Source organism: Lactuca virosa, chromosome 7, assembly GCF_052849685.1.
Source record: "Lactuca virosa cultivar CGN04683 chromosome 7, Lactuca_virosa_CGN04683_v6, whole genome shotgun sequence".
NCBI classification, from domain to species: domain Eukaryota; kingdom Viridiplantae; phylum Streptophyta; class Magnoliopsida; order Asterales; family Asteraceae; genus Lactuca; species Lactuca virosa.
The window spans coordinates 224,204,949-224,277,037 of NC_136432.1; the positions used below are offsets into that span (position 1 = coordinate 224,204,949).

The 72,089-nt window shown below is 34.9% G+C and overlaps 2 protein-coding genes and 1 long non-coding RNA gene across 3 annotated transcripts; 1 reads left to right on the forward strand and 2 right to left on the reverse strand.

The window, feature by feature from the left end:
- Positions 1 to 35,501: 35,501 nt before the first annotated feature.
- LOC145123933 (uncharacterized) lies at positions 35,502 to 36,388 on the forward strand. Its single transcript, XR_013715414.1, has 2 exons — positions 35,502 to 35,588; positions 36,181 to 36,388. It is a non-coding gene; the product is annotated as an uncharacterized LOC145123933 (long non-coding RNA).
- Positions 36,389 to 45,289: 8,901 nt separating this feature from the next.
- Positions 45,290 to 46,993, reverse strand: LOC145127596 (mediator of RNA polymerase II transcription subunit 17-like). The gene is made up of 7 exons (XM_079062761.1): positions 46,988 to 46,993; positions 46,362 to 46,553; positions 46,165 to 46,278; positions 45,994 to 46,079; positions 45,531 to 45,924; positions 45,426 to 45,453; positions 45,290 to 45,336 (listed from the first exon to the last, which is right to left on the reverse strand). The coding sequence occupies exons 1-7, from the start codon at positions 46,991 to 46,993 to the stop codon at positions 45,290 to 45,292; spliced, it is 867 nt and encodes a 288-aa protein (XP_078918887.1).
- An 18,259-nt stretch (positions 46,994 to 65,252) lies between these two features.
- On the reverse strand, positions 65,253 to 67,813 carry LOC145127597 (protein FAR1-RELATED SEQUENCE 5-like). Its single transcript, XM_079062762.1, has 5 exons — positions 67,149 to 67,813; positions 66,779 to 67,035; positions 66,284 to 66,655; positions 66,094 to 66,158; positions 65,253 to 65,909 (listed from the first exon to the last, which is right to left on the reverse strand). Exons 1-5 carry the CDS (start codon positions 67,811 to 67,813, stop codon positions 65,253 to 65,255), a joined length of 2,016 nt encoding a protein of 671 aa, XP_078918888.1.
- Between the last annotated feature and the right edge of the window lie 4,276 nt (positions 67,814 to 72,089).

A 72,089-nucleotide genomic window follows, 5' to 3' on the forward strand; every position in this document is an offset into this window, starting at 1 on the left:
TATACTTATTAATGCAATGGTTGTTTGTACTTTTATTACTATATTGCATGTGTTGTGATAATTACCTGAAGTCCTCTGCCCCCGAACGTTTCCGCCGTTCTGGTTTGGGGGTGTGACAGTATTCCTCCTCCTTTTGGAAAAGGCTTTCCATCTGAAGATGATATTCCACGTGTCGATCAAGGTGAAAGGTCATTCCCTTCTTCGTGCATTAGTGGAACTGGAAATCATACTTCTCTTCCTCCACCTCCTCCAGTGATCCTCCCTGACCCACGTTTTCATCGACTTGAAAAGTTCAAGGTCACTCAACCCCTATTGGCATGCAAGCATCGAGATGGAAGTCCTGTGTGTGCACATGTTCTGAAGACGAAGTTGCACATTGACCGACTGGGAATGTTGGGTGTCGTTTTCCCAAGGAAGTTGGCTGTTGATTTGGTTCTTCAATCACTTCCTGAATCGTATAGTCAGTTCGTTAAGGACTATTACATGACAGACCACGACGTGACCCTTATTGATCTCACAAATTTGCTAATTGTTGTTGAATCAGCAATGATATGGCGCACTGGTATAGCAAAATTGATTGGAAGATCTACCTCCCAAATTTCCATGGACATAGGTAATGACAACATTGATAGTCCAGAAACGATTTCTTCTCCTAAGGGAGAGAAATTAGCCAAGGTCAAAAAGTTTGACCGTAAGAAAAAGGCTGATTTTGAGATAGTTCCACATTTCACTCCTAAAGAGACCATTTGTTTCTACTGCCAATTGAAGGGGCATTAGAAGCGAAGCTGCCCTGACTACCTGAGAGATCTATGAGATGGTAAAGTCAAATTGTATGGCTCTATTTCAGGTACATTCACTATCTAACTCTATTAAGTTCATATTTATAGATTATTATTACATGATGTAAAGCTACATTTTGATGTTTTGCAGAATCTAAGATAAAGAAGGAAGCTTAAAATAAAAGTAAGCTGGGTCTGATCATGAAGAAGTGCATTTCGATCGTATGGTTCGATGATCATATTTTTGAGCTTCTGCTTAGGAGTTATGATGGATTGCTTAGGAATATCCAGAAACATAATTTTCATATGTATTTGCATTGTAAAGACAAGTTTTCCGCACATTATTAATAAAATTGTTTTATTTACTTTATGTTTCCTTGCAATGGAATTTATGGAAAACAGATGTTTATATATTTCTATTATTAGCAATGTTGAAAATAAATTTGATTCTTGGTTATATCATTTGTGGTAGCGTCGTAATTTGCCAAGTGAGGAAGGATTCTCATCACCCAAGTTTCAACTAGACAGAAACTTGGAATCATACAATTTGAATTGTATGATGTATAAGAGTCTTGATCCTTGGGAAATTGGGACTGATTCCTTGTTCACATATGTATGTGAGTCAAGTGAACGACTAAAGGATCTAGTGCACATTGATGTGGACTGGTCAAATCCACCACAAAGTACGATAAGTCTATTCATCATGATTTACTGATGATTCAGTAAATATGGTTATGCTTACAAGTTTGAGTGTAATTTTGATACATTGAAAAGTTTCAATGTATAGCAGAACGAATAAGAAGAATCAAATTGGGCAGAAAGATAAAAGTTTCTTCAAGGAAAGGAGAATATTTTAGTATCATGTTTTATGATCATCCTAAAGATTTTGAAATCACATCACAAATGATCTCTAAGGACACCTTAGTACATTTATATGACTGAGAAGAGGAATCAGGAATTGTTGAAATGGTTAAATCAAGAAGATGAGTCATACTTCGTTCCAAAATCGAGTATTAGATTCATACTCTAGTTACTCCAAGTTTTACCTTGAGTAACATGTTCTAAGTAGGTTTATAACACCTCATGAAATGTGGAGTAGAAATGTTTCTTACTCTTGCACATTTGAAATTGGTAGTTGTGATGTTTTGGCTAAAACAAAGACCAACTAATACCAATTACATGAAGTGTTATCTTGATAAGAATCCGCACTAACTCTTGAATATTTGTTTGTCAAGGAATGTTGCTTGACAGAGAATCTTATATGTCAAGAGGTCAGTGGGAGTCTTAATGATCTTGAAAAGTTTCAGGAAGACAATCGAGAATAAACCTTTTAGTTATCACTAGCACACGACATGAGGTTAACAACCTATCGTGTTAACATATTCTTATTTCTGTACCTATTCCAGTTAAGTTGACTATGCATGTGAGTCCTATGAGTTCTTCATTTGATTGCATAAGGCAAAGCACCTTGATCAGTAAAAGTATATTGATCAGTGTGGGTGAGCTGCTCAATAACCTGGAAGCACTGGTAGGCCCTTGTGCTGCCGGATGGCAAGAAATTAAGAATAAGCAGGTTCAGTCCATATGAGTTTGAATTTGTCATAAACCTTGTCTTATGATAGTGGTTGGAAATGACACATTAACATGGATAGGAACACATACACTATAAAATCTAAGTGGTAAGAGGTTTCTCTCTACTTCATGAAAATGATTGTGAGGAAACACTTTCACGAGTAGATTTAAAGGATTAGAGTAAGCATTTGTGGTAATTGTGTTATCAAATTCAAGCATGATTACGGCATCCCTTTTCATAGTTCGAATTGTGAGAAGTGGAAAATAGTTCGAAAATAGATAGGATTCTATTAAGAATAGATTTTTATGTGGCAATTATGGAAATATTTCCATAATATGAGTTGGATAGTAAGAATCTATATGTGAGTTAGTAACTTTAATGTAAGAAGGATATTCAAGGAATGCTCTTTGAATGTGAAACTTCATATCCATGGAATTGTTTTTGCAACCAATTTCCAATGGAATGCTTTGTAATATCATTGGCTAAGTCTCTGTGACTTTCGTGCCTAGACATTACAAAAGGATCATTGCATGTAAGTTTAGACTCTAACGGATTCTAGTAGTGGCAAGAATTTGGTATTCTTATACTTGAGACAAGGATTTGGAATTGTGAAATGAGCATCATTAGAAATGTGTTCAATTGATCTATTTCACAAGGAAAGGACCATAGATAAACATAGTGTGCATGTTTGGAGCATGGAATGACTATTGTTTTAATTCAAGTATTAAGTTGATTATTCGAAACATTATACAGTAAATAAGGTCTAATCAATATGGTGATTAAATAATAAGTGTTTTAACTATATTCAAAAGTTTTGAGACCATATTGGATTAGTTTGTTCTTGTGTTTCACTTCGCATGTTTTACTTCCCAAATAATAAGATTATTCAAACATCCACAGTCGATCATACTTTGGAAGTAAGTAATGAGGTAAGACTGTCATGAATCCGACTGTAGATTGTCTAAGTGCTTAGACATAGGAAATGTTTGTTGCAGTGTTCATGAGTACTCCTGAAATAGGAATTTGAGTATTGGATTAAACCCACGCTCATTTGAATCACTTCATGGATTTTATCATGAGTGATTGTCAGATGATAATATCTTATATTCTTGAAACAGTGACATATAGTTGTTGTTTACAAGTCAGTTGTACATTGATAATACGTAAATGCATCAGTAACTTGATGTTATAAAACGTATTTTTGTGTGTTATTTGATGAGTAAATAGTACAAGCATATGAGTCGAAGTTTATCCGTTCCTTTTACCCTCAATGGGATAAAAGCGATATATGTGGGCCCTCGATGATTTAGTGATGACACCCTAAGCGCTTGGCCAAGCCTGGACTAAGTTGATGTGTTCAATTATAGTCTGAGTCAGTCGTCATAAATCGGAAGTCGGGAAACAAACCTTGGACAGAGAGAATGATTATAATCCATGTCTCATGTCCATACGATATCTTGTAGAACAGAGGAATATTTGATCCCTTATCTAAAGGATGCGTTACTGATAAGAACAGAGTTCGACAACGACTATTGAAAGCTACGACTGTTGATTAGATTCTGAAGCCATACTTGCAATAGTAGTTATTACACTTATCCAAGTGGGAGACTGTTGGATTAGGTGTCTAAGCCCATAAATATATTTGGTGTGTACTTGATTTGATTATGAGCATAGTCCTTTTGGGTTGCCTTCACTCATGTAACTTGATAGGATGACTAGTAGAGTGAAAAAGTCGGATTTATTATATGAATAATAAATTGCTACTTAAAATGATTTTATTAATATATTATAAGATTAATATATTATTTGGAAATCATATTATTAATTAGTGATTAATCAGAAATTAATTTAATATTAATTTTGGGATTACATGAACTGATTAATAAAGGAGGGACTGGTTTTGCAAATCAATGATAGTTGCAAAACTGGGCCGATGGACTCCATAGAGTGGAGTGGACGAAATCCTATAGGGAGGCCCTATAGATTTCGTCCAAGGGCTCTAAAGAGGGGCTCCATGGGCTGCTTAAGCCATAAGCAAGGAATTAGGGTTTCCACCTGAAAACTGTTGGAGATAGTGTCTAAGTCCATAACTATATTTGGTATGTACTTGACCCGACCCGGCATGGTCCATTTCGGTTGCACTTCACCCAAACAATTGACGGATAATCTTTTGAGAATAGTATAAGTTATGATTTATTAATATATTATAAGTTCTGATATATTAATATAAAATCATATTATTTAATTAGTGTTGATCTATAATTAATTTAGAATTAATTTAGAGATCAAAAGTATGACTAATTAAATATGGGCTCTTGTATTTATATAGTGTGGGCTAATGCTTATTTGGAATGGGCTAGGCTTGCATGGAAAGTCCATGGATACTCCATGGAGCTTTAACCCATGGATCTCATGGAAATGAAAAGACATGGGTATTAGGGTTTACATGGATGTACCTCTAATCCACCACACTATATAAAGGAGGCTTTGGTTCTTGAAATAAGACTAGTTGATGTGTGTAAACTAAGAGGGCCGATTTCAAGAAGTGTGTGACTATTCTCTCAAGTTTCCAAGTTTGTGGTGATTTGTGACTTCCATTTGAGGCATCCACATTATTGGTGCTAGGCTCTCAAACTCCAAGCAATGAACTACTACTACAAGGTAAGTAATTCTACTAGTTTTATTTGATTCAAGTACCCAATGCCATGCTAGTTAGGATAAGTACCTTGGAAAAATAATTATTTGCATGTATCTTAGTCAAACATAGATCCAAGGTTTCTAGGGTTGCATGTACACCATAGGAGTGTTAGAATGCTCAAAACCCATCAGTGGTATCAGAGTCTGGTTTGTTTATTTGATACTTGATGCAAAAAAAAAAAAAAAAAAAAAAAAAACTTGAAAATCGAAGTTTTGTTCAAAAGCTCGTATCAAAATTTCAAGTTTTGTATATGTACTTACGATTCTTTAAATTTTTTGATATGAACATTCATAAACATATGAGTTTAGAAGATCATAGAAATTATGTGCTAATAATTGATTAGATTAATTCTTGATCTTTATGTGTTTTAATGGAGTCCATAACTAGTTCTTAAGTTATGGATAACCAAAAGTCACATTTATAAATAACCATTAAAAGAACACATAGGTTACAAAAAAAATGAAGAGTCTTCATTTTTAATAACCATTAACTCATAAGTTATGAGAAATGAAAAGTCTTGAAAGTTTACAAAACTTGCCCTCAAGTTTTGGAACATGTGAAGTCATATTAAAAACTTTAGTTCCAACCCCTAGAATTTTAAAAGTTAAAATTCAACCCTTATACTTTATAATATTATAAGTTTAATAATATTTATATATGTATAAGATCAAGTCGTCTTACCGCTAGTACGCCTCATTCACGAAGCCGGTCTATAAGGGGGGTATAAGGTTGTTGCCTATAAAATGGCAACTTAATGGGTGTCCACTCTCACACACCGCTTCCTTGATCGGTGGAGGGTCGTTAGCCGAACGAGTAGGACAAGGACTTATAAATTCTCATTAAAAGTATAATGATAATACTAAAGTAACTAAACTTTATTGAATTCTCAATCTTAGTTATTTTAGGAAAATGTGAATAAGGTGCTAATCCATGAAATTACACTTTACACTTTGTTTAAGTCGTTAGTGGAGCGTGTGTGGTTAACCGGCACACTAACTTGAACTTAACAAGGTAGGTAAAGGGTGACTTAATGTTTATCATAGTATCGATGGAGCGTGTGTGGTAAACCGGCACATCGATTGAGGGCTAATACATTAAGGGTACCAAGTAATTTGCATGGTTACTTCACACCTTGTTTTGTGATCCTCGGCATCCCAGTCACAAAACTTGAAGGGCACACTCGAGATTGAAACATGCCATTGAAGAAAGTTCAATGAATCTCAAAGAATCTAGGAGTTTCTAAACCAATTAAAACCTAATTAAATATTTCGTTTTTCATGGTGGAAATTGGTGAATCGTCATTCACCTACCTTCAAATATCTTATAGCTTAGATTACGGCATCCCTCTTCTAAGTTATAAAATATTGTGTTGGGTCCTAGCCTTAATATTACATTTGGGTGTTTTATTAAGGACTATCTCTATATCTAATCTAATCTATTCCCTCTTCTTTTCAGATGTCTTCCAATAACAATGCTTCTGGCTCAAACCCTACTAGCTCCTTCTCTCGCATGAATCTTTGTGGGAGAGTCATCTTTGATGGGTCCAACTTTACAGATTGGATCAGAAACATCAGGATGGTCACTCGGTATGAGAACAAAGAATATGTTCTCGACAAGTAGTTGAAGGTACTCGAGCCAACTGCTACTCCTGAAGAGCTTGCTGAATATGAGGTATATGAAAGAGATGCTACAAAAGTGGCATGCATCATGATGGCCACCATGACAGCCGAGCTCCAAAAGTCCTATGAGGACTATTATCCTTTTGAGATGCATCAGGACTTGATGGACCGCTACCATCAAAGTGCTCGTCAAGAGCGATATGAAATAATCTCCTCCATGATAAAAACCCGAATTAAGGATGGTGAACCCATCACGGGCCACATACAGAAAATGCAAAGGTATGTGGACCGTTTACTGAAGCTGAATGTGAACTTCCCTGAGGATTTAGCAATAGACATCATTTTGCACTCCTTGCCATCGTGTTATGATCAATTTTGCATGACATATCACATGAACAAGGAAGAAGTCACCCTCAGCAAACTTCAAGGACTCTTGAAGACCGTCGAAAGTGGTCTAAAGGGTAAGTCGGTTGTTACTACTCCTACTCCTACTCCAACTGTGGCCAATGTCTTGGCAATCGGGCATGGCAAAGGGAAGAAGAGAAAGAACCCTTCTAAGGGTACCAAGGGTAAGACCCTTGAAGGCTCCTCTTCAAGCAAAACCAAGAAAGGTTTTGTCACTCCTTCTGCTAACCCTAATGAGGCTGAATGCTTCTATTGCTATGAAAAGTCGCACTGGAAGCGAAACTGCCCAAAGTACCAGCAAGATTTGAAGGATGGGAAAGTAAAACCCAACCATGCAGGTATATACACTATATTGTCTAATAACTCACCTCATTCTAAGTCTTGGGTCCTTGATACAGGTTGTGGTATTCACATATGTTGTGATTTGCAGGGACTAAGAAGAAGTGAGAATGTGGAGCAAGGAAAGATAAACTTGATCATGGGAAACAGGAAAGCTTCACCTGTCACCAAGATAGGAGTTTATTCCTTAGTGCTAAATAGTGGGTTTACATTAGATTTGAATAAATGTTATTATTCGCCAGAAATGGCAAGAAATGTTATTTCCTTTTATGCATTGTATAAACAAGGTTTTACCTTTTATTTTGATAATAATAATGGTAGTATTGATGCTTTCTTTAATAATGTTCTTTATTTTAAAGCATTACCTTGTGATGGTGTGTATGAAACTGTATCTGTTGTAGATAATCTAGGAAATAATGTATTGTGTATTGACTCTTCCACTAGCTTAGCTAAAGCATCTTTATGGCATTGTCGTCTTGGACATGTAAGCAAGAAACGCATAGGCCAACTCCAAAAGGATGGAGTCTTGGAGTCATTTGACCTAAAGTCAGATGATAGTTGTGAATCTTGTTTGCTTGGTAAAATGACAAAGTCACCTTTTACTGGCACTTGTGCTAGGGGTGAAGGTTTGTTGGACCTCATACACACGGATGTGTGTGGACCCTTCAGAACTGCTACAAGAGATGCTAATCGTTTCTATGTGACTTTTACTGATGATTTTAGTAGATATGGATATGTCTACTTAATCAAGCATAAGTCAGAAACCTTTGAGAAATTCAAAGAGTTTAAGCAAGAAGTGGAGAATCAGTTGGGCAGGAACATTAAGATGCTTCGATCCGATCGTGGTGGTGAGTATCTTAGTACTAAGTTCCTTGACTATCTTAAGGAATGTGGGATTGTCTCACAATTGACACCTCCTAGGACACCACAGTTGAATGGTGTAGCTGAGAGGCGCAATCGGACCTTGTTGGACATGGTTCGTTCCATGATGAGTCGAGCTTCGCTACCAATCTCATTTTGGGGGTATGCCTTAGAGACTGCCGCCCATATCCTTAATCTAGTCCCTACAAAGAAGGTTGCCAAAACACCTCACGAGGTGTGGACTGGAAAAGTTCCCAATCTAGACCACATCAAGATTTGGGGTTGAGAGGCTTTTGTGAGACGCGAGACTCACGATAAGCTCGAACCCCGAAGCGAAAGGTGTATTTTCATCGGCTACCCACAGAAATCCTTTGGTTACATCTTCTACAGACCCAGTGATAATGTGGTCTTTGTAGCAAGAAGAGGATTATTTCGAGAGAGAGAAATTATGAGCCAAGGAGACAGTGGGAGGCAAATTGACCTTGAGGAAATTCAAGAGTCAAGTGGTGAAGGAACCTCAAACCCTAGCCCTCAACCTGAGGAGGAAACTCCTGTTGAGCCGACTGAAGAATCTATACCTCTGAGGCGTTCCACCAGAGTTAGGAATGCACCTGAGCATTATTATGGTTTTCATATTACTGCAGAAGGTGAGACACTTATCAGTGATAACACACTGGTAAATCTGGATGAGCCTAACAACTACACGGAAGCCATGGTAGGCCCTAAGGCTGCTAAATGGAAAGAGGCTATGGATAGCAAGATACATTCCATGTATGACAATCAAGTTTGGAACTTGGTTGACAATGTACCTGATCGTAAGATAGTTGGGTGCAAATGGATCTTCAAGAAGAAGACCGACATGGATGGTAATGTACACACTTATAAGGCACGACTGGTTGCAAAGGGTTATTCTCAAACTCCGGGAGTTGATTATGATGAGACCTTTTCACCAGTGGCCAAGATTAAGTCTATTAGGGTTCTGTTAGCCATTGCTGCATTTCATGATTATGAAATATGGCAAATGGATGTCAAAACCACTTTCCTTAATGGAAAGTTGGCTGAAGATGTTTACATAGTTCAGCCAGAGGGTTTTGTCAGTACAGAGTACCCCAGTAGAGTGTGTAAGCTCGAGAAATCCTTTTATGGATTAAAACAGGCACCTCGCAAATGGAATCTTTGCTTTGATGAGAAAATCAAAGAATTTGGCTTTTCAAGGAGTGAAGATGAATCTTGTGTCTATATCAAGGCTAGTGGGAGTATAGTCAGCTTTTTGGTACTGTATGTGGATGACATACTACTCATAGGAAATGACATCCCAACCCTGCAGGAAGTAAAGTCCTGGCTTGGGAAGTGTTTCGCTATGAAGGACCTTGGAGAAGATGCCTATATCCTAGGGATAAGAATTTTGAGAAACAGGAGTAAAAGACTAATTGGACTTAGTCAAAGCACCTATGTGGACAAAGTGTTGAAAAGGTTCAACATGCATAACTCCAAGAAAGGAGAGTTACCCATCCAGAGTAACGCCAGATTGAGTAAGACACAAAGCCCTAGTACTGAGGCTGAGATAGCAGAAATGAGTCGAATACCTTATGCTTCAGCTGTAGGATCGATCATGTATGTTATGACGTGTACTCGACCTGATGTAGCCTTTGCTTTGAGCATGGTTAGCAGGTATCAGGGGAACCCTGGCAAGGCACACTGGACTGCGGTAAAGAATATCCTCAAGTACCTACGGAGGACTAAGGACTGGGTCCTTACCCTCGGTGGCAGTGAGGACTTGAGAGTTGTAGGGTACAGTGATGCTAGCTTTCAGACTGACAGGGATAATTTCCGCTCTCAGTCGGACTGGGTCTTTACTCTAAACGGAGGGGCAATTACTTGGAAAAGTTCCAAGCAGGAGACAGTGGCTGATTCCACTTGTGAATCAGAGTATATAGCAGCAAGCGAGGCAGCAAAGGAGGTTATATGGCTAAAGAACTTCATCGGAGACCTTGGAGTTGTACCAGCTATAAAGGAGCCAATGGAGATTTTCTGTGACAGTAATAGTGTGGTTGCCTTAGCCAAGGAACCAAGAGATCATGGGAGATCCAGACACATTGACAGAAAATATCACTTCATTAGACATCGAATAGAAGAAGGAATCCTCGTGGCAAAGAGGGTATCAGCGGATGAGAACCCAGCAGATCCCCTCACGAAGGGACTGACTCGGGCTAAGCATCTCCAGCATGCTCGGAGCATAGGGCTGAAGGATGATATTAGTTTTAAGTTAGATAATCTTGAAATTTGTAAAATGTAATTGACATTTGATGATAAATAAAAGTTGTTATTTATGAGTAAAGTGTTGCTATCTCTTGTCAATCGTTTACTATTATTTCTTTTTTGCATGTTTTGACTTCCAGAATAATTATGTTATGGTTTATATCATATTATTCAAACTCTCCACAGTCGGTCATATGTTGGAAGTAGATATGAATCAAGACTGTCATGGGTTGGCTTGTAGAGGTCTAAGATGTTAGACAAAGTGGGGCTACAGCACTCATGAGTGCTCATAAGTTCTGAGTATTGGATTCAACCCACGCTCACTTGTATCACTTCATGAAATTTATCTCGAGTGATCGTGAGACGGTAATATCATATAAGTCTTCAAACCTAGAGATATGATTTGTTGCCTATGAGTTGGTTATGCATTGATTGCACGAAAACGCATTGGTAACTCGATGTTATAAACCGTGCTTTTGTGTGTAATTCAACAAGTAGTAGAGCAAACATATGAGTCGAAGTTTATATGTTCCTTCTAGGATTAGAAGCGATATCTGGGCCCCTCGATGATTTTGTTTTGACCTATGTACCGGGCCCGGTCAGAACTAAATTGATGTGTTCAGTTAAGTTCTATGTCAAACAAATTGGAAATCAGGAAACAAATGTTGGACAATAAGCAAGACCATGTTCCATGTATTTGTCCGGCTAATATCTAGAACAGAGGATTATATGATCACTTATCTAAAATGGCGCTTCATAGTTCAACAGAGTTTTAAGAGCTACGATTGCTGATTGGTTCCTGAAGTCATACTTGCAACTATAGTTATTAGACTTATCCAAGTGGGAGACTGTTGGAGATAGTGTCTAAGTCCATAACTATATTTGGTATGTACTTGACCCGACCCGGCATGGTCCATTTGGGTTGCACTTCACCCGAACAATTTACGGATAATCTTTTGAGAATAGTATAAGTTATGATTTATTAATATATTATAAGTTCTAATATATTAATATAAAATCATATTATTTAATTAGTGTTAATCTATAATTAATTTAGAATTAATTTAGAGATCAAAAATATGACTAATTAAATATGGGCTCTTGTATTTATATAGTGTGGGCTAATGCTTATTTGGAATGGGCTAGGCTTGCATGGAAAGTCCATGGATACTCCATGGAGCTTTAACCCATGGATCTCATGGAAATGAAAAGACATGGGTATTAGGGTTTACATGGATGTAACCCTAATCCACCACACTATATAAAGGAGGCTTTGGTTCTTGAAATAAGACTAGTTGATGTGTGTAAACTAAGAGTGTCGATTTCAAGAAGTTTGTGACTATTCTCTAAAGTTTCCAAGTTTGTGGTGATTTGTGACTTCCATTTGAGGCATCCACATTATTGGTGCTAGGCTCTCAAACTCCAAGCAATCAACTACTACTACAAGGTAAGTAATTCTACTAGTTTTATTTGATTCAAGTACCCCATGCCATGCTAGTTAGGATAAGTACCTTGGAAAAATAATTATTTGCATGTATCTTAGTCAAACATAGATCCAAGGTTTCTAGGGTTGCATGTACACCATAGGAGTGTTAGAATGCTCAAAACCCATCAAAAACCCTAGCAGCCACAGCTATATATAGAACACCTCCATAAGGACTTTCGGCCCTAAGCTTTATGAAACCCTAGAGTAGCCGATTTTCACCTCCCTCCTAAGTTATTCTTTGCATTGGGTGTTTGTGACTCCATTAGAGGTGCAACACTTGGAGCACTATGCTTTTAGAAGTCAAGATCAAGCAAGGATTGTTCTTGTTATTACAATATAACAAGTGAGGTAATCTTTTAATCCTAATATATATGTGAATTTCGAATTGTATATGCTAGATATAGGGTCATTGCTTTGAAGTTGTATTTGCATGTTCAATAGAGAAAAACTTATATCCAAAGCAATTAGGGTTGCATGTGCACCATAGGAATGTTGTAATGCTCAAAACCCGTCAAAATCAACTTGGTTAAATATTCAAAAGTCAAAGTCAGCGACCAATGTTGACTTGCCACATCGTGCTGGTCCTTCATCACGTTGTGGTCCCTAAACGACAAAACAGACGATCGGGCCCCCAGTCACCATGGCGTGGTGACCTGACACCATGTCGTGGGAATGGGGTTCCAAACAACTTAATTGATTAAGCTGTTTTCTTCAACCTCCTGAGCTACAAAGCTCAGATCTCACTCAAAACATGATCTAGAGGGATAATGGTTCTAACTTTACCCCTAAGTACCATCCAAAAAGGTCCAAAACTTAAAACCTAGGTTCCATAAAGCATGAAATTAACCATTAAGCACTTATTCCATTAAATCTGAAGTCCATCTTCTCTAGTAGTGTTTCTAACACTAAAATCAACATGAAAGTTGGTGCTTTATAGACATGCATGTCCAATGCATGTATTGAACCCACATTAGGTTAAAATGAGAGTTTATGACATAAATCTCATGGATGATTACAATATGCAACTAAACATTAGATCCAAGCCACCAATTTCATCAAATGCCCCAGAGATTCATAAAGTTGCAAACATTATGAAATCCCACCATTCTAACTAACAAGAATAAGAAGATAATGGGACAAAGCTCAAGATCTAGCACCCTATCACGATAAAAGTCAAGTTTGGTACACTTACAAAAGTCCAGAAGAGTGTCAGGGTAAAGAATGGAGGCTTTCTTGCTGGATCCAAGCTCAATAATTCCTCCTTCTTCCTTCAAAAGCTTCCAAGACTACCAAAAATGAGCACAAGAGCACCAAGGAGGATTAGGTTTAAAGTTTTTGGGTTTGACAGCGATGGAGGCTGAAGGTGGACAACCCTAGCCTCCCCACTTTCCTTTAAATACCTAAAAAAATAGGGTTTGCCATCAGGCCGCACCACTTCGTGGCCACAAGCCACCATGTCGTGGTGAGTAAATGAAATATGTGATCTAATCGCAACTTAACACATCGTGGTGGTACTTCACCATGTCGTGGCATCCCTAAACAAAGAAGATAATAATTACAAAGTACCTCAAAATCCTGATGTTACACTAGTATTGTATGTTGATGACATACTCCTTATGGTTAACGACTTTCCAACTTTGCATGAAGTGAAGTCTTGGCTTGGAAAGTTTTTTGCTATGAGGGATCTAGGAGAGGCAGCCTATATTCTTGGGATAAGAAGCTTAAGGGATAAAAAGAAACGACTCATTGGTCTTAGTCAGAGTACATATTTGGATAAGGTACTAAAACATTTTAGTATGGAAAATTCCAAGAAAGGAGAGCTACCTATTCAGAGTAATGCAGAGTTGAGTGAGACTCAAAGTCCTAGTATAGAGGAAGAGATACTGGAAATGAGTCGAGTCCCTTATGCTTCGTCTGGAGGATCGATGATGTACGTTATGACATGTACTCGCCCTTATGTGTCTTTTGCTTTGAGCATGGCTAGTCGCTTTCAGCAAAATCCGAGTAGAGCTCATTAGACAGTAGTGAAAACCATTCTCAAGTATTTGCGAAGGACAAAGGATCTAATCCTAGTCCTTGGTGGTAGTGATACATTAAGAGTAAGTGGGTATAGTGTCACCATCTTTCAAACAAATAGAGACAATCTTTGTTCTCAATTTGGTTGGGTTTTCTTATTAAATGGTGGAACAGACATTTGGAAAAGTTCCAAGCAGGAAACAGTTACTAATTCTACTTGTGAATTAGAGTACATAGCAGCGAGTGAAGCATCAAAGGAAGTGGCTTGGCTGAAGAACTTCATTAACGATCTCGTAGTATTTCCGACCATTTAGGAGCTAATGGAACTTTTCTGCGATAATGAAGGAGCGGTTGCTTTGACCAAAGAACCGAGAGATCATGGTAAATCAAGACATATCGACAGAAAGTACCTTATATCATACATAGAGTTGAAGAAGGTCATCTCATAGTAAAGAGAGTGTCTTTAGAAGACAAGCCTGCAGATCCTCTCACAAAGGCTCTAAGTAGGGTTAAACATAGTCAACGTTCTAGGAGCGTTGGTTTGAAAGATGATATTAGTTTTAGTAGTTAGATGATTAGTTTGAAACTTGTAACAAAATAAATTTAATTGATTTTTGTGATTAAATAATAGAGATTATTTATGAGTTTGCTTACTGTCTTTGTCGATTATTTATTCTTGTGATTCGTTTTACATGTTTCACTCCCTGAATAATTTGATTATTTGAAGCTCCATAGTCGCTCATACTTTAGGAAGTAAGTAGTGAATGAAGACTTCCATGAATTGGATTGTAGATTGTCTAAGGATTTTGGACATAGCAATTGTGTTTCTATAACGTTCAGGAGTACTTAGAAAATAGAGATTCATGTATTGGATAAACCCACGCTTAGAGAATTACATCATGGATTATATCACGAGTAATTCTAAGACGATAATATCTTATATTCTTATAATAGAGATGTATGAGTTCTAATTTACAAGTCGTTTGTACATTGGTATTGTGTAAATGCATCAGTAACTTGATGTTATAAAATGTAGTGTCATGTATGATTTGTGAGTAAAGGATACAAGCATATGAGTCAAAGTTTATTCGCTCCTTTTTCCCTAACAGGAAAAGTGATATCTTTGGGCCTATCTGTGATTTGGTGTTGACTTGTAGTGTTGGGCCCAGCCAAGACTAAATTGATCTGTTCAATTAGAAGTCTTATGAGGTCATCACAAATCAGGAAATCAAGAAACAAAATTTTGGACAAAGAGATTGATTATAATCCATGTATCGTGTCCATACGATATCTTGTAGAACGAAGGAATATTTGATCACTTATCATAGCACTCATGTCTGATCAGATCAGAAACTGAAGTTTGTTTTAAAAGCACCATTTGCTGATTATTTAGAAGTTATACTGACAATTGTAGTTAAAGACTTATCCAAGTGGGAAACTATTAGATTAGGTGTCTAAGTCAATAACTAAATTGGTATATACTTGAATTATTAACAAAGTCCTTTTGGGTTGCCTTCAAACCTAGTAATTGAATAGGATGACTTTTAGAGCAAGAGACTGGTTTATTGATTTATTATATGATTATAAATATCAATAAATGATTTTTGATATATTATAAGAATAATATATAAATTAGAAATAGTATTATTTTATTTAAGAATTAATCATAAATTAATTAGAATTAATTTTAAGATTAGTTGGGTTAATTAATAGTGTAAGGACCGAAGCTCTAATTGTTTGATAGTTGAGTAGAAGGCATTCCAGAACCTTCCTATTGATGGATGGTTTTCTAAGGAGTCTAATAGGGTTTTAGAATATGCCTAGGAGATAATTAGGATACCAAATAATTGCCTGATTTAAGATATTGTTATTTTAATCAAGTAAGGGTTATCAGAGATTCCTAATGCAACTATAAAAGGGACCTTAGGGTTAGAAATTTCAGCCACTCCTTCTGATCAAGAGATAGCCGAAATTCACCTCTCATCATCTCTCCTAAAAAGTTTTCCTAGTTGCTAGGGTTTGGATGTGAACCATTAGAGGCACAAGATTTATGGTGCTAGCTTCCAAGAGTTTTCAAGAAGGGTTGTTTGATTGTTTACTACAACAATCAAAAGGTATGTAATCTTCTATGAATTTTAAAATTAGCTTGGGTTATAGGGTTCTTCTTGTTTAATAGAATGTTACTTCAATAGTGTTATGACTAGATCTACTAGGTTGCATGTACCCTTAAGTGTATAAGGATTTAATTGTGTTATTGCATGTAAAATCCATCACTAAAAATGTCATTAACCGTGCGTTTTTTAATTATGGTAATGCTATCCTAATTTGGCAATCTTGGATATCATAATTTGGTAATCTTGGAAGCTAATAAAGGCTACGTAGAGTTTCCACTCCTTATATAAAGGAGGCAATACCAAAGGATCCTTCATGCACAAACCCTAATTCGTCTCCTTATCCTTCTCTCTCTCTCTCTCTCTCTCTCTCTCTCTCTCTCTCTTCTTGTTGATGCAAAGAAAGAAACCAGGAGGGGTTCTACGAGTTCTTGTGCTCCAAAGAATAATTTTTTCTTGCTTTGTGTTCTTAGTGTAAGAAGTGAAGGATACGATTCCATTAGAGGGATTATGGTTTGGATCCACTTTCATGATCTAGATAACTAAGAAAAAAGTATTTATTAAACATCCTTTATGGGGTTATTATTAATTGATTCGTGGTTCAATCATAATGTTCTTGTTTAAATGATTTGGTTGCTTAATTAATTATTTTATGAAATTTCTAAAATATACACTATGATCCAATGGAGATCTAGAGAGAAATGGTTGTATATGAAGAAAAATTGAAAATATTATCATTTAGACTTGATATATTCTTACATATGATGAATAAATTGAATATGCATTGTATTCTTCATTTCACTTATTTTTGTCTTTGAATGCTCGGAGGAGCTTTTCTGTTTTTTGATTTGTTTTTAGGAGCAAGGGAGATTTATGTGTGCAGATTTCAAATGGCCTGATTGAGTAGGAAGATGATGTTAGAGCAGGTGATGTTGGAGTTTTTGGCAGTAGTCTGATTACTTTTTGTTGTCTTTTCTCTACAACACATGATGTTGGATCCGCGACGGTCGAGAGGAAGATGCAGTCTCAAATTGGGTGATGGTGGTTTTGAGTTACGGAAATGACATTGGAGGGTATTGAATGATTGCATGTAAGATGGTGTTACTGGTTGTTCAGTGGTGGGTACGTGTTAGAATGTTGTCGTGGACATCTTAATCAAATAATAATTTCACTTATTGGTGACACTAATGGGTAACACAGGGAAGCAAGGTTGAATCCTCAAGGACACAACCTAATGGTTAATGCCTCTTTGCATAAGACAGATACTAGTCAAATGCATAAAATAATAAAAGGGTCGGGGGTGGGGTGTTGTGTATTAATAACTAGAAATAGTAGTATTTTTTAAGAAAATGCTTTAATAAAGTGTGTTTCATTTTTGTTGCGACTTTCCTAATTATGAAATCAACACAAACCTGGTTATTTAAGATGTGTTCTATCTAAGTTGGTACTGAAAACTATTAACAAGTTCTAGCAAGTTCTATTTTACTTAGTTAATTACCCAAAACAAGTTTTTTAGTTAATCATAACTTTTTACTAACTTATTAAACAAGCTCTTAATTAAATCAGAAAGTAGCAGCAAGAACAGTGTGAATTCCCGGCAATATTCAATACATTTCACAAGCTCGGAAGCATCAAAATATGATATTTCAGTTTATAACAGAATCAAATCTCAACATGGAACCGATCTGCTACTTGTTATTTGTTACCGATTTATCAAAACAGTTATAGATTTCAACAACTGATTGACTAGATTGATTTAATCCTAAATTAGGTGATCATGTTAAAAAGAATCAGAAATCAAACATTCATTAGGCGCAAAATTGATACAACTAGATACAATCACATGATAAAAACGAAGTCTAATGATTAACTACATAAAAAGTATTAATCTTTGCAGAATTATAATATAGAGTTTTAGTATGACTTGGCTAAAATCAGATCTGGAACAATAAAAAGGAAGATTAAAAAACTAATTTACTAAACTAAATGAGAGAGTCTATCCACATTCTTCAGATCTTCAGAACCGATATAAAAGTGTAGAAATCACCCCAAAAATCATCTGAAAAAGGTTTTTCTTCGTCTCTAGTCATATTGGAACGTCTAAGGTTTTAACTGATGAGATAGAGGTTATTTATATGCAAGCCAGCAACATCAGACAAAATTTTTTAGAAAACACGATCGTTCTTTCTAAAGAAACACGATCGTGTTTATGCTTCAAACACCCGTTTTTCATGTTTAATGAAGTACATTGCTATTTCATACATTTTTACCAAAAACACGATCGTGCTTTTATGAGAAACATGACCGTGTAAGTGCTACGAGGTCCAAAAAATTGATTTTTGGTTCAAAAAACAGAAAGCTCGATCAGAAACACGATCACGGCAGAAAAAACACGATCATGTTTTTTAGAAATATTCGTTTAGGACACGACCTCTTTAGTTTCATCAAATTAAACCTAGGTTCCAGAATCCTCAAGTATTTGAACTCCATTAAACTCCAAATATGCATCCAAGCTGCTTTCAAATTACCGCTCCACTTCCGAAAAAGACATAAAATATGAGGAGTACGGGAATTCTCACAAAATACATAAGTTGAACATTATTTAAAACAATGCCTATGAAAAGGCATAAAATATGATGCAAAATATTAATAAAAACTACTATAAAAGATGCATAAAATTGCATCTAACAGTACATTTTTAAAGATAAGGGTGCAACATCAACGAAGGTTTGAGGAAATAGCAACACTTATTATTAGCTGTCAACAGAGAGATATAGTAAGGATATTAGGCTTTAGGAGAAAGTTATGTTTCATCGACAAAGAGAGAAAGTGTGTTGATTTAATATTTCGGGAAGAATATGAGGAGCCCAAAATTTTCAGTAGTTCTCTTATATGCCCATATGTCTGTCTAAATGCTCATGTATAATTTCCATGCTATAAGAGATGTTATATTAAGCATTGAGTGGTGGTACTTGTTTTTTATTTGGTGGTTTTATTTACATAACTCACTATGTAGTCATATATATATATATATATATATATATATATATATATATATATTCATGATATGTAGTCATAGCTTGTAAAGCATGAGCTTGACTTTCCCGTCATGTCATGACTCACTCCATTTCAAACCTTGCTTACAGTACTTTTGATAATATTTTAGTTTCAAAAAAAATTCCATATAGTTTCTTATAATATAGAAAAATCAATTAGGTCTTAACTTTTTTTTATATGATTTCGATTTTTATATCTTTTTTAACGGTTATTTAATGGTTAGAAGTTAGTATCACCAAGTTAGTAGAAATCGTCAACGCCCATATTAGAACCCGAGACCATAGGCGAATCCAGTTAAGAGCGTGGGGTAACCCGGGTTACCCCTCAAGGTCATCTGAGGTATGTAATTTTTTTATGTTGCAGCTGTGTTGATGGTAGTTTACTGAAGTGCTACTCCTTGTTGTTGAGGAAGATGATGAATCATAAAGAAAATGGTCATACCAGGTCTGATTACCTTGAGAATTAGTATCAAACTTCCAATTTATCGTCTTTTCTAGGTATGTATTCAATTTCTTCTCATCCAATTTACTACAATTAAACATAATTTAATATCAGTTATGTAACGCCCCGATTCTCAGGTATGGATTTAAATAAAAGGTTATTTGGTTTTATGTCCTACTCGACGAGTTGGTTGCCCTACTCGTCGAGTAGCAGCGGGGTGGGATCGCGTATTTAGTGACCTACTCGCCGAGTCCATGAAGGGACTCGACGAGTAGGAGCTGGCAGATGAAACCCTAAATCCCGGGGTTTTGCACCCTATTTAAAGGAGCCTCAGCCTCCTTTGGCCTCTTTACAGTCTTTGAGAGCTCATAGAAACCCTAATTCGTGTGGTACTCTTCTTGGTGTGATTTAAGCCTTGGAAAGAAGGTTGGCTAGGAGGGAAAAGCTTGAAGAGCAAAGGAGTTGAAGCAAGGAAGGTGTAGGAAGCAGAACTTACCTCAGCTAACATCTTCTGGAGGTATCAAGTTGCAATCTTTACTCCCCTTTCCTTCTAGATCTCTTTTCTTTTAGATGAGTTTTAGGGTTTTATGGATTTTGAGTTGATATGGGGAGCTATGGGCTAGATCTGAAGTTGTAACTTCAGATCTGGACCCTTCCTAAGTCCTAGAGTCATAAAGTTGCGGGTTTGGGGGTGATTGAGACCCTCCTTATGCATGAAACCTCATTAAGAGCTTAGAATTGCCATTAAGAGCCTTTTTAGCCATGCATACACGTAAAGTTTGCAACTTTACATGAAAAGCATGCTCTAGAAGCTTGGATCTGTAATTTGGAGCCATTGCATGACTTAAATGAGTCTGTATGGCTTAAGGGCTGAAGGAACTCGGCGAGTCGCAAGGTTGACTCAGCGAGTCGTATGAAGATGGCCTTGAACTCGACGAGTTGGAGGAACAAGTCGGCGAGTCCGTTGAAGATTGCCTTGAACTCGGCGAGTCGTTCGAAGACTCGGCAAGTCGGCTAGGGTTTTTCCTAATTCTTGGACACGTATGAACTCGGCGAGTTAAAGGGGAACTCGACGAGCCAATCAAGGATTTCACGACTTCTCGCGTTCAGGAAGGACTCGACGAGTCGGTGAACTGCACTCGACGAGTCGAGTCAACATGGACTGTTGACTTTGACTATGGACTTTGACTTGAACCAAGGGTTGACCAGTTGACTTCTGAGGGTATTCTGGTAATTTGGAGATTTATGAAAAAGGGTTTTATGGTAACTATAGGTGGTGGAGTTCGTGTTGGTGATCCGGGAGTTGAGCTTTCTAGTTTCAGACGACGGTTGCAAGGTGAGTTATCCTCACTATACTAAGGGGTCTAAGGCACCAAGGTCGGCCCATTGGATATGTTATCCTAGCAGTGTTAGATGTTGAGTATGAGTTATTTTTGCATGATAGTGGTTATGCCAGTTAGGTAGACCTGTAGGACTACCTGTGATGTGATGTGATTATTGCATGCTCAGTGGTTATGATATGTGTTTGTTATATGGGATGGGTTGAGGTTGTACTGCTTCGTGCGGTAGCCAACAAACCCTAGGAGCAATCCAGTTACGGGCTAAGGGAGACTCGTATGGTGGGCACGGGAGCATTCCAGTTACGGGCTAAGGGAGACTCGTACTGTGGGCTCGGGAGCATTCCAGTTACGGGCTAAGGGAGACTCGTACTGCGGGCTCGTGGGTATTACAGTCTGTAGGGCTGTGGACCCGTTATGTGATGTTCTGTTCAGTTTGTTATGATATGTTATTCATGATATGGTTATGTGGACTGAGTGTGTATCGGTATTTTGGGGGTAACTCACTAAGCTTTCGGGCTTACAGTTTCAGTTTATTGTTTCAGGTACATCAGGGGATCGCGGCAAGGCGAAGGCATGATCGTACAGCTCCTCATATTATGTTTATGTTTCTGGGAATACTCTGATAAATAATATTTTGAAAACGAAGTTGTAATGTTTTGATGAACTTGACATGTTTTAAAAGTTTAAATTGGTTTGAAATTTTTGGGTGTTACAAGGTGGTATCAGAGCCTTGGTTTGAGTGAATTGGAGGAACATGTGTGTAACTCCAGTCTCAAATCAAGGAAAGGATTTTCAAAATGATTTTTCAAAAAGGTTTTCAAAATAAGTAAAGGAGGATGCATGGTGTACGATCAGCCGAAGCCAGTAAGTAGACCCCAAAATACCATACAAGTTATTTGATTATGAGATATGTTAGAACAGCATGCTAGTAATAAGATAGGGATCCTCAGGAATCGTATGATAGAATTGCCTGATCTTTGATGCCTTATCTTATGTAGAGTACCTCAATTGATTGTTTGTGACTCTTTCGCGTGTGAACTAACTATTGGGTGCATACTCTAAGTCACATGCTACATGGGTTAAATGGTCTTAGGGTAAGGGATTTGGTCATGCTGCGCAGCTCTTGTCTGAGTCCAACCGTTGTGGGGTTAAATCTTTTAGTCTAAGATTGTTTAAGTCATGTGGTATGTGATTGTATTCATGCAATAGTTAACTGGAACCAATGGAGGGTCGTGTGGCAGTTGGTGGATGGGTGGGTAGTGAGAGGCCGGGAGGCCAGTTATGAGATATTTAGCATTCCTCTAGGAGTGAGGATTTATCACTCGCTATGTATATGTATATTAGAGGGTGTTGTGGTGATACTTGAGACAAATATGGGTAGGTGTGGAAGGTAGTATGGGCCCGTACTACTGGATGCACAGGACCCATATGCTTATCAAGGAAGTCACAACCCCCAGGGTCGGGTTGGAGTCGGTTCCCATGTTTATGGTATGGATTATTCGAGACGTTTTGAGGCCGGGTCCGGATCAGGATCGAGAACTGGCAGCCAGGATAGGCCAGTGTGGTTAGAAGATCGTGTCAAGAGGGGATCATCCGGGAGTAGGTGATCGAGATCGTTCGGGGACAGATTCCGGAGATGATTGGGTCTTTTAAGACCGTCATGGTTGAGTATTTCGACGAGCGCTATGCAGCCATTGCCGAGACGGTTGCCGTGGCAGCTTTAACAGCTGTAACGACAACAAAGGGAGGAGCCGGTCGAGCTTCCTAGTTCTGGGTCATATTCTGATGAGCAGAGGGCTGCAGTTATTTTGATCGGGAAGATGATCTGTACTCGTTATATTTCCGCGGATTGAGCGGGAGAGGTTAGCACGTGGGTTTCTAGATTAGAGGCCCGGGGGTTTGCTCGAGGCCTGAATATGGGTCGCAGGAACTCCGGAAAGGAGTGATGATTATGTTCAGATGGGGTCTTGCAGTTGGAAGTGGAATGGTTAATTGATGGATTGGACTATCGTTTTATAGGGCAAGGATTGTGCCCTTTCAGTTTTCCGAGCTCGAAGGAGTGAGCAGGTTTGTGACCCCAGGATCATGTTGTATTCTTGCACGGGGTCAGTTGGTTGAAGGGATTGGCGATAATATTTCAGCGTCGTTGAGCACAGGTGGGTCGATGTGGCATAAGTATTTTGTGATGTCTGGGTTGCCTTAGATCTCTTATATCGGTTGGTAAGGGTTTATTGTGCGATCTATTGCACTTTTGGAATTGTAGACTAGGTCTTGGGAAGTAGTTCGAAGCCCAGGTTAGGGCAGAGGTTGCTTCAGTTGTTGCAGTTCAGCTGTGGACGTATGAGCGGGTAAGCGAGTTAGGGTGCGAACCCTGAATAGAATGATTCTAGAGCCCGAGAGCGGGAAACTTGTTTGGAGCACCTTCAGGGAAAAGGGGTATTAAGTGTGAAGTCTGCGGATAGGGTCCCACAGAAGGGTCATCCATCATCGTCAGGATTCAGTGGTTTTAGCAACCGTTAGTGATGTACGAATGAAAGCGCCAATGGAAGTGGTTCGTTGCTGAGGCATTATTTGCAACATTTATCTTTTGGTCTCCAGGACATCAGGGTGGAGCGGAGCCTCCGAGGGCTCAGGGACGCGCTTTCCAGCTTACAGCAGAGGAGGTCAGGGCAGATTCGGATGCCGCTGCGGTATGATTGAGGATCTTAGTAGTTAGGAGTTGTTGGTTAGCATCCAAGAGGATAGATGATCGGAAGGTAGGATATATGATATCCTTGCTGGGTATGGCACCTGCGATGTGAGAAGTGTTCGGCTGAGATTCAACTTTCTTGGAGTTCAGGTGTCCGATGGTGGAAGGGTTATTCGGTGAAGGTTACTCACTCCCGAGGGAGTCAGTTCATGGATAAGAGGGAATATATGGAGTAAGGGCGATCGAGTGATGCCGGTTTTGGGAATTGGTGGTTAGTAGTCAATACACTAAGTGGGGGAGAATTGGAAAATTTTCCGGTGAAACAACATGCATCCAAGAATGGTTAGCTGTTTGGATTTCAGCAGTGTCTTACTGAGGGTGTGGATCGGTGAGAGCAAGTGGTAGACAAGTGGGGCGGAGCACAGACCAAGGGTTTCGGAAAAGGTGACTGATTGTTGTAAGGCCTAGGGTTAGGCCGGGAATGGAGTATATGTAATGGAGCTGGAGTTCGGAACCCCAAGAGGGCTAGAACAGTATGCATGGGAGAGATTCCCAGGAAGAATGGGTCAGAATGGCGTATGACAGTTTTGAGCGATCCGGATAGACTGGAGGCCGGAAGGCGTACCAGTCAAACCGAAGGCTCGGGGAACGGTCCAAACAGGCTGAAGGCCCAGGAGGGCGGTCCAGACATGCTGAAGGTTCTAAGAGTGGTCCAGATAGGCTGAAGGCCTGGTAAGGCGGTCCAGTTATGCTGAAGACTCTGGATGTGTTAGTAGATCTGTATGCGGAGAATGAGTGAATATGTCGCCATGCAATAGTAATCGATATGGTCTGGCCCCAAGTATTGATCATGATGATGAAGTTGACTGGAGGCCGTGCGTTGGCCTAGTTTATTATGTGATCGGATTCGGCGTATATGGGAGTTCGAGAATAGCAGTTGCTCTACATGGATAGTGTAGAGTGGAGTTTAGCTCAGTGGCACTTATAAGTGCGGTAAGGGTTGTTGAGTAGACTTCCTGGAAAGGAAAGGTATGTAGCTCCGGAAGGAGTGTGGGTCCTCTGAAAGGAAGGCAGTGGAGTAAATGGATGATCGAAAGTGCTTGGTGGTAAGTACTGGGATTGTACCAGGTATATGGAAGCACATACGGGTTGGATGCCCGTTGAGGTTGTGGCAATGTTGGATGATGTGCAGGCATGTTTTCAGTCTCCTTGGAAGAGGAGGAGGAGAGTGGTTCCAGATTGGAGATTGGGACAGAGGACGGTGAAGACAGCAGGATAACAGACTCGGAGGTAGTCTGGACTGGTGTTGGGGACTGTATAAGGATATTACAGTCGGAGGTCAAGGACCTAGAGATCGTGATAGGGAGGTGTGAGTGGGTTGCACTCCGTTGTGTCCAACCGAAGGGTTCGAGGGTGACGCAAGGACAAGGTCCTTAGTTCCGAGTATGGTTGTAGGTTTGAGTTATGTATATGGAGGTATTCCAATCTGGGGATTCGTTCCAGGTTGCAAGTTATCAGGGTTATCGCCAATCTTGGGCGAAGGAAGATGGATTAGTGTCATGGAGGAGGCTCACAAGTCTCATTTTTCTATTCAACTGGGGGCCACCAAGATGTATAGAGACCTGAGTTGAGTTGTTGGTGGCCATGTATGAAGCAAGAAATCGCTTGGTATGTCGAGAGGTACTTGACCTATAGGATGGTCAAGGCTGAGTATCAGAGGCCACATGACAAGCTGCAGCCCCTGGAGAATTCCCATGTGGAAATGGGAACAGATCACGATGGATTTTGTTACCAAGTTGTCGAGGACGGCGAAGGGGTTTGATACTATATGGGTCATCGTGGATCAATTGACCAAGTTTCCTACAACAACAGCTATCATTCAGCATTGGCGCTCCGCCTTTCGAGCTGTTGTACGGGCGGAGAGGTCGCACCCCGGTTTGTTGGGGTGAGGTTGGTCACAGGGTGATGGGTAGGACGGAGGTGGTCTAGCAGACTACCGAGAAGATTCAGCAGATCAGGCAGCGGCTGCAGACCGCTCAGAGTCGGCAGAAGAGTTACGCCGACCGGCGCCGCTCCGAGTTAGAGTTTCAGGTCGGTGACATGGTGCTCCTGAAGGTCTCGCCCTGGAAAGGCGTGATCCGCTTCAGGAAGAGGGGAAAATTGGGTCCTCGATATATTGGGCCGTTCGGGATCATTGCCAGGGTTGGTAAGGTCGCTTACAGGCTAGAGCTTCCGAAAGAGCTTAGCCGGATTCATAGCACGTTCCATGTTTCGCAATTGCGGAAGTGTATCATGGACCAGGAGGCAGTGGTATCACTGGACGACATTTAGGTCGATGAGCGCCTGAATTATGTGGAGAGGTCGGTGGCCATTTTGGAAAGGAAGAAGAAGATCCTTCGGAACAAGGAAATACCTTTGGTGAAGGTGTAGTGGGAACATCGGAGGGGATCCGAGTGGACATGGGAGCCGGAGGCGGAGATGCGTGAGCATTACCCGGCATTGTTTATCCCGAGGGACTTCGAGGGCGAAGTCTAGTTCAAGTGGGGGAGAATTGTAACGCCCCGATTCTCAGGTATGGATTTAAATAAAAGGTTATTTGGTTTTATGTCCTACTCGACGAGTTGGTTGCCCTACTCGTCGAGTAGCAGCGGGGTGGGATCGCGTATTTAGTGACCTACTCGCCGAGTCCATGAAGGGACTCGACGAGTAGGAGCTGGCAGATGAAACCCTAAATCCCGGGGTTTTGCACCCTATTTAAAGGAGCCTCAGCCTCCTTTGGCCTCTTTACAGTCTTTGAGAGCTCAGAGAAACCCTAATTCGTGTGGTACTCTTCTTGGTGTGATTTAAGCCTTGGAAAGAAGGTTGGCTAGGAGGGAAAAGCTTGAAGAGCAAAGGAGTTGAAGCAAGGAAGGTGTGGGAAGCAGAACTTACCTCAGCTAACATCTTCTGGAGGTATCAAGTTGCAATCTTTACTCCCCTTTCCTTCTAGATCTCTTTTCTTTTAGATGAGTTTTAGGGTTTTATGGATTTTGAGTTGATATGGGGAGCTATGGGCTAGATCTGAAGTTGTAACTTCAGATATGGACCCTTCCTAAGTCCTAGAGTCATAAAGTTGTGGGTTTGGGGGTGATTGAGACCCTCCTTGTGCATGAAACCTCATTAAGAGCTTAGAATTGCCATTAAGAGACTTTTTAGCCATGCATACACGTAAAGTTTGCAACTTTATGTGAAAAGCATGCTCTAGAAGCTTGGATCTGTAATTTGGAGCCATTGCATGACTTAAATGAGTCTGTATGGCTTAAGGGCTGAAGGAACTCGGCGACTCGCAAGGTTGACTCGGCGAGTCGTATGAAGATGGCCTTGAAATCGACGAGTTGGAGGAACAACTCGCCGAGTCCGTTGAAGATTGCCTTGAACTCGGCGAGTCGTTCGAAGACTCGGCGAGTCGGCTAGGGTTTTTCCCAATTCTTGGACACGTATGAACTCGACGAGTTAAAGGGGAACTCGACGAGCCAATCAAGGATTTCACGACTTCTCGAGTTCAGGAAGGACTCGACGAGTGGGTGAACTGCACTCGACGAGTCGAGTCAACATGGACTGTTGACTTTGACTATGGACTTTGACTTGAACCAAGGGTTGACCAGTTGACTTCTGAGGGTATTCTGGTAATTTGGAGATTTATGAAAAAGGGTTTTATGGTAACTATAGGTGGTGGAGTTCGTGTTGGTGATCCGGGAGTTGAGCTTTCTAGTTTCAGACGACGGTTGCAAGGTGAGTTATCCTCACTATACTAAGGGGTCTAAGGCACCAAGGTCGGCCCATTGGATATGTTATCCTAGCAGTGTTAGATGTTGAGTATGAGTTAGTTTTGCATGATAGTGGTTATGCCAGTTAGGTAGACCTGTAGGACTACCTGTGATGTGATGTGATTATTGCATGCTCAGTGGTTATGATATGTGTTTGTTATATGGGATGGGTTGAGGTTGTACTGCTTCGTGCGGTAGCCAACAAACCCTAGGAGCAATCCAGTTACGGGCTAAGGGAGACTCGTATGGTGGGCACGGGAGCATTCCAGTTACGGGCTAAGGGAGACTCGTACTGTGGGCTCGGGAGCATTCCAGTTACGGGCTAAGGGAGACTCGTACTGCGGGCTCGTGGGTATTACAGTCTGTAGGGCTGTGGACCCGTTATGTGATGTTCTGTTCAGTTTGTTATGATATGTTATTCATGATATGGTTATGTGGACTGAGTGTGTATCGGTATTTTGGGGGTAACTCACTAAGCTTTCGGGCTTACAGTTTCAGTTTATTGTTTCAGGTACATCAGGGGATCGCGGCAAGGCGAAGGCATGATCGTACAGCTCCTCATATTATGTTTATGTTTCTGGGAATACTCTGATAAATAATATTTTGAAAACGAAGTTGTAATGTTTTGATGAACTTGACATGTTTTAAAAGTTTAAATTGGTTTGAAATTTTTGGGTGTTACAAGTTGGTATCAGAGCCTTGGTTTGAGTGAATTGGAGGAACATGTGTGTAACTCCAGTCTCAAATCAAGGAAAGGATTTTCAAAACGATTTTTCAAAAAGGTTTTCAAAATAAGTAAAGGAGGATGCATGGTGTACGATCAGCCGAAGCCAGTAAGTAGACCCCAAAATACCATACAAGTTATTTGATTATGAGATATGTTAGAACAGCATGCTAGTAATAAGATAGGGATCCTCAGGAATCGTATGATAGAATTGCCTGATCTTTGATGCCTTATCTTATGTAGAGTACCTCAATTGATTGTTTGTGACTCTTTCGCGTGTGAACTAACTATTGGGTGAATACTCTAAGTCACATGCTACATGGGTTAAATGGTCTTAGGGTAAGGGATTTGGTCCTGCTGCGCAGCTCTTGTCTGAGTCCAACCGTTGTGGGTTTAAATCTTTTAGTCTAAGATTGTTTAAGTCATGTGGTATGTGATTGTATTCATGCAATAGTTAATTGGCACCAATGGAGGTTCGTGTGGCAGTTGGTGGATGGGTGGGTAGTGAGAGGCCGGGAGGCCAGTTATGAGATATTTAGCATTCCTCTAGGAGTGAGGATTTATCGCTCGCTATGTATATGTATATTGTAGGGTGTTGTGGTGATACTTGAGACAAATATGGGTAGGTGTGGAAGGTAGTATGGGCCCGTACTACTGGATGCACAGGACCCATATGCTTATCAAGGAAGTCACAACCCCCAGGGTCGGGTTGGAGTCCGTTCCCATGTTTATGGTATGGATTATTCGAGACGTTTTGAGGCCGGGTCCGGATCAGGATCGAGAACTGGCAGCCAGGATAGGTCAGTGTTGTTAGAAGATCGTGTCAGGAGGGGATCATCCGGGAGTAGGTGATCGAGATCGTTCGGGGATAGATTCTGGGGATGATTGGGTCTTTTAAGACCGTCATGGTTGAGTATTTCGACGAGCGCTATGCAGCCATTGCCGAGACGGTTGCCGTGGCAGCTTTAACAGCTGTAACGACAACAAAGGGAGGAGCTGGTCGAGCTTCCTAGTTCTGGGTCATATTCTGATGAGCAGAGGGCTGCAGTTATTTGGATCGGGAAGATGATATGTACTCGTTATATTTCCGCGGATTGAGCGGGAGAGGTTAGCACGTGGGTTTCTAGATTAGAGGCCCGGGGGTTTGCTCGAGGCCTGAATATGGATCGCAGGAACTCCGGAAAGGAGTGATGATTATGTTCAGATGGGGTCTTGCAGTTGGAAGTGGAATGGTTAATTGATGGATTGGACTATCGTTTTATAGGGCAAGGATTGTGCCCTTTCAATTTTCCGAGCTCGAAGGAGTGAGCATGTTTGTGACCCCAGGATCATGTTGTATTCTTGCACGGGGTCAGTTGGTTGAAGGGATTGGCGATAATATTTCAGCGTCGTTGAGCACAGGTGGGTCGATGTGGCATAAGTATTTTGTGATGTCCGGGTTGCCTTAGATCTCTTATATCGGTCGGTAAGGGTTTATTGTTCGATCTATTGCACTTTTGGAATTGTAGACTAGGTCTTGGGAAGTAGTTCGAAGCCCAGGTTAGGGCAGAGGTTGCTTCAGTTGTTGCAGTTCAGCTGTGGACGTATGAGCGGGTAAGCGAGTTAGGGTGCGAACCCTGAATAGAATGATTCTAGAGCCCGAGAGCGGGAAACTTGTTTGGAGCACCTTCAGGGAAAAGGGGTATTAAGTGTGAAGTCTGCGGATAGGGTCCCACAGAAGGGTCATCCATCATCGTCAGGATTCAGTGGTTTTAGCAACCGTTAGTGATGTACGAATGAAAGCGCCAAGGGAAGTGGTTCGTTGCTGAGGCATTATTTGCAACATTTATCTTTTGGTCTCCAGGACATCAGGGTGGAGCGGAGCCTCCAAGGGCTCAGGGACGCGCTTTCCAGCTTACAGCAGAGGAGGTCAGGGCAGAGCCGGATGCCGCTGCGGTATGATTGAGGATCTTAGTAGTTAGGAGTTGTTGGTTAGCATCCAAGAGGATAGATGATCGGAAGGTAGGATATATGATATCCTAGCTGGGTATGGCACCTGCGATGTGAGAAGTGTTCGGCTGAGATTCAACTTCCTTGGAGTTCGGGTGTCCGATGGCGGAAGGGTTATTCGGTGAAGGTTACTCACTCCCGAGGGAGTCAGTTCATGGATAAGAGGGAATATATGGAGTAAGGGCGATCGAGTGATGCCGGTTTTGGGCATTCGTGGTTAGTAGTCGGTACACTAAGTGGGGGAGAATTGGAAAATTTTCCGGTGAAACAACATGCATCCAAGAATGGTTAGCTGTTTGGATTTCAGCAGTGTCTTACTGAGGGTGTGGATCGGTGAGAGCAAGTGGTAGACAAGTGGGGCGGAGCACAGACCAAGGGTTTCGGAAAAGGTGACTGATTGTTGTAAGGCCTAGGGTTAGGCCGGGAATGGAGTATATGGAATGGAGCTGGAGTTCGGAACCCCAAGAGGGCTAGAACAGTATGCATGGGAGAGATTCCCAGGAAGAATGGGTCAGAATGGCGTATGACAGTTTTGAGCGATCCGGATAGACTGAAGGCCGGAAGGCGTACCAGTCAAACCGAAGGCTCGGGGAACGGTCCAAACAGGCTGAAGGCCCAGGAGGGCGGTCCAGACATGCTGAAGGTTCTAAGAGTGGTCCAGATAGGCTGAAGGCCTGGTAAGGCGGTCCAGTCATGCTGAAGACTCTGGATGTGTTAGTAGATCTGTATTCGGAGAATGAGTGAATATGTCGCCATGCAATAGTAATCGATATGGTCTGGCCCCAAGTATTGATCATGATGATGAAGTTGACTGGAGGCCGTGCGTGGGCCTAGTTTATTATGTGATCGGATTCGGCGTATATGGGAGTTCGAGAATAGCAGTTGCTCTACATGGATAGTGTAGAGTGGAGTTTAGCTCAGTGGCACTTATAAGTTATTGATGATATGGTTATGTGGACTAAGTGTGTATCGGTATTTTGGGGGTAACTCACTAAGCTTTCGGGCTTACAGTTTCAGTTTATTGTTTCAGGTACATCAGGGGATCGCGGCAAGGCGAAGGCATGATCGTACAGTTCCTCATATTATGTTTATGTTTATGGGAATACTCTGATAAATAATATTTTGAAAACAAAGTTGTAATGCTTTGATGAACTTGACATGTTTTAAAAGTTTAAATTGGTTTGAAATTTTTGGGTGTTATAAGTTAGCCCCAAAATATTTGTTCCTTTGTTAAATTTACTGCACAGAAACATAAGTTTCTATTAATTTGCCTAATTAGCCACAACAAAACATGTTATTCTAAGCAAATCTACTACACTGAAGCATAATTTCCTATCAATCTAATCATTTTGATGTAACACTATTGAGCTTGTATGTAAAGTTCACTAATTTAGCATTAGCCCACCAACTGTTCGATGAAATTCCTGTGAGAGCTTGTATGTAAAGTTCACTAATTTAGCATTAGCCCACCAATTGAAATTGACATATAATGATGTAGAAAGCTTATGTCTAGATATAACTCTGATGATTTGATCAGGAGGATAAGATATATATTTACTCATCATGTACAAATAACCTCATTTAGTTTTAGAAATAGCATATTATTATGCAGTCTTTTAATGAAGTTTATGCAGTATGCTTCAACATCATACAGGTTTCAACTGCAAGGGTGAAGCTCTTAAACAGGGTCTGGTGATACTTGCTCTGATCCTCTGGTTTGGAGGAAAGTCTAGACATAATGGCCTAAAGATAAATTTTACAAAGTATGTTTTTTTCTTTTTACTTCATCTCTCTATATTTGCCTCTTCATAACCAGTTAATTTAGTGTGTTTAATTTGGTATAAATTCTTATATTTTATCATGAAAAATATCTGTGCTACCCCTGGTCAAAATTTCTGGTTCCGCCACTGCCCGAGACCTCCAATATAAGAGACAAAGCCTCTACCAAGTGGGCCAGTTTTACATTGGTTGTTAGATTTTTATATCTAAGTGTAACAATTCATCTCACCTAAACTAAAACTAAGAAGAGGTTTTTTTTTTGAACGGTTTCAAAAATAATCAAGAAGCTAGCAAGAAACTAGTATAAAGGAAACAAGGAACAAGTTTCAATGGACAAGTTTATAACAATTATTAAAAGTTTAATTGAACACTTTCTAACCATTAAATTTTGTTCTACATATATATTCATCATTTTTTTTATGCTGATGAGAGGTTTGTGGGAGACTCGTTTGACACTTTTTTTGAACGGCTGAAAGTTTAAAAACTAACTAGAAGCTAGGAAAGGAACAAGAAAAAAAATCAGTTCATGAATGGAATCAAACAACATATATCTTCTATACTTCTTGTTCCCGAACACCAAAACAAATCTATACGTCCAAAGCACCCAAATTAAAGTTAAGCAGATGATATCCATGATCACTCTACGATAATTGCCAATAATTGCCAATAATTGCCAACACCTTGAGCATCTATCCATTCAAAAAAATCATCCATATCAACAAAGTGATGAGGCAAAGTTTCATCCAACCAACACGCAGGCTTATGCCAAGGTTAAACCGTCAAAGAGCATTTGAGAAACAAATGAATGTCATCCTCGTGCTCCTATTTACAACACGGGCACATCACCGACTCCATATCAATCTTTCTCTTAACCAAATTGCATCTAGTTGGTAACCTGTTAAACATCATTCTCAAGATAAAAACATTAATTTTAATAGGAAGTTAGGAATACACTTATCCCATCTAGTCAGTAACCTGTTAAACATCATTCTCCCTGTTGCTGACTCATGCATCTTTCCGGACATTACAGTGTATCTGTCAGGGCTAATGAGCACATCTAGCGCATCCTCAAGTGAGAGTGTATAGCATTTTAGTGTGAAAATTGTAAATATTCATGCGTATAGATAAAAATCCGAAATTTGCATATTTTGTTCAACTTAATTTTGATTTATGGATAATATTCATCATGATTTTAACTTTATTCAAAAAATTATTTGACATGCTTATAACATTAGGCTTGAGTTATTAGTTCGGGTGTTACATTATTAGCACATGAAATAAGTTAAATTCAGAACCTTGTCTAAAAAAAGATGCTCAAAACTCAAAAGCTGATGAAATTTGAATTATGAACTAAAGATTAGCATTTTCAAAATAAATAAATAAATAAATAAATAAATAAATAAATAAATAAATAATAATAATAATAATAATAATAATAATAAAACTGCTTGGTAATATAAATACATGCATTCAATTCATTATGCAATCCACCAATATGAAATTTATTCTGAGAATCAGAGTATTTGATTTTATTTTCATAAATAACTGGATCCTATTATACATCAAATGAATTTATTTTATTCCAATATTTTAGTGGTTGCTACCTGCCTATCTCTTCTCTCATACCTAATATGCATATTCCATGGCTTCTTTCCTATATATGAAATTGAATAAATTAATTAAAATTAAAATAAATAATATAGAAAAGACACTTGACGTTTGAATTATTTTTATAAATAATCAACGATATCTTGTGAATAGTATACGGAAATTCGTGATTCTGTAATCAATAGGAAAATTAAAAAATTATCCGATACGAACTTCTTAAAATTGTCATGATCATATATTCATATTTAAGTCGTTATATATATATATATATATATATATATATATATATATATATATATATATATATATATATATATATATATATATATAATAAAAAAAATCTCACTATTTCTATAAATAGATTGAATATAATAATAATATTTTTTTAAGACGTCCAAGTTTTTAAGTTTAAAATACAACAAACCTATAATATTATAATATTATAATTTAAGTCGTCCAAATGTTTAAGCAAAAAATACAATGACTCGATGCATAGGTTTCTTATTTCACACGAGCTTTTGAGCTGGCCCCTTAATCCCTGATGAAGTCGTACCTAATCCCTTTAGAATCCAGATATATCGGCTAAAATCAATTGACTCTGGCCCATCTTGAATCCCAACTATTTCGGCTCCCATCTCCTTCACAAACTCTCTCATTTTATTCTCTCAAAAACGAAAGCTGTCGACCCTGTCATCTCCCTCATCAGTCAATGCAACCACCACCAGCACTCTCTTCATTCTCGAATTTATGTTAAATAACTTGGCTTGCCCTGATTTCAATATTTGCCCCCTCTTCACATCGCCTCAGCTTCCGGCAACTGCATCTCTGGTTCTATCCTCTTCTTTTAATGCTTTGTTGAAGGCAGGGCGGGTGCCTGGTTTTGGCATATCATTATGTGACTGCAAACCACAATGTCGTTCACCACGATGCACTGTATCTCAAACCCTAAGCCACAATTTATCGTCAGCACCATCACTCCCCTGCCACCTCTCTCCAACCTAGACTTTCGCCGATTATTCACCACTATCTCTACAACACCGCATCGGTAGCACCATCAGGGTTTCTTTCCCTCTTACCGTCGCCTTCAATCACCTGAAAAAGCCTTCTCTACCCTTCGCCATTTCAGAATTCCTAACGTCACCACCACCATATCGATCGCTCCTATTCCTCTCTGCCACCAAAGTCTTCGCCTATGACATGGTTGTAGAGTACTTGAGCCTATTAAGGAACAGTACCACATCGTCTCTTATGATGATTTCTATCAGGTAAGGCTTTCTTTCATCTCCTTTTTTTCAATTAATTTTTTTTTGTTCTTGACATAATCTTGTGATTTAGTTGGCTTTTGTTGTTGCTGTAGAATTCACTGTATGACCTGATGTTCCCTTCAATCCAGTAAGAGAGTTTACTCTTCTCTCTCTCTCTCTCTCTCTCTCTCTCTCTTTCTCTCTCTCTCTCTCTTTCTTAATCGACCATCCTGGTGTTTGTTTGTGTTTACTGTTTGTTATAGGTTACCAGCAAACCCAAGTAGCATCCAATCATTGTGTTGAGTTATTGATCTCCAATGAATGTTTCAGTGGAGAAAATAGTCTTCTTTATCATCTTTTATTATAGTTATTTCTACATGATTTTTCTAATGGTTCACAATTTTTGGTTTTGGGATAGCAAGGCTTATGAGAGATAAACAGAGAAATGAGATTGGAGGTCATCTTTTCAAGACTAGATGTCATCTTTTCAATAACACAAAACGAACAAATGTAAGTAAAGTATCCAGTCTAATGGTTCGATGTGAATCTACACTTCCAAAATTTGTTTTATAGTTGTATTTTCTGGAGCTACTTGCACAATTTTTTTATTCTGGAACGGTTTATTCTTAGACGTATTGTTGGTATTAATGATGTTCTATATATATATTGCAGTTACTATTAATGGTGTTTGACACACGTTGCAATTGTATTTTTTGCTCTTAGAATAATGAGTGCTCATAATGCAGGAAAAATAACTTTCATCAGGTTGTTATATGTTACACCCTTCTAGCTTATAAATTTTCCTTTTTTATTTAATTTTAATTTTTCATAATAATTGGCAGGTGCAAGTTGTGTTCTATCTGATACAAAACCATATAAATGTAGGCATTGTAAAAGGAAACGTTATGGTATAAATATCATGTTATTTTCTTTTTTTAAGTTTTTAAATGTTAATAAATATGGATACTCACATAGTCAAGTGTTTTTATATACAACCTTTAATGATTCAGGGGACAACATTGAGAAAAAGTAGTAACTAATGTCATTTGGCAAAATCTCCTGAAGAGCTTGTGGAAATACCGAGAGATGTAAGATTTCAAAAAAAGTTGTTGTAGAATCATGTTTGGTTGACATGTAGCAATTTTTTTATAACCATAATTTATACATTATTTATGCTAGGCCTTTTTAACAGTAACGGGTAATGCATTTGGGCATTTTTTTTAATTGATTGTTTATTTTGACATATGTTAAAAAAATGAAAATACAATGCGATAAATTTGGTATATTACTGTTAATCTACTTAACTTATAAGTTTTTGATTTTTTATTATTATTAATACAATTTTATGTTCTTTCAGAATAATCATGATAAGGTGGGTGGTTCATTTTCGAAATTGATGGACACTATTACGGATATGGAGATCAGACTAGAGAGATGATGATGGTTGACATGTTTATCATGCAGCTCCAACTAGCAACTTTTCTCTTTACATTCTCTTTTGGGACAAAACAACACTCTTTTGGGTTGCAAAGTATGGAAAGAATCTACATGAACTTATTGGCTTAGTAGGATTGTGAGCTTGGGGATGTTGGATTTTTAGTAAAGAGTATAAGGCAATTGTGAATGAAATATTGGTAGCTCCTTTCCCAGATCTGCTTCACTTGCTTCATTATTCATCAAACGAATCAATTAATGGAAAAAAAAGTTAAAGTAAAATGCTATTAATGTATGAAAATGAGATTTTTGGTCATACATTAATGTTAATTGAAGTGAGGAACATAAGTGTTTTCATAGTGATTCCCATAACTTTGAAAGTTAAAGTTTTACTTAGATAATCATTTTTCCTAAAGTTATTGACAATCACACAATATCATATACAACTGTAAGTTTACTTTTTCTTTTTAAAGTAATGCATTTTTAAAACTCATTTTAGATCTATGCTTTTCTGTTTATGGGTTCTATCATGGGATTAAATCTCAACATCATTTTACCTATATTGTTATTGGTTAGAAAATGATACTTTGAGATGAAAGCACATGAAGAAAAGAAACAAGTTTTTGAAAGCATGAAATAAATGTTTTGAATTTTAGATCAATTGTTAACAAACATGGTTTTTAAGGAACACATAATATATATATATATATATATATATATATATATATATATATATATATATATATATATATATATATATATATATATATATATATATATATATATATATATATCATAACATATGTGGATAAATATAAATTGAATACTTATGTTCAATAAATTTGTATGTAACTTTTTATTAAAAGCACAATATGCATAGATTAAATAAATAAATAATTATATCTTGTGAAGTACGATACGAATTGCGGTTTTGTGGTCTCGGTGGTTTTTTAGATTCTTGGTTTTCGTCCTTAATTTTTTTTCGTTACATTTATGGTTCATATTGTTTTGGTCCCGAAAAAAACTAATGGTCGAAACAAAGTATTTGTCGCCCGCCGCATTGCGCAGGTAAACAGCTAGTATATATATATATATATATATATATATATATATATATATATATATATATATATATATATATATATATATATATATATATATATATATATCCCCTATCCTAATAAATAAGTAGATTTTTGCCACGTGTCAGTCTATTAGTCTCCCCTAATCGATTTTTCCCGCTCATTTTATGAAAGTGAATTACCGGATTGCATTCTGTAAGTTGTTCACTTTTGGTAAGTGATTTTCCCATTATACATTTCTATGATTAGGAAATCTAAGTCAGTTTTGCACTTTCAAATTTGAATATTGATTATCAGAATCAACCGAGATATCATTTTGAAGAGATATTTTATGATTTTAGTAAACTTAATATGCCAGAAATCTTCTCCTTAATATTCGAGATTTTTCAGTTAATTAGCAAGGAATCGACATAAATTGTGAAGGTAATCTCACTAAATCAATTCCAAAATCACTGAGATTATTAATCTCTATGTGTATACTATTCGATTCTGGAGTGTTGGTTTTAACCAAAATAAGCTCTTCTCTTTTTTCACTGTCCATCGACTTGGAGGTTTTTCCGGTACATTTGGAAGTTGCTAAACCGAGATGTCTACAAGTGGTGAGTGTGTTGTTTCATTTTATTTTTTTGATCATTTTGTTTTAAGAATTGATATGCTCTGAATTATGTTGTTTATGAGTTTTTGATACTGCACCCTAGGTGTTTGATAAAATGTCTATGAGAATTGATATACTTAATAGTAGATAAAATAAGATAACATGACTCTTAGATGAGAATAAGGACCAGCATGAGAAGGTCCATTTGAGATCAGTGAAATCGGGATGGTGTTTAGTCCAGATTTAATCAAGTTCTAACATGATTTTGGTTTTAGGTGATTATTTTACTGGTGGTGATGAAAGTTATTGTGAACAATGTAAAATCTATATTGTCGTTCAAAACTGTTTAATCTAATTTTATTATGATTAACTTTTTGTTCTGTAAGATATTTTGGTACACATTTATTTAATCTTTTTTATTCTTCATGCTTAAGTTGTAATTTTTTTTTTTCTGATCATTTGAATAACACTGACTCTTTTTTTTCACGCACTTTGACCAAAGCTCAAATACACATCGTTTTTAATTAAATACTTTGAAAGTGGAGATGCCAAGGTAATGTTGTTATGGATTATACTCATGATCATATTGATTATTTCAAGACAATATTAATACACCATGAAATTGCAGCATTGTATAAAGGAAAATGATTAATTTTTCTCATGGACAATGTTCGTGACAGTCAAGGTGTCTTCCAGATAACTTATGTTTCTCACAAATTAAACAAGTTTTTTTTTTATTTATTACATGTGCATAGTAATAACTTCTTGGTAATTTTGATGAACGGTATTGTTAAAGAAGATGAAACCTTCAAAGTGGCTTCTCTTGACCAGAAACTATCAAAATATATCGAGAGCAAAACCGTCAAGAAAAGGTTTTACATCCCCGAAAAGATTTTGAACATCATTTGGAGCACAGATTTAAAAAAGTTGCTTCCCCATAGCATTTATTTCAGTTCTATATTATCAGGAATAAAAGTGCATTCATTTTAGAGGCTTACGGGGTGCAGAGAATTTAGATAGATAATTTTTTTTAGCGGAATTGCTAAAATTAATAGTAGATTTGTACATGAACTGTGCTTTATTGTTTCACTTATTCTAATTTTGTTGTTTATTTATTTTTATTTTTTCAAAATTATGTCACTTATATCATCTTACTTATATGTTTTAAAAATAATATTAAAAGAAATAAAAGTTGGTTGCTAAAATTGTATTGATTTAATACTTATATGTTTTTAAAACATTTTTAACCCATAATGACAACCGACTATAATTTTTAACAAGGGAATCCTAGAAAAAGGGCATTTTGGTCCTTTTATTAAGGGTAAAGTGCATTGTTATGTACAATGCTATTTTGGATAAAAAAAATGAAAAATAGGACACTATTTCTATAGTTTCTACAATTCGTACAAAGTTGTCATGCCCTGATCATTTTCATTTTTTACACAAGGCCAAATCGGTAAATTGGAAAAGAAACTTATTTGCCTTTTATAAATTTGTTGTTTATTTATTTTTATTTTTCAGATTTATGTCACTTATAGCATTAAACTTATATGTTTTATCACACATATTAAAAGAAATAAAAGTAGGTCGCTAAGATTGTATCGATATCATACTTATATGTTTTAAAAACATTTCTAACCTATAATGACAACCAACTATAATTTTGAATAGGGGAAATCTGTGAAAAGGGCATTTTGGTCCTTTTATTATGAAACCATGTTATTTGTTTAATTTTTACTTCATATAATTACTAAGTTTTAGTAATTTGGGTTCAATTACATATTTATTCAATAAAGTCTTTGCTTATATGTAAAAGTATTACTTTACTAATTGCTTGATGTTTAAAATTTGATATATTTTTTTAATTAACCCGTGTGATACACGGGTCTTACACCTAGTATATATATATATATATATATATATATATATATATATATATATATATATATATATATATATATATATATATATATATAGGGTGAGGTTCAATAGAGAACCCTAGTTAACCAAGGAACCCATCGTGAGCGTCGGAAATCATAACGATCAACGACCAAGGAAATAGATGTACACTTTTACATTGGACACACACACACCGGATTATACCAACAAATCCACCATTTACAAAAAACCCACCACTTTTTTTAGTTTAAATTTTTTTTAGGCCATGTTTTTTATCAAAAAAAAAAACCGAATATACCGTTGTTCACGATTTTTCGTCCTCTTTCCATAGAGATCCATGATGATATATAAAAAACGAACTTTTTTTTTCGAAAAAAACTCGCTTCATTTTCTTAGTTTTTTCAAGTGCGTCCATTATACAATTTTACAACCCTTCCTTTTGTTGTTGATGATATCTTAGTTTTGTTATAATCCGGTATATGTGCGTCCATTATACAATTTTACAACCCTTCCTTTTGCCGTTGATCACTTTAAATTCCGACGCTTTGGATTGGTTCCTTGGTTCTTGATTAATAATGGTTCTCTATTGAACTTTACCCTATATATATATATATATATATATATATATATATATATATATATATATATATATATATATATATATATATATATATATATATATATATATATATATATATAGGGTTGAAATCGGTTGAGAACTCATATTTCCCGAGAACTAAAAGTGGAGCGTTAGATCAAAACTAATTCATTAAGGGCATGATCGTCATCTTACCGATCTCATTTAATGTTTAATTTTTTTTTGTTATTGGAAATATTAATAAAAAGTTCTAAAAATTAACATAATAAATCAAATTTTGAATTTTTTTTAAAAAAAAATAATTTTCGAATTTATATAAAAAAATGAATATTTTTTCATTTTTCAATTGAAAAAGAATATTAATTTTTCAAAAAAATACTGCATTTTTTAAAAAAAACAGCAATTTTTTCAAAAAAAAAACGGCATTTTTTTTAAAAAAAATTGCATTTTTTTCAAAAAAAAAAACTGCAATTTTTTCAAAAAACAGCATTTTTTTAAAAAAATAAATTTTTTAATATCAATGAATTTAAAAAAAAAATCAACGTTTTAGGTGCATATATGCATATTTTTCAAGTACATATATGCATCTTTCTTATACTATAATATTCGTAAGTAATCATATAAAAAATCCATTTTTATTTAATAATCTATAAACACACAATAATACAAGTATTTTATTCGATACAAAATAAAATATAAAAATACTACAAAATTTCAAAGCATTTTCATGTCTTCGTGTCAAGATTTCCATATTTTCTTTACTTTATTATTTTTCACCTCTTCAATATTTTCCACAAATCTACAAGAAAAATAAAAAAAATGATTAATGCAAGAAAAACTCACAAAAACACATGTGTGTATATAGACGTAATTCATATGTGATTCACTTGTGATTTATATGTGAATCACATGTAATTCATATGAAATTTACTTGTGAGTTACATTTGGTAATTCGTATGTGATTTACTTGTGATTTGCATATGAATCACATGTAATTCATATGTGAATTACATATGATTTATATGTAAATTACATATGAATAACCAATAACTCATATGTGATTCACTTGTGATTTACATGTGAATTACATTTGATTTACATGTGAATCACATGTAATTCATATGTGAATCAATTGTGATTTACTTGTGAATTACATATGATTAATTTGTGATTTACATGTAAATCACATGTAATTCATATGTGATTCACTTGTGATATATTTCTAAAATGAAACAAATTAAAATAAACTATATGGTTAGAAAAAAATAAATAATTAAGATAATTTACATGTGAATTACATGTGATTCACATGGAAATCACAAATGATTCACATGTGTCACAAGTGATTCACATGTGAATCACAAGTGATTCACATGTAAATCACAAGTGATCCATGAAGCTGAATATAGAAACAATTAAAATAAACTATATGGTTAGAAAAAAAAATTAAGATGATTTACATGTGAATTACATGTGATTCACATGTAAATCACAAATGATTCACATGTGTCTCAAGTGATTCACAAGTGATGCACATGTAAATCACAATATCGGATAAATGGACATTTTATTGCCCATCTTTTGAACCCTGAAGCTAAATTCTGAATTTTAGCAACATTTGTAGATTCATGTTTGTTAGCAAAAAGGTAAAACAGATAAAAAAAATCATACCTTCATTTCATTAGTAGATTCATGGTTTAGTGGAAGTTTCTTCATTCGACAACAACACAGCTTCATCCAACTTTGTTCCATTCTCATCTAAATCTTTTTAATACAAATGATTTAATAAGAAGAGTTTTGAGTTTAACTTTATTCCATGCTATAAAAAGTGAAAAGAAAAAAAAACACATGTTGATTCATCTTCTTCAGTATTGGTATTTTCCTGATTATCAGTCAAGCTCTCATCTACATTAAAATAATTGACTTTGACCTCTTGTGAGGCTGCAAGAAGCTCTTTAATAAGTTTGTATCCTCTTCTTCTCACAAGGTTCGCAAGATCTTGCCTATATAGTAATGTAAGAACAAAATAATAATTCAAAAAAATTCTCAACAAGTAGAAGCCATTTCCATAAAGCATATAATTTTCTTTCTAATGAAATGTATGTTTTAATACAGTGTGAGGATAGACCCGAAATCAAATGATATACAGATTTCTTAAGCCAATATGATAAATTTCCATTGAATCTCCATGATTACCCAGGTAAGAAGTGATTTTCCTCACAGAAAATTTTATAAACACCCTCATATCATGTCACAGCTCTACTAATTTTTTTTTGACTGATTCCTACTAACCATTTGTTACTAAGGATGCAAGCAATTTCTAGTATCAGGAATGTTTTCCATGATAAGTAAAGCATACATATCAGCAGACATGTATTCAAGTGCAGAACAAGGAATTGGAAATAAAGAAGAGTAATATAATGCTATAGAAACTAAACCTACCATGGTGCGAAAGCTCCTTCAAAGAAGGAACATGTCCGTCAGGAAACCCAGCATCGGACATAAATTCTCGTAAATCGTTGCACAGAGATCTGCATTGGTCCTCGCCGGTTTCCTACTGGCAACTCTAAAGCACAAAATTCGTTTAACGAACCTCGAATTAGGTAAAAAAATCAACACGAACAAATACATACAGAGACACATGCAATTGAAAATGAAGCAACAAATTGCAAACCTTGTTTCATTCGGTGACGAAGCACAATCTGTGACGAGGAGGCAGCGGCGGTGACGGATCTCGAATTGACAAAGGCGAGGTTCTGGAGTGGCGGTTAAGAGGAGTTTGTAAGAAAGGAGGAAGAAGTGAGAGTGAGTGAGGTGCAGGTGCGTCGCCATAAAGGAGACTCAGGCATGGATTAGATCAATTGATCCATGGAACGAAATCGATCAATTGAAACATGATATATACATAAAGCAAGGTAGAGAATTCAAAACTTTGAAACCTGATATATGCCCTAGCTGTCATTTTTGGATCTTAGGAACCGAACAAAAACTAGAAAATTCAATGATCAGAAGAAAATTACCTTCACCGTGTGATTAATGATGAATTGTTGATGGTCGACGGAGAGGGAAGGAGGCTGATGTGGAAGATCTTTGACTGGAAGAGTAGTAGACCGATGTAGGGAGGAAGGAGAAGAGATCGTCAATTTATAGGAGACGATGGCGATGGTGTAGGTCTTACAGGAGGTGTGGCGATGATGTGGTTTCTAGGGGAGATTGACGAACTCCATGGCAGACATGTAAGGGTTTACAGAGAAATCATCCACCAGAAGGTATCATCTTCAAAACTCGGAACAAGGCGTCTGGATTGACGTTCTCTAAACAGGGTCAATATCTATATCCCTAAAATACCCCCAATTCAATTTTGTTTCAGTACCCCCGTTCATTTACTTTCTCATTTATTTACAAAAATGCCACAAAGCATCTTGACCATCCTTTTTTTTGATCTAACGAATGACTTTTAGTTCTCAGGTTCTCGGGAAACTATGAGTTCTCAAATGATCATTCATATATATATATATATATATATATATATATATATATATATATATATATAGGCTTAGGTTATTCGGCTTAGGTTATTCTATTCAAAGTAATTATTGTGTTATTGTATGCATAAATATTGGCCAATCAATTTTACTTATTTTAAGAAAGTGATTAATATATATTATTGAATTAAATATAATTGAAAAATATCATCTTAATTAATTATAAGGGTAATTTAGTCAAATAATATAGATATAATAAAGGAAACTTGCATTTTTAAGGGATCATAGATTGTATTAATTTTAAAAATCCGATTTTACTAATTATAATTCTTTTAATTAGGACATTCTGACAGAATATGTTTATGAGTATATTCAAAAATAAAAATATTCTTGAACATAAATAATAAAAATATTCTTGAACCTATTTCTTGATCATGAATTTAAAAACTTCTTGTAGAATAACAAATTCTTGAACAATCAATTGAAGAATAAAAACAAAAAATACATTGTTTCTTAGAGAATACGGGTAACAATTGTTAAGAATTACATTTATTGTTAAAGAATAAAACTAAAAAAACTTTCAAAACGGGAAAGAAAACATCAAAATCTAACAACGACTAATACATTCTAAAAGAATAATGTTGCTTAGAATTACTTTCACTTTTATGGTCCGTTCTTCAAGCATCAACTTCTGTGATTCCAACATAATTGGAATTTGTGATTCCATTCCAATAGAATTGGAATCTCACCAATATCATCCATTGAATCATCTACATAAACATAGTTTATACATTTTCAGAATTCAACCTTGTCAAGATCCTGCACTGTCCACATAAATGAAGTGTTAAATCAGGGAAAAAAAACATAAATTGAAATATGAATCAATTCATAAAATGCAGCCAAAAATCAAGTTAAAATCAAAACAAATCCTAAATTGTACACTAAAAATCACGTCAAAATCAAATTGAATCTGAGGCGATCAGATTTTATAGATAATTCCAAGTTAAATGTGCAATGAAACATCAAACTTCCAACAATATTATTCGAATTACAACTAAAACCATCAAATTGTTGAACTATTGAAATGGTAGGGCGTTTAGAAACCCAAAATTGACCAACTTGTCATGCTGATTAATTTCTACCAAACAAATTAACTTGAAAAGAGTCAAACAACCTAGGTTTTAGAGTATTGAGACAAATTGTGCAACATTGCGATATGTGAATATAATCAATGCATTAAAACAAAAATTGGAACGATCATCATGCCCAAATCGATCAAAAGAAGCTACAATTACATTACCTACTCGGAGGTGTTTACTAACCTTCCTGAGAAATCGAATTTAGGGCATTCTAGAAGAGCATAAGTGGTCACCCTAAAGCAATCCACAGACTTCTCCAAGCACTATGGTGGCAGGGTTGCGTAAGTCTGGCCAAAGTGCTTATGCTACAGAGGAAGGAGCGATAACAAGCGTCCCTCATCTTGATTTATTAAATTAAAAACCTGAATTAATGCTTCTTGATTTATTAAATTAAAAACCTGAATTAAAATTTAATAAGAAATTAGTTTTAAGAAAAAAGATTTATTTACATTAAATTATAAACTATAAAGCTTACTTGTTCATTGAAAACAGCTCTGTGAACTTCACGAAGATCAGAATGCCTTTTCTTGACACCATCATCATCATCATCATCATCATCAGTTTCATCTTCTTTCTTTGTTTCTTCAGAAAACTCTGAATTTGATAGATTTGGTGTTCTTCCATTTGATCTTTTTGGAATATCATCACCAACAAATCCAAATTGAAAAACATGACATGCTTTTGAAGGAAGATTTAAAACAAGCATTCCAGCATTATCATGTTCAACACGAACAGTTGACATTGAAGAAGGGTGAAATATAGCTGTTGGATCATATAATGTATTGTCAAACAGATCAATGTAGAAACCTTCATTTCCAGCAGCAGAAGCAGCCTTTCTATGCCTCTTAACTTTCCAATTCTGCTGCAATCTATTATCATGTAGATTTTTAGGATTCTATCATAAAGAAAATCAAAGATAGGTGATAGCTGAAGCTGACCTTATTAGAGCTCCATAGAATCTTGCTTCTTTTGCAACTTGTTTCTCTAATGCTTTGGCTGATTGCTTAAAGTATTTCCCAAGTTGCTGAAATGAAAAAGAATCATCAAACAAGAAATACACAAAGAGAAAAGAAAGTTTTTAGTTTTTTGATTTTGTGTTTTAGAAATACCCGAAAGCATTGGAGTTTTGTTGTTGTAGATACTGCAAGGTCAGATAAAAGTTCATTAGGTAATTGTTTTGGTCTGGTCATACCAGCTACTGTGACAGCATCATTAATTTCAACCTACAGAGAAATTTTATAAAGTAAAATTCAAAAATTTTTATTTCAATTGAAAAGGTTAAGATAATAACTTAATGATGACTTACAGTGTTAATGAGATCAATGATAACAGAAAGTTCTTGGTGAGCCAATTTTAGATTTTCAACCATGTTCTGCCATGGCCATGGTGATGAAGATGTTGTATCTTTGGAAGAGCTAGCAATAGAGTCGCCTTTCTTTTGTTTCTTGTTTGGATCTTCTCTTTCTACAGCCCAAGCAAAGTCTATTCGCCGTATTTGCTACAGAGGAAGGAGCGATAACAAGCGTCCCTCATCTCTTCTCCTTGAAACTCCGATGTCTGCCCGTGAACCTAGCCAAACATTACGGACGCCGATTGTGAAGGTGGTCATCGGCTCACGAACCCTAGGTTTGGCCGAGCACGACTTAAGGAGTGGTACGTAGAGGTGGTGGTAATGGATTATAGAGGTGGCTGTCGTTGGCGGAAGTTGTGGCGGTGGCGAACAGGCGGTGAGGCAGGAGATTGAGAGGATCCAGAAGAGGGGAAAACACATCAATGATTGAAGGAGGGAAGCAAGGGGAAGATCGTCGGTTCGGTGGGAAGTGATTTTGTGGAAAAATTACATTGGACAAGAAAAGGTGGGGCGAGAAGAAGCACCCTGCAATCGATCGACATCCATTGGACCTTGCAGCCGCTTCGTGCTTTCCTTCTCACCTTCATCGATGTACAAATAGATCGGTGGTAATTAAAAGGGGATAAATTAGGTTAAAATCAACTAGCATAATTGTAGGAAAGTATTTGTGGAAGTTGTTTATAAAATTACCTACTTACCCTTATTTATTTATTTAATTATTTATTTATATTTTAAATTTTGATTGGCTCATATTTATGCATACAATAACACAATAATTACTTTAAACATTTGAACCTAGCTCTCTCTCTCTCTCTCTCTCTCTCTATATATATATATATATATATATATATATATATATATATATATATATATATATATATATATATATATATATATATATAAAACCTATTTACTATTGATTTTTATTCGATTCTATAATCATTAAAAGATACCGTGTTTTTAAAACTAATGTTTACATGCATCTATTATAACTTTTTTACATTAAATAACAAACCTAATTATATAATATAAAAAACAACTTATAATAAACGTAATCTCTTTTAAAATCTTAGAGACTTTTGTTCATAACCTGTCATCGTTTTATTCGTTTATATCTTTTCATATTTTTGTCATTGACATAACTATAACGTTCATGTTTTTGTTTCTATTTTTTTTTCCTTAAAACGATACAAAATATCAATAAGAAAATTCTGACGTGACACTCATTCCATTATACGTGGATTAGAAATATGTTACTTCAAACAATGCTTTATTGACAATCATCTATTAATCGCAAAAACTAGTAAATTTGAATTTATCAAAAATACTCTTGTAAAGTACCGCCTAATCTTTTTATATATTGTAAAAACTAATTCCAATTCTAAATATGACCCCAAATTAGTTTGAATCGTGAAGATAACAAGGTCGCATATCAAATTTTTGTTGATATACAACAATCTATATTCTACATAACTTAAAAAGACTTTTTATTGAGTTGTCGCAAGAAAAGGGCTTGCATATCATATAATCTATATTCTACGTAACTTAAAGACATTTTATTGAGTTGTCGCAAGAAAAGGGCTTGCATATTATATGGAATGTCCGAATGGTCTGGATTTTAGAATACTTGTATGTGGATTGTCTTGGTTTTCAGATGTGGCTTTCAATTATGGGTGCATGTTCAGTTGGTTACATTGATCATGGGTCGACATTGGTGCCTTCAACCCACTAAACACGGTGAGGAAACTCACCTCACCCTGTTGAACCTCACAAATAAAACTCTAGTTGTTGGTCCGCTCAAATCCCCGTGTTATCAATAAAATATCATCCAATTAATAATTGGAGTCCAATTCATAACCATCATTCTAAATTAGGATAAAAAGACCATTTTACCCTTTTATCTAGCTTAGTCCAAGACCAAGGCCCAACTAACTATACTACAAGGCCCAAATTCCTTAATGATTACTCAAGCCCAAATATGGCATAATTTTCCAAATTGGGCCCAATCCCCATCATGAGCCTTCAACCAAAAGTCCAATAAATATCATTAGCCCAAAACAAAATCCTAAGGCCCATCATAGTCCAAAATCTATCGTCCAAAATCCAACAGCGGGTTCTCACATCGTAGCCAGGCCATGGTCACGCCGTGTGGGCCAACTCGACCCAGTCCCGACTCGGCGAGTCAACTCAATCCATCGAGAAGATGAACCTGATAATGGGGAATAGGAAATCGTCGCCTGTCACCAAGATCGGGATTTACTCTTTAGTGCTTAGTAGTGAGTTAGGATTAGACTTGAATGATTGTTGCTATTCGTCAGAAATGACGATGAATATTATTTCTTTTCATGGTTTGTACAAACAAGGTTTTAGATTTTCATTTAATAATGAAATTGATTCTGTTAATGCTTTCTATAATGGTACTTTATATTTTGAAGCATTGCCTTGTAATGGTGTATATGAAACAGTGATGGTTGTAGACAACTTAGGAAATAGTATGTTGAATATCGATTCTTCTAATGGTTTAGACAAGACATGCTTGTGGCATTGTCATCTTGGACATGTCAACAAGAAGCGCATAGCCCAACTCCAAAAGGATGGAGTCTTGCAGTCATTTGACCTAAAGTCAGATGACACGTGCGAATCTTGTTTTCTTGGAAAGATGACTAAATCACCTTTCACTGGTACTTGTGAAAGAGGTGAGGGATTGTTGGATCTCATACACACCGATGTGTGTGGGCCCTTCAGATCCACCACAAGGGATGCTAACCGCTTCTATGTTACGTTTACCGACGATTATAGCAGATATGGGTATATCTACTTAATCAAGCACAAGTCGGAAACCTTTGAAAAGTTCAAAGAGTTTAAACAAGAATTGGAGAATCAATTGGGCAGGAAGATAAAGATGCTCATATCCGATAGGGGTGGTGAGTATCTTAGTATCGAGTTCCACGACTATCTTAAGGAATGTGGAATTGTTTCACAACTGACACCGCCTAGGACACCGCAGCTCAATGGTGTGGCTGAGAGGCGCAATCGAACCTTGTTGGACATGGTTCGTTCCATGATGAGTCGAGCTTCGTTACCTATCTTATTCTGGGGGTATGCTTTAGCTTAATCTAGTCCCAACTAAGAAGGTTGCCAAAACATCTCACGAGATGTGGACAGGGAAGGTTCCCTCGTTGGAACATATCAAGGTTAGGGGTTGCGAGGCTTTCGTAAGACGAGAGACTCACGACAAACTTGAACCTCGCAGCGAGTGGTGTATTTTCATCGGCTACCCACAAAAATCTTTTGAACATATTTTCTACAGACCTAGTGACAACGTGGTCTTCGTAGCAAGGAGAGGGCTTTTCCGCAAAAGAGAACTCATATGCCAAGAGGACAGTGGGAGGCAAATTGATCTTGAAGAGCTTCAAGAGTCAAGAGATGAAGGAACCTCTAACACTAGCGCTCAACTTGAGGAAGAGATTCATGTTGAACAAGTTGAAGAGTCCTTACCTCTAAGACGTTCCGGTAGAGTTAGTATTCCACCTGTGTTGTATGGTTTCCATATAACTACTGAAGGTGAGACGTTTATCAGTGATAGTACACTGATAAATTTGGATGAACCTAAAAACTACAAGGAAGCCATGGCAGGCCCGGAGTCTGCAAAACGGAAAGAGGAAATGGACAGCGAGATTCAGTCCATGTATGACAATCAAGTTTGGAACTTGGTTGACAATGTGTCGGGTCGTAAGACAGTCGGGTGCAAGTGGATCTTCAAGAAGAAGACCGACATGGATGGGAAAGTGCATACGTTCAAGGCACGATTGGTTGCGAAGGGCTTTACTCAAACCCCAGGGGTTGACTATGATGAGACCTTCTCACCAGTGGCCAAGATCAAGTCTATTAGGGTTATGTTGGTTATCGTTGCGTTTCATGATTATGAAATTTGGCAGATGGATGTCAAAACCTCTTTTTTCTTAATGGGAAGCTGGCTGAAGATGTTTACATGTGTCAACCAGAAGGTTTTGTAGATGCTAAATACCCGAATAGAGTGTGCAAGCTTGAGAAATCCATTTATGGATTGAAACAAGCGTCTCGTTGATGGAATCTTTGTTTCGATGAGAAAGTCAAAGAGTTTGGATTTCCAAGAAGCGAGGATGAGTCATGTGTGTATGTCAAGGCTAGTGGGAGTATAGTTAGGTTTCTCATTTTGTATGTTGATGACATACTACTCATAGGAAATGACATCCTGACCTTGCAGGAGGTTAAGTCCTGGCTTGGGAAGTGTTTCGCTATGAAGGATCTAGGAGAAGTTGCTTATATTCTGGGGATAAGGATATTGATAAACTGAAGTAGGAGACTAATATGACTTAGTCAAAGTACTTACTTGGACAAGGTGCTGAAACGTTTTAGTATGGAGAATTCCAAGAAATGGGAACTGCCAATCCAAAGCAATACCAAGCTGAGTAAGACTCAGAGTCCAAGTACCGATACCGAGATAACGGAAATGAGTCGAGTGCCATATGCTTCCGTCGTTGCCTCGATCATGTACGCTATGACATGTACTCACCCTGACATGGCTTTTGCGTTGATCATGGTTAGTCGATATCAAAGGAACCCGGGTAGAGCTCATTGGACTGCAATTAAGAACATTCTTAAGTACCTGCGAAGTACTAAGGATTGGGTCCTTACACTTGGTAGGAGTGATGAATTGAGAGTGACAGGGTACAATGGCGCCAGATTTTAGACTAACAGAGATAACTTCCGCTCTCAGTCGGGCTGGGTATTTACCCTAAATGGAGGAGCGATTACTTGGAAAAGTTCCAAGCAGGAGACCATGGCTGATTCAACGTGCGAATCAGAGTACATAGCAGCGAGCGAAGCGTCGAAGGAGGCAATATGGTTGAAGAACTTCATTGGAAACCTTGGAGTTGTACCAACCATAAAGGAGCCTATGGAGATTACCTGTGATAATGAATGAGCGGTTGCCTTAACCAAGGAACCAAGGGATCATGGTAGATCCAGACACATCGACAGAAAATACCACTTCATCAGACATCGGGTAGAAGAAGGACTCATCGTAGTCAATAAGGTATCGTCAGAGGAGAACCCAACAGATCCCCTCACAAAGGGTCTGAGCAAGGTTAAACACTTACAGCATGCGAGGAGCATTAGTCTGAAGGACGATATTAGTTTTAGTGATTAGATAGATGTTTAGAAACTTGTAATAGATAAATGTAATTGACATTTGATGATTAAGTAATGGAGATTTATTTATGAGTAAAGTTTACTATCTTGTGTCAATTGTTTACTATTGTTTCACTTTCACATGTTTTACTTCCAGAATAATTCGGTTGTTCAAATTATCCACAGTCGATCATACTTTAGGAGTAAGTTATGAGGTTGGACTGTCATGAATTGGTTTGTAGATTGTCTAAGTGTTTAGACATAACAAAAGTTTACTACAACGTTCATGAGTGCTCTTGAAATAAGATTTGATATTGGATTAAACCCACGCTCATTTGAATCACTTCATGAAATTTATCACGAGTGATTGTGAGACGATAATATCGTATAATATGTAAACCGAGATATATGATTTGTTGTTTACAACTCGGTTGTGCATTGATAATGCGTAAATGCATCAGTAACTTGGTGTTATAAAACGTGTTGTTGTGTACAATTTGATGAGTAAATAGTACAAGCATATAAGTCAAAGTTTATCTGTTCCTTTTATCCTAGGAGGGTAAAAGCGATATCTTGGGCCCCTCGATGATTTTGTGTTGACTTATGTGTCGGGACCGGCCAGGACTGAATTGATGTGTTCAATTAAGTTCTATGTCAAACAAATCAGAAGTCGGGAAACCAACTGTTGGACATTGAGAATGATTATGTTCCCTGTCTTTGTCCACACGATATCTTGCAGAACGGAGGATTATATGATCACTTATCTAAAGGACACGTCATTGACTAGGTCAGAGTTCGACAACGGCTTTTGAGAGCTACGATTGCTAATCGGATTTTGAAGTCGTACTTGCAGTTATAGTTATTAGACTTTTCCAAGTGGGAGACTATTGGATTAGGTGTCTAAGCCCATAACTTTAATGGTATGCACTTGACCCGATAGTAGCATGGTCCTTTTGGGTTGCCTTCACCATAGCAACCTGATAAGATGAATTATGAGAAAGAGGTTGAAAAATGATTTATTAATATATTATAAGAATAATATATTAATTGAGAAATCATATTATTTAATTAGTATTGATCAGAAATTAATTTGGAATTAATTTAGTGATCGACGGGGACTGATATTGCAAATCATTGATAGTTGCAATTGGGCTGATGGACCACCTTGGAATAAGGTTGGACAAAATCTATGGGAAGCCCATAGAGAATTCGTCCAAGGACTATTCTAGAAGGTGTCCATGGGCTGCTTAAGGCTTAAGCAGTCAAATTAGGGTTTCCACCTAAAACCCTAGCAGCCACAAGTATAAATAGACCTCATGGCTTACATATTTCGCCCCCCTATGCTTCTAAGAGAACCCTCGCCGATTTCAATAAGCCTCCATCCTCTATCTTGTGTTCATTAATTGCTAGTGGTGTTTGTGACTCCATTAGAGGTGTAACAATTGAGGCACTAAGCTCTTGAAGGTCAAGATCAACCAATCAACAAGGAAAATGTATTCTTCTAACTTTTGTTTAGTTATTGATTTCGAAAAATTATTATGCATGTATAACTTGAGAAAACCTAGATCCAAAGCAATTAGGGTTTCATGTGCACCATAAGAATGTTGTAATGCTCAAAACCCATCACCATATGACACCAAAAATATATATATGCATATAGAGTAGCCTTGCCATTACACAACTTATAAACATTTTGTTATTCGATGACCATTTGTCAAATACTGTGTTTTTTTTATAAAAATTATAGCCATGACCTCCATTATTTGTGTATTTGTGTATGTATATTTGAGAAATTTTATCAGTTTAATATGTATGGGTGGTATAGTGTAGAGTAGGAGTTGACTATTCTTGTACTTAGATATATATCTATACATTGCAAACACGTGTTTACGTATTAATAACCTTAAAAGTCATAATTTATACATTTGATATACCTATGTATTCATTAATATTTTAAATTATACAACTTTGATGTATATATAAAAATTTGTGTGTTTATAAATAAGTATGACTCAAAGATTTATTATATATAATTGCTATTATTCTTTGGAATTCATAAATAGCTTATGTATACAAACATATGTATAAGTCTCAAACCATTTAGGAACTAATTCTTTATTACTTTTATAATTATTTTCTAATTTTCTCAATTTACGAGTGATCGATCTCGATATCAAATATATTTTATGAAAATGGAGAATGATGGTCTCGGTTACAAGAGTTTCATAAACTCAGACAGATTAATTTTTCGAGTTGTAGATCTCCGGGAAATCACGTTTAAAGATTTGTGTTTAATTAATCTGCAATGTCCGATTTTTCGACTTTTGCAAATATTTTGCTAAAAATATTTCTAGTATGAAATTAAATAATAGACTATCACCTGAGTCCAAAAATGCTTTCGGAATTTCCATCTGAGGTGTGCAAGTTCCTCAATGGATAGAAACGATTTAAACAGTTTTAAGAAAATCAACATTATATTGGTTTTGGATTCTTAAAATGGTCGTATCTTTTACAGACTCCGTTTTGGACATTCTTTATATTTTCTGAAACATGGAAACATGTACTATGAGGATAGAGTGTTTGTTTCGCTCACAATTGCTTAATACGAAATTTCAGTTTTTCAGACATATTAATTAGGGTTGCAGTTTGAGTTGTTTGATTCGTTTGCTAGTTTACATATTTGGAAGTAAGATATTATCTAGTATTTTATAATAGTTGTAATGAACTCATTTATTTTACAGAAGATGCACTTAAACTCAACGAGTCAAATTACCAAGAGATTTACTATGAATTAACCGTCCACGGTCTTTGACCTAAATTTCGGGATGTCACAAAATCAACACATAGTTCAAATGGTTAATCATCAGCAACGAAGGTAGAAGGGTTTTAGCCCGTAATCGTAGCAGAAGGACATATAAAATCAAAGAAAATAAGACTAGACATGATTAAAGCTAGCAAACCGAAAGATTTAATGTTGTTTTCTTCTAGATCTCATCAACACTTAAGCTCCAAACGAATTTTGAACCTCAAAAGGTTTTCTAGAGGGTTTTAGTCGCAGCTCTCAACTTAATTCCCAAGCAAACTCCTTAAATTCGACCTAAATATCGATATGAATAGTTGCCAAAAATTCGCTTCCCACGTCGTGGCAAATAGTCTCCACGGCATGGTGATCACTTAAAACGCATATTCTCCAAGGCATTGATCTGATCGCGAAAACCACATCACCACGGCATGGCAATGAATCTCCACACCATGGGCTTCAGAATTCTTGAGTTCTTTGACTTTAGTTGAGTTGACTTGGTCCAATCTTTCCTGCTTCCGGCTCCGTATTTCGCTTCCTTTTAATCACGAGCATGTATTTGCTGCTACAAAACAGATTTTAAACACATTAAGCACCTTTTTTCCTAAAATAAACATAATTCTAGCTAAAAAATATTAAGATAATGCACAAAATATATGAATAAATATGCAAATATCAATCACCATCATCCACCTACTGTTCTTTCTCTTCACAGCCTGATAAAAAGCCTAAAATGACAAAACTTACCTAAATATGAGACATTAATAAACATAAATTTGGACTTAGGACATAACCACACATTTCATGTAAATATGAGGGTTTTTATGGAAATAAACCTAATATAAGAGTTACAATGGTTATAAAAATACATGTCAAATATAATTAATAGGACTTTTGTTGATTTATATTAAGGAGTACGTTTTCTAGGCTCCCCACATATATCATGGAGCTCTATTTAGGCATTTCATTTAGATGATATCTTTATGATTGTTGTAATGATATTTATTAAAAAGAATCACAAAAAAAATCCCAAAAATGATATATAAAGTATCATTATTGTTGTAGATGGTATCTTTATTTTATGTTTTTTAATAAATAAATATAAGTTTTCTTTAAATAAATCTAATATATATATATATATATATATATAAGAAAATTTTCAGAAAAATCCTTAAACTTTAACCTCATTAACAAAAAATGCATCTATTTTCTATTTTATTCTTTGCAAATTAACCCTTAAAATCGGCACTAACCGGCAGGGGCGATTCCACTGTGGTTTCCATAGTGGCACCGGATACCACTGTTTTTTCTGGACGCAGTGTAAAATTTTTGAATTTTTCGTTTTTTCTACTATTGTGTCACTACGTAAAAAAAATGTGACACCGGTAACACCTACTACGAAATCATGCGTCCGGACCCGTGGTTACAATGGTTGTTTTGTAAGTGTGTACAGGTTTCAATAGTTAAACTGCAAGAAAAAATAAAAAAATAATAAAAAAAATAAAAATCAGTGAGGACTTTTTCAGTTTTTGTCAATAGAGTCAAAATGTGTGGATTTTTTTTACAGATTTTCTAATATTTTATTAGTCCGTAGTCGAGTTTCTTGTTTAATCAGATACATAGAACAAATGTTTGTAAATACATACACGTTTAACTAAAATATTAATCGACAGTTTATTCAGTGAGTTCGATTTTTATATAAATGAGCGATGAGTTGGAATAGGCCGGAAGGAAGCAATTGCCATAATTGGTCTAGAAGGTTGGACTTTATCATTAAGATGTTGATATTGTGGGCTGCGACCTGCCTAAACTAAATCTCCACCTCGTTCACACAACAATTCGCAGCTAAAGGACAAATTTCCACCCCTCGTCAAACCACCTAATTTAATGGAAAACATCCCAATTATCATTCTTCCTCAATAGAATATATATATATATATATATATATATATATATATATATATATATATATATATATATATATATATATATATATATATATCTCTTAAAGAAAATTTGGTAATATCAATAATAAAGTATAAAAATTCCTTTATGTTAAGGTTCTAGAAGTGCACAATTCCAGGTGCAGAAAAGCTTGATTAATGTTAGTTCGAAACAGCCTGGGCGTGTTCACACTTCACAACGATCCGAATACTAAAATGGCCGACCGTTTTAGGTTCACCGGTTCGAACTAGTCCAGGCTATAATTGTTCTGGTCATGGTGTGATCCATTTAGTCCGGTCTGATCCAATTTTTTAATTAACATTTATTTATAGACATTATTAGTTTATAGACATAAGACATCAAAGGGTTTGTCGCCTGATGCTATTTGTTATTAGAAATGTGTCCATCATCTACTACTTCGAAGGTTTAAGTCCAGTAATGATATAGATTTAATAGTAAAGAAATAATAAATAGTTATAGATCAAAATAATGAAGTTTTATAACTATATCATCCGTATTTGGGGTAAATAAGAAAATGAAATTATAATTAGTAAATAAATAAGTAGCAATGAAAATAATGAAGATTTATAAGTTTTTAGAATTTATAGACTGGAAATAGAGGAACTATAAAGTGTCACAATGACCAAAGGGTCTTTGGCCTAACGTTAAGGTGTGACTTTCTCAAATAAGAGATCATGGATTCAAGTCTCTTATGAAATATATGTGTTATTTAAGAGTTGATATGTATTTAGGATTAGATTAACTAGTTTGTCGTTTCAAAAAAAATAATCGTCACAATGACCAAAATTCTCATAACTAGTCTTGAATTAATGTTAGAATAAGTGATGAAATGGAGTTTGAGTGCCATATTGGAGAGTTGTATAAATTATCGATGTGATCGATCACCCGAGGGAGATGAAATAGTCTTGAAGAACTCTTTCAAAAACCAAAGAAATAAAGGCTTTGATGTTGTTGATTTCAGAGGATTCTTCCTTAAAGAAGTAAATGAGGGGTGAAGTCGTTGGCCATAGGCCGAGAGTGAGAGTTAATAAGCGAATGAGAAGGTGAGGAGAAGGGGATAAAATGAAGATATCAGTTTTAAGAGGATTAAGCTAAAACAATATAAGACAATCATTTCTGCATAGTTTATATCTTCCACCAACATTAAATATATGCACACATACATCACAAAATAATCAACTAAATAAACAATATATATATATATATATATATATATATATATATAGAGAGAGAGAGAGAGAGAGAGAGAGAGAAGGGTTCAATTGAGAAAAAAAAAGGTTGAGAATGGGGGAACCATTCTCAGCCAATCATTTAATGAGCTTAAAAAACGCACAATGGCAAACTTGTAAATAATCCAAATACATTAATGAGCGGTGGCAAATTTGTAAATAATCCAAAAACATTAAACCGTCAGGGCACTTGAGTAATTTGATAACACATCAAATCTCGATAGAAAAGCACCATTTCCCTCTTCCATACACCATAACACGAAAACCATTTGCAGAAGAATCGATAAGAAGAAAACCATTTGCAGAAGCATCAAATAACATAAACGAAGAAAAATGTCTTCCGATGAAAACATGAACGAGACCATTTCCTCACTCTTGACAATGAAAGGTAACCATCGGCGTTTTTTCTCGAGTTTTTAACGATTTCGAATCATTTCTAAAATTATCACTTGATTACTTGAAATTTCTCGTAATCTTCGATAATTATTAGTTGATTTAGAACCAAAAACATTGTTTTCACACTGTTCATTCTTCAAAAAAGGTTGTTTACTTCAATTTTTTATGATACTCGTTCATTCTCGTAACCCTCCTTTGTTATTACTTTATTTACTTGAAATTTTTATAAGAATCATCCATTATTAGTTGATATATAAATGATTTTACATCATCTCTTCATTTTTCATCTTTATTCAAAACTATTCTGTCAAAATACAAACGTTACTTCACATTTCGCTTATGTTTTCCTAATATTAACTACTTACCCTTACAGAAACAACACCAACAGTGAAGAGTACATATAAACGAAAAACAAGAACAAATCAAAAAGGTAAATTAATTATGTTTTGTTTACTTCTGAACACAAGCAAAACTAATATTCAAACGTGAATATGTATGTTATATTCATATATGAATAGAACATAACTTGTTGTCATACATACATTATTCAAATGTGAATACAACAAGAATGACTTATATATGTTCTATTCACATATGAATATAACAAAACATATTCATATGAGAATAAAAAAATATAAATACATATGTTTTATTCAAATATTCATTCGTGAATATGTATGTTATATTCATATATGAATAGAACATAACTTGCTGCCATACATACATTATTCAAATGTGAATACAACAAGAATGACTTATATATGTTCTATTCACATATGAATATAACAAAACATATTCATATGAGAATAAAAAAATATGAATACATATGTTTTATTCAAATATTCATTCGTGAATATATATGTTATATTCACATATGAATAGAACATAACTTGCTGCCATACATACATTATTCAAATGTGAATATAACAAAACATATTCATATGAGAATAAAAAAATATGAATACATATGTTTTATTCAAATATTCATTCGTGAATATGTATGTTATATTCACATATGAATAGAACATAACTTGCTGCCATACATACATTATTCAAATGTGAATACAACAAGAATGACTTATATATGTTCTATTCACATATGAATATAACAAAACATATTCATATGAGAATAAAAAACATATGAATACATATGTTTTATTCAAATATTCATTCGTGAATATGTATGTTATATTCACATATGAATAGAACATAACTTGCTGCCATACATACATTATTCAAATGTGAATACAACAAGAATGACTTATATATGTTCTATTCACATATGAATATAACAAAACATATTCATATGAGAATAAAAAAATATGAATACATATGTTTTATTCAAATATTCATTCGTGAATATGTATGTTATATTCACATATGAATAGAACATAACTTGCTGTCATACATACATTATTCAAATGTGAATATAACAAAACATATTTATATGAGAATAAAAAAATATGAATACATATGTTTTATTCAAATATTCATTCGTGAATATGTATGTTATATTCATATATAAATAGAACATAACTTGCTGTCATACATACATTATTCAAATGTGAATACAACAAGAATGACTTATATATGTTCTATTCACATATGAATATAACAAAACATATTCATATGTGAATAAAAAAATATGAATACATATGTTTTATTCAAATATTCATTCGTGAATATCAAACTCATTTATCTTCTACTTACTATTGAATGAAGGTAAGAACACTAACATTTCCGATAAAGATTCACCAACAATGAGAGAAACAAGATCAATGCAGAAAAATCAAAAAGGTATAAAATACATATCATATCTTATAAATGAATATTCTATATTCATTTATGAATATAATATATTTTCTTTGTAAAATGTATTTCAAAATTATTTATCTTCTACTCACTCTTTCATGAAGGTAAGAAGATTTGTATTTCTGATAAAGACCCCACAACTATGATAGAAACAGATTTAATGAGGAAAAATGCAAAAGGTACAAAATTCCTATCACATCTAATATATTCATATATGAATAAAATTGTATATATTAGTTATATTTTTGTAATAAATAAGTATTAATAAATCAACGAGCATATATCATATTCATATATCAGTAACTTATTCAAATATTATATGTTTTCATTTCCCAGATAAAAAAGAAACAAAAGTACCAAAGAAAATAAAGCATCAAAGCAGAAAAAGTCCATCAAAAAGGAAAACTCCTGAAAAACAACAACTACAAGATTCAGACTCTGGTTTTGAAAGTAGTCATCCATCGAAGAAGGCAAAAAAAAGGAGTCACCAATCAAAAAAGACAAAAAAAAAACCAATGGTAAAAGAATTTTACTCAATGAAAAACAGATGTTCACCAGAGGCATTACTATCTATAATCCTTGGGATGAGCAAAGAACAAAAAGAATCTGTAAGATCTATGGCTTTTGGAGCTTTGTTAAAAATGAAAATCACAGATATACCACTAAAGCTGGGATTTTATGTTCTTCAAAAATTTGATTCTGAGAGAATGGTGACAAATATTGAAGGAAAGGAACTGAAAGTAACAGCAGATTCTGTTCATGACATGTTGGGCATACCAATTGGTGGAACCAAACTTACACAACTGGATCAATGGCCTAAGGATGATACAAGTTATGATGAATGGAAGCAACAATTTAAAAAAGATTCAATCATCCGACTGAGTGCAATCAAAAATGTTATTGTTTCTACCACACAAGCTGATTTCAATTTTAAATTGAACTTCTTAGTTCTTTTCGTCAACACGTTTTGCGAGTCAACATCAATGGGAAGATGCAACCTGTTTCCCTTGAGTTATATTTCAAGAAAAACAGATATCAGCAACATAGACTGGTGCAGCTATGTTTTGGACTGTCTTGTCAGAACAAAAAACTCATACATACCATACTCAGATACCAACTTCTTTGTTGGACCTTCAGCTTTCTTGGTGGTAAGTTATTATAATGTTTATACTCAATTTTTAATAATATTGATTATTCATAAACTAATAGCAAATATTCATATATGAATAAGAAAAATATATTTGTTCACACGTAATGCTTTACATTACTTATTCATATAGTAAAAAATAATATTACTTGTTCATATATGAATATCAATTAGTTATCATTTATGAGCAGTTGTTCTATGCTGATAACATCCACTCAGAAGCTTTAACAGTAACACGTAAACGTCCAACAATTTGTTATTGGAGTTTAGAGAAGATTAGATATCGAGAGACATTTGAACAAGAAAAAGGTAGATTTGGACTTGGAGAATTAAACGAAGAATTTGTTAATGAACAAGATGAAGGAGATACAGATCTCGAAGACAGTGATTCTGATAAAGATGAAGATCATTCTGTTGAGGTAATTAGTTTGAACATGTTAATAATATATGATTACATTAAATTCTAATCATACTTCTTTTTATTACATAGGCATATGAATCAAAAATATCTAAAATGCTTAATAGTTTCGAGAGGATGAAGGAAAAGCTGAATTTAAAGCTTAATGATGCGATAACAAAGTTCCCTGAAAAGGAAAGTTTTAGGATTTTCGAAGAAAAGATGACAAATATAATTGGTGAAGAAAAAACAGAAGGCACAACTATTTTTGAATTTCCAAGTAATCAAACTGGATTTGAAGGAATCAATTTGACACCAATAACTGGTCAAAAAACAAATGATCAAAAAGAAAATGAAGATAAAGAGGGAAATGGTGAAGAAGACAATGATAATGATGGAAGTCAACCAGAAGAAGATTATTTGCTTGATTTAAATGAAGCAGAGAATGAAAGAATAAAGAATGATAGAGATAATAATAAAAAAGAATGTGAAACTGAAGTAAAAGAGAAAGATGGAAAGAACAATCAAAATGACAATGATGAAGAGAAAAAAGCTGATGATAATGAAGAAACAAATAATCATGAAGAGACTATTCAACAAACTGAAAATGAAAATTTGTTGGATAAAGTTGTTGACAACATTGTGGACAATGTCCTTGGAATTGGAATTTCAAGTTTAAATAGTCAAGAAGATGAAATCTGGAATCACCCTGAAATGAAAACTATTTTGGATAATATTGATATAGGTAAATTTTGTCTTACTTTTATTTTAAAAAAATATATAAAAATATTAATACACAATAACAATTTTGTTTATTAAATTTTGACCAGGGTCACCAATGAGTACATGTAAAACTAATACTCTTGCAGAAAAGGAAAAATCAGAAGGTGTACATGAACAAGGAACAAAAGTTGAAAAAACAAAGGGAGATGATACAGGTAAATGAATGATTTAAAATATATTACAATATTTATATTGCTTTTTTTAATAACATTGTTTATTCATAAGTGAATAATACACTATATAAATGAATAAAAAATAAAAAATATTCATATATGATGTATATGTTTCAGGCAAGGAAAACTCTAAAGATAGAAATAAAGGAGGAACAGAAGCTAAGAACACGAAAGATGGAGGTGAAGATAAACATACAGAAACTGAGAAAGGAAATGCAGAAGATAAAGGTAAATAGTTGAATCACTAATAAATGAATATAATAAGTTTTATTATTCACAAATAAATAACGCAATATACAAAAAAATAAAATTTTAATATTTCTTATTCATAAATAATGATATGCATTACTTATTCATAAATGAATACATTACTTATTCACATATGAATTACTTAATCAAAGTTCTTTATCTTTCAGGAAAGAAAAAGTCAAAAAATGAAAATAAGAAAGGAGAAAAAGCTGACAAGACAAAAGGAAATAAAGGAGGTAACAATTTGGATAAACATTTCAAAATATAAACTCAAATATTATAATTAACTTACAACTATTTATATGATAAATCTCCTGGCATGCAGATACTCATCCAAGCTTTAGTCTAGGTCTCAGTCAAGATTCAAATCAAACTTCAAGTAAAAAATCTAATGAATCTTCACCAAAAAAACCACTTACAAAGAAACAAATCAAAGACGACCATCAGAAGGTTGTTATCAGATTAGCAAAGAAAAATGTTCTTAATCAAAATCCAATCTCTGTATCAATTCCTACCGAAGTAGGACCATCAAAGCATGATCTGGATCAACCAAGAGAGAAGAAGCTTGCTGATGCTTTCAAATCACCTTTCAAATGCAGAATAACAGACACAAAACCCAAACTGACACATCAGGAGAGTATTGTCTGTGAATGGTTGTTCAACTTACAAGGCAATACATCGTAAGTAACTTTATTTTATATATATTCATATATGATTATTATATAGATAATAATCTATGACATTTTGATTATATATTTGCAGAGATGTGGTTGTCCAGACAAAATATGGTCAGATAACAGAAAGAGCAGTTATGGAAAGTCTATATGCAAACACAGAGGTTTTTGGAGAAGTTTTAGACACTTGGTCTGATTTACTTAACCACTAAGAACTGGAAAGGGATTTTGGAAATTCACCATACAGACTCTTCTTGAAAGTTGGAGTTTCTGTAAGTTTATGTTCTAACCTTAATTTCTTCCTTATTGATAAATGAATACACCAATATGATGTATTCATTTATGAATATTATATTTTTTTACAACTGAAATTCACATATGATTATACAAAATATGATGTATTCTTTAATATAATTATATATATTCAACTGAAATTCACATATGATTATATTGGTTACAGACTGCTTATCTAACTTCAACATTGTCCGATGAAATAAAGTATGAAAAATTCAAGGAGAACTTTCATGACAGTACCAGTGGGTACAAAAAAATCTTGAACATAAAAGATATTGACATGGTATGTTAATTAAAGTTGTTTTTTTATATATATTTTATCAACAAAATACTTACCATTATATACATAAAAACAAGTATTCTTTCCAGTTGTTAAAAGTGCTCACATTTTTTTGATTGTCTTCAACTTAAAGAAACCATCAATTGAAATTCTAGACAACAGTGTAGTTGAGGGGGATTATGAAGGGAAATACGGAGTACTATTGAAACCTTTGGTATGTACCCAATTCACAACAACATAAAAGAACCAATTTATTGCATATCTAACTTTTATTTTATTTAATGATCAGAAAAATTTGTTTGTGAGATACTTTAAAGAAATAAACCATCCAAGAGCAAATGCAATCTCAAAAGAAAGTATCAAACCCCGACGACTTGAAATGACATGGAGAACAGTTAAAAACAAAGTTGATTGTGGAATCTTTGCAATGAGACATATGGGGACCTATATGGGACAACCACTCTCAAAGTGGAAACCAGGTCTTCATAAAGAAAGTGCAATTCAACAAACTACTTTAGAGAAGCTCAGGCAAAGGTATGCACACATAATGCTAACTTCTGAAATTAACATGTTGAAGGCTAAGGTGTTGGATCTTGCTGAAAAATATCAAAAAGTTGAATTCAAAGTGCGTACTGATCATGCATACAAGGCTATGCAAACAATTCAAAAAATGTTAAAAGAATATTGATGATTGCTTGTGATGAAGTGTGATGCTATAGAACAGTTTGTGTTGAAAATGAATGGATTTGAAGTACATGTAAGACGATTATGCGAAACAAATTTTAGATGGTTTGTTAAATGTTCGTTTTAATATTTTGTGAAATGCTTATGAACAGCTTTTATTATCTTGTGTTGAATGATTATGTAATAGAAACAACTTCGCTTATTTCTGTCAGTTTTTTATATTTAAATATTTTCAAAGTTTATTTATGTTTATTCATAAATGAATACGAATATGATATATTCATTTATGATTAAATTAGGAGTAATATGTCAGTATAACAAAGTTCATATATGAATATAACAAATTTCAGATATGAATATAACTAACTTATTAGTAGAAACAAGTTTGCTTATTTATGTCATTTTTTTATATTCAAATATTTTCAAAGTTTATTTTTATTTATTCATAAATGAATACGAATATGATATATTCATTTATGAATAAGTTCAAAGTAATATGTTAGTATAACAAAGTTCAGATATTAACATAAAAAAGTTCAGATATGAATACTACTTATTTATTAGTATAACAAATTTCACATATTTGTTGTATTCATTTATGAATAATTTACAATATCAATATAACTTATTTTATAGTAATTTAAAAAACAAATATCAACATATCAATTTACCATATCAATATAAATGTGTATTATTCATACATGAATATTATTGTTTATTGTTTTTATCTGCATATATTCATAAATGAATAAAACCAAAAAACATAAAATAAAATAAAAACTAAAAAATCCCTAACTATTTTTTGCTGAGTTAGCAGCTCCAACTCTTTCTGGACAAGTACGTAAATTGTGTGGAACTCGTCTTTCTGGACAAGTACGTAAATTGTGTGGAACTCGTTTTCCACATCCTGAACACATTCTATGTTCTTTTTTAGAATTTTCATATGCTACTTCACCTTCACTTGGAATTCTTTTCTTGATTCCAGAACCTTTATTGCTTTGAACTTCAGGAACATGAATATTAATCTCTTCTGGAATAGGAATAGTAACACCCAAAAGCTTGCATACGACTTCACCATCTGTCTTGCTTTTCAATCCAAGAGAAATATAATCACTCTCAAATTCCTTCAACAACATTTGTTGTTTCTCAGCAAACAAAGCCAATCTCTTTTTGTCATCTCTTACAATATCCAAACATGATTCAAAACTATAATATGAATCATTGACTAGCTTTACATTCTCACAATCACCTGAATCGGATTGAACAGAACTAAAGCAATAATTTCTTGATATCACATCCTTTCTCCATCTTTTAAAAATGTACCTTTCAGTAATTTCTTTAACACCACATCTCATCATTATTGTAAAAGCATGTCTGCATAAAACACCCATACGCTTAAAATGTTCACAACTGCAATTTATTTCTTTCTCTTTAGCTTTTATTTCAACCTGATACAAAAACAAAATTTACACATTTACATTCATATAAGAATACTCATATCAACACTCATATATTCATATATTCATATAATATTCATATATTCATATATGAATATTGATATTCATATATGAATATTCTCATATTCATATATGAATATTATTACATTTTTCGTAAAAAAACTAGTAAAATTACCTTAAATTCATTTTTAAATTCACTTTTACTGTTGTTGTGCTGCACAATGTAAACTTCCCAACCATCTTCAATACCAACATATGAGTATGTACAGAAAAAACATGTTTTATATATTTCTTTTTGCACCTCAAAAAATAATGTACTTGTATAAACCTTTGATGCTTGCAGTTCTATTTCTCGAGGTGTTTGCATTTAAATGATGCTTTCTTTGATGCCTTATCAAGCTCTCGTTGAGTATTCATTTGCTTTTGAATGGCAGTTTCGTAATTCGTCATGAAATTCAAAAGTAAGTTCCCACTTTCTGAGTATGTATTAAAGAATGAATTCACACTCACTGACCTCGATGTAGTCTTCATCAAACCACACATTGGAATATCACTAAAATATCCAGGTATCCATGAATCACGTATTGTAAACATGTCTTTAAACCATCTTGTGTCTTCAAGATTGAATTCCTTCATAAGCAAACCCCACTTCACCTCAAAAACATCAGGTTTCATATTAATGTCCCAAACAAGCTTCGAAAACCTTTTTCTAAAGTCTGTGTTCGTAAATAAATCATCTGATATTTGTATTAAAACAAAAATATTCATAAATGAATAAATAATAATAAGTAAAATAATAATCAATATTCATAAATGAGTATACTAATAAGTAATATATTTGAAATATATTAAAATAATACCTTTTTTCAACTTTTTCATTATATGCCACATACATAATCGGTGCTTTGAATTACGAAACACATTCTCAACAGCTTGTTTTATTGCAGCATCTTGATCGGTTAAAACAAGTGTTGGTTCTTTCCCATGAGTTTTAAGAAATGCTTTAAGCAACCAAGAGTAAGACTCAATGCTTTCATTGCTTAGCAACCCAGATCCAACAGTAACCGATTTTTTATGATGGTCAATAGCAGTAAACGGAACAAAAACCATTCGATACCTAACACACAAAAAAAAATGTTCATTAAAGTCAATTTTTGATGTATTAATAAGTGAATATAAAAATATTCATATATGAATAAGCTATAAACAAAAATAGATAAAATAACTTACTTGTTTGTTCGGAAAGTCGCATCAAACGAGATAACATCACCAAATTCAGCATAATATGCCTTCTCTATTTCATCAGCCCAAAACATACAGTCCAAAACATCATCTTGACAATTAAACTCAAATGAGTAATTTGGATAGTAAGCTCGACGGTCATTCATTGTGTTTACTATCATTTGGGCATCTTTATAACCAATAACCCTGTTGATATCTCTCCTTAAATTTTTATAGTCAACTACTTTGGGCTTTACAAACTCATACCCACCTCTCAGACGTGCCCTCAACTTATGAGCCATAGTTGGACCTATTTTTGATGTGGAAGCACGCACAATAAACTCTTTTTCTGAATATGACATTTGTCTCGCTTTTTTTAAATCGCTTCTCTTCTCAAGTGGATGGTTGTGAAGTTCATCAAACTGAAAAACTTTATAATCTGGAGTTTCATACACAGATTCAAATATAATCTTTTCTTTACAACCAATAGCTCTTGAATTTGAATTTCGTTTCCTCCTAACACCACTTGTACCTAATGTGTCACAAGATTTCTTTTTCTGTTTACCACCACGATTACATATAACATGTTTCTTCTTTATAATCTTGTTATCAAACCTTGACTGTGTGCTCAGTCTAACATCAAAACCACCAATTTCAGCATACTCAGAATACATTTTGATAGCCAGCTTTAATGATTTGAAGATTAAACCCTTAAATGGAATAAGTTGAACAAGTACATCTGGCTTATAGACATGTTCTCCAATTATATCATCACAATATTACGCATCATGTACTGAACTTGAAGATTCACCACCTAAAATAATAATGCATGAATAAAACAATAATATATATGAATACATGAAACTCATATAAATAAAACAAAAAACATTCATATATGAATAAAACATTCATATATGAATACATAAAATTCATGAGGATTCAAAATATATAAAATAAAACATAACTTATTCATATATGAATAAAACGAAAAAAATAATAAATTCGAAATTACAATTATCACACGTTTATTCATATATGAATAAGACAACAATTTATTCATATTAACATATTCATATGTAAATAAATGATAATCAACAAAATTAAAAACAACAAAATAATTCAATAACTGATACCTTCAAAAAATGAGTTCTCAACATCTTCTTCTTCACTCTCACTCATAGAAGAATACAAATCACCATCAATAACACTAGAATTCGACATAATACACCAAATGATCTATATAAATAAACAAAAACAATCTTAATATCGAATATATCTCACAAAAAAAGTCGTAAATATGAAAACCTGGTTAATTTCGAATATATCTCACCTCAACGTACAAAATATCTTAAAGAAACTTAAATCATATATGATTAGATGATGTAATTAAGCAATCTCTCTCAGTTCAGAGCGTAAAAACTACAACGATATATCCGATTAAAAATTAAATCAGCTCCGATTTGAAATAAATATCTCAAACTACTTAACAAAAATCCGATGAAATAACTCCAATAAATATTCGAAACTTGATAATCTTGATAATGAACTCCGATGAAACAACTCCAAAACGAAGATAATAAGCGTAATTCCAAACAAATTATAAAAAGCAATAATCTTGATAATGAACTCTGATCTATTCGATTCAAACGATATACATACCTGATCAAATCGGAAACTGAATACGAAGTAGAAAACTGAAACACAGATGCGAAACTTCACGATTAATGGAATGAATACGTATAATTGCTAACGAGTTATATAAAGAAAATAATCTTGATAATGAATTCCTCATATCCGATTCAAACGAGCTAAAGATATTATCAAATTGGAAACTGATAACAACGAACAGGTAAGTTCTATGTAAAAAAGTTGCTAATTTACAAAGATACCCTTAATGAAAATGGACACACGCATTTTTTTTAATTTGAACATGTTAGATAAATGATTGGCTGAGAATGATTCCCCCATTCTCAACCTTTTTTATTTTCTCAATTGAACTTACATATATATATATATATATATATATATATATATATATATATATATATATATATATATATATATATATATATAGAGAGAGAGAGAGAGAGAGAAAGAGAGGAGGATTCAATTAAGAAAACAAAAAGATTGAGACTGAGGGAATGAATCTTGGCTACTCATTTTGAATCTGCCGCTTAAACGTTCCAGCGTACCGGGCCGACAGAACAGGTCATATTCATATATGAATACATATATGGATATGTATATTCATATATGAATACGTATATTCATGTATGAATAAGTATAACGGAAGTGATTATTTATATATGAATATGGGGACGGTGGGTGGTGGCGGAGGTGGCGATGGTGGTCGGTGACGGTGAGGTTGAGGGTTCAAGTCACGTCGTGGACATAAGTGGATTTAAGGTGTAGTTTAGGTTAGAGTTTCCGTTTCATATATATATATATATATATATATATATATATATATATATATATATATATATATATATATATGAATATTACTCATCCACCAAGCAAATTACACCATTTGTTTGCAAATAAAACGTAATATAATGGTAAAAATGGGTATCGATCATCGGGGAAATGGTTGTATTCAATCACCAATGAAATCTAAAAGAACTATTGTAAATAAACTAACTAACTACAATTAAACTAAAAGGGGGGTGTTATGATTGCTTGAAAACTAAAAGACTTGAATAACTAAAAACTTGCAATTAAGCAAGATAGTGAGATGCTCAAATGTTGGGAACAATTGGTTAACCAAGGCAATTCAACACAATGAACATTTGTGTGCTTATCATTAGGATCCAACAATGAAGCTTATCATTCATCCCAAATTGGTTATAGCAATCATGAAGCATGATATACCAAGATTCCTCTTAGGTAGTATGGAGGTTGGGGAAGCCCACAACACACCTTCTTAATCAAGATCAAGGGTTTAATTGAAGCAATTGGACCCAAGAAGTTAATTAGCCTTAAGAAAGAAGGAATCCCCAATTCCTAGAGGATGTCAATGCTTACACATCCATAAAAGAGCTATGATTCATAAACTAGAGATGATTTTTACCATCATAAAGCCCTTGTTCTAAGTTAATTCAATGATTCAATGCAAAACCAAAGAAATAAACTAACAATAGCTCATTCAAGTGCCAAGCTCATGATCAAAGCATTAAACAAGCATAAGAAATATGATCTAGAACCATAAACATAAGATAATTGATAATCTAGCATGAATCCTTCAAAAACCTACAAACATCCAAAACATCATCTTGACAATTAAACTCAAATGAGTAATTTGGATAGTAAGCTCGACGGTCATTCATTGTGTTTACTATCATTTGGGCATCTTTATAACCAATAACCCTGTTGATATCTCTCCTTAAATTTTTATAGTCAACTACTTTGGGCTTTACAAACTCATACCCACCTCTCAGACGTGCCCTCAACTTATGAGCCATAGTTGGACCTATTTTTGATGTGGAAGCACGCACAATAAACTCTTTTTCTGAATATGACATTTGTCTCGCTTTTTTTAAATCGCTTCTCTTCTCAAGTGGATGGTTGTGAAGTTCATCAAACTGAAAAACTTTATAATCTGGAGTTTCATACACAGATTCAAATATAATCTTTTCTTTACAACCAATAGCTCTTGAATTTGAATTTCGTTTCCTCCTAACACCACTTGTACCTAATGTGTCACAAGATTTCTTTTTCTGTTTACCACCACGATTACATATAACATGTTTCTTCTTTATAATCTTGTTATCAAACCTTGACTGTGTGCTCAGTCTAACATCAAAACCACCAATTTCAGCATACTCAGAATACATTTTGATAGCCAGCTTTAATGATTTGAAGATTAAACCCTTAAATGGAATAAGTTGAACAAGTACATCTGGCTTATAGACATGTTCTCCAATTATATCATCACAATATTACGCATCATGTACTGAACTTGAAGATTCACCACCTAAAATAATAATGCATGAATAAAACAATAATATATATGAATACATGAAACTCATATAAATAAAACAAAAAACATTCATATATGAATAAAACATTCATATATGAATACATAAAATTCATGAGGATTCAAAATATATAAAATAAAACATAACTTATTCATATATGAATAAAACGAAAAAAATAATAAATTCGAAATTACAATTATCACACGTTTATTCATATATGAATAAGACAACAATTTATTCATATTAACATATTCATATGTAAATAAATGATAATCAACAAAATTAAAAACAACAAAATAATTCAATAACTGATACCTTCATAAAATGAGTTCTCAACATCTTCTTCTTCACTCTCACTCATAGAAGAATACAAATCACCATCAATAACACTAGAATTCGACATAATACACCAAATGATCTATATAAATAAACAAAAACAATCTTAATATCGAATATATCTCACAAAAAAAGTCGTAAATATGAAAACCTGGTTAATTTCGAATATATCTCACCTCAACGTACAAAATATCTTAAAGAAACTTAAATCATATATGATTAGATGATGTAATTAAGCAATCTCTCTCAGTTCAGAGCGTAAAAACTACAACGATATATCCGATTAAAAATTAAATCAGCTCCGATTTGAAATAAATATCTCAAACTACTTAACAAAAATCCGATGAAATAACTCCAATAAATATTCGAAACTTGATAATCTTGATAATGAACTCCGATGAAACAACTCCAAAACGAAGATAATAAGCGTAATTCCAAACAAATTATAAAAAGCAATAATCTTGATAATGAACTCTGATCTATTCGATTCAAACGATATACATACCTGATCAAATCGGAAACTGAATACGAAGTAGAAAACTGAAACACAGATGCGAAACTTCACGATTAATGGAATGAATACGTATAATTGCTAACGAGTTATATAAAGAAAATAATCTTGATAATGAATTCCTCA

Coding starts and splice junctions, on each gene's coding strand:
- LOC145127596 (XM_079062761.1), bottom strand. Junction 46,279..46,361: donor TCATTGATCTCATTAACACT/GTAAGTCATCAT, acceptor ATTTCTCTGTAG/GTTGAAATTAATGATGCTGT. Junction 45,925..45,993: donor TTCTATGGAGCTCTAATAAG/GTCAGCTTCAGC, acceptor ACATGATAATAG/ATTGCAGCAGAATTGGAAAG.
- LOC145127597 (XM_079062762.1), bottom strand. CDS start 67,813: ATGTATTCTGAGTATGCTGAAATTGGTGGTTTTGATGTTAGACTGAGC. Junction 67,036..67,148: donor GCGACTTTCCGAACAAACAA/GTAAGTTATTTT, acceptor TTTGTGTGTTAG/GTATCGAATGGTTTTTGTTC. Junction 66,159..66,283: donor AAAGAAAGCATCATTTAAAT/GCAAACACCTCG, acceptor TTGGTATTGAAG/ATGGTTGGGAAGTTTACATT.